General features: G+C 35.7%; 5 protein-coding genes and 1 long non-coding RNA gene across 12 annotated transcripts; 2 read left to right on the top strand and 4 right to left on the bottom strand.

Annotated features, from left to right (window-relative positions):
- Nucleotides 1-2,170: 2,170 nt before the first annotated feature.
- Nucleotides 2,171-4,007, bottom strand: LOC115963525 (protein FAR1-RELATED SEQUENCE 5-like). Its single transcript, XM_031082548.1, has 3 exons — nt 3,761-4,007; nt 2,481-3,654; nt 2,171-2,321 (listed from the first exon to the last, which is right to left on the bottom strand). The coding sequence occupies exons 1-3, from the start codon at nt 4,005-4,007 to the stop codon at nt 2,171-2,173; spliced, it is 1,572 nt and encodes a 523-aa protein (XP_030938408.1).
- A 13,999-nt stretch (nt 4,008-18,006) lies between these two features.
- On the top strand, nt 18,007-30,805 carry LOC115964095 (acetolactate synthase 2, chloroplastic-like). Of its 7 annotated transcripts, XM_031083411.1 has the most exons (8): nt 18,007-24,629; nt 24,874-24,973; nt 25,595-25,665; nt 25,779-25,878; nt 25,965-26,068; nt 26,156-26,209; nt 26,803-26,858; nt 29,009-30,805. In XM_031083411.1, the coding sequence occupies exon 1, from the start codon at nt 18,085-18,087 to the stop codon at nt 20,107-20,109; it is 2,025 nt and encodes a 674-aa protein (XP_030939271.1). In that variant the 5' UTR covers nt 18,007-18,084; the 3' UTR covers nt 20,110-24,629; nt 24,874-24,973; nt 25,595-25,665; nt 25,779-25,878; nt 25,965-26,068; nt 26,156-26,209; nt 26,803-26,858; nt 29,009-30,805. The 7 variants fall into 7 exon arrangements, with proteins under 7 accessions (XP_030939271.1, XP_030939270.1, XP_030939272.1 ...); XM_031083410.1 differs by having other exon boundaries at nt 26,156-26,858; XM_031083412.1 differs by lacking the exon at nt 26,803-26,858.
- LOC115964096 lies at nt 30,636-34,078 on the bottom strand. The gene is made up of 2 exons (XR_004085988.1): nt 33,682-34,078; nt 30,636-33,564 (listed from the first exon to the last, which is right to left on the bottom strand). It is a non-coding gene; the product is annotated as an uncharacterized LOC115964096 (long non-coding RNA).
- Nucleotides 34,079-41,132: 7,054 nt separating this feature from the next.
- LOC115963861 (glucuronoxylan 4-O-methyltransferase 1) lies at nt 41,133-42,860 on the top strand. The gene has a single exon (XM_031083076.1). It carries the CDS (start codon nt 41,416-41,418, stop codon nt 42,364-42,366), a length of 951 nt encoding a protein of 316 aa, XP_030938936.1. The 5' UTR covers nt 41,133-41,415; the 3' UTR covers nt 42,367-42,860.
- A 6-nt stretch (nt 42,861-42,866) lies between these two features.
- On the bottom strand, nt 42,867-46,898 carry LOC115963859 (TITAN-like protein). Its single transcript, XM_031083075.1, has 7 exons — nt 46,412-46,898; nt 45,780-45,906; nt 45,295-45,622; nt 45,035-45,108; nt 44,152-44,206; nt 43,490-43,914; nt 42,867-43,109 (listed from the first exon to the last, which is right to left on the bottom strand). The coding sequence occupies exons 1-7, from the start codon at nt 46,732-46,734 to the stop codon at nt 43,089-43,091; spliced, it is 1,353 nt and encodes a 450-aa protein (XP_030938935.1). The 5' UTR covers nt 46,735-46,898; the 3' UTR covers nt 42,867-43,088.
- Nucleotides 46,899-53,815: 6,917 nt separating this feature from the next.
- Nucleotides 53,816-54,750, bottom strand: LOC115965424 (protein indeterminate-domain 16). Its single transcript, XM_031084642.1, has one exon. It carries the CDS (start codon nt 54,677-54,679, stop codon nt 54,128-54,130), a length of 552 nt encoding a protein of 183 aa, XP_030940502.1. The 5' UTR covers nt 54,680-54,750; the 3' UTR covers nt 53,816-54,127.
- Between the last annotated feature and the right edge of the window lie 11,688 nt (nt 54,751-66,438).

Here is a 66,438-nt window from a genome sequence, read left to right on the forward strand (position 1 = left end):
TTTGGACCTCAACAAGCTTCAACATCACTCTTGCACGGTATTTCTTACTTTTTCCTTTCCTTAATTTTTGAAATGAGAAGATCTAAGATAGTGAATTCTTCCAAAACCCGTTTTCATCAATCTATTGGGGAGACCATTCACATCGTGTATTCTTCCGAAAGGGAGAAATTTGATCAAAGAAGTCATCTCTTGCTAAAGCTGGAGCTCTTTTTTCAGTTTGTGTTAAATTATTAATGATTTCCATAGAGAATGAAAAGATAGTGGTGGAATACATGTGGCAAAATTTTGAGTATACTTATGACTTCCTTCATTTTGCATTACTATGTAGCACAACAATTGCATTGAAAGCTTCCTTTCTCTGATTGAAATGTACTACCCTTGAGGACTAAGTTGAGCAACCTGTGAAGAGAAGCAATAGTAACCCTTGAAATGCTGTGAAGGTGTTTGTGAAAATGCTTAGGCTGGTGGAAGCTTGATTTTTTTGTAAAAGTACCTCATCAACAAGGGTGAATGCAAGGCTGTAGGGTCATTTTTTTTGTTGTTGGGTGAATGCAAGGCTTATTTCTGTATTTTCTGCTCATGTAACCATTGTACATTATCTTGATTAATGAAATTTTTTTGTTGGAGTTCAGTACAAATGGGGTCTCTCTATATTTGTTTTTTCTTTGTATCCTTGCGTGAGATATTATAGAATAGGTATAAAAATATTAATTGTAGGAAATTTTCATGGAGCAATTCGACAAAACTTGTTTGCTTCAAGAATTGCAAATGCATTAGACTTTGTGTTTGAATCTTGCAGTTTCTTCATTGTGCCTCTCTAGAGTCATCACTATGACAGTGATGTTGTATTTGCTTTCCTTTTTGAGTGCAAGCCTTGGGAAATACTTTGCTGCATGAGCTACAAGATAAGCACATCATAGCAACTGGAATATTACACTTCTCTACACAAATGCTTATCTCATATTGGCTTAAAGCTGAGTTAAGCAATTGATTACAAATTACTTAAAGATATAGCTAATACTCCATTAATTTCCAAGAGAGCATAAGAAAAGGAATATTTTTGCAAGATACTTTAAAGAAATTTCTCTCAAGACACAAGAAAGAGAACAATGGGTCATTTGATCTCTTCAACTTGGATGCTACAAAAATTTCTCCAAAAGCTATATTATAAGCAATGCAAAAAATAGATTACTTCTCATGCTTAAAACTTAGCACCATTGGTTGTAAAATTATCACACAATGCATATATGTGATGTCCTACTTCTACCAAAGATAATAAAACAATGAAGAGCAATTTGAGGTAGCTAGAGGATGCAAGCAGTTTAGCTACAACATAAGCTTCTAAGTTGAAGGAGATGGAGCTCATGGCCGTACAAAAATAGATTACTTCTCATGCTTAAAACTTAGCACCATTGGTTGTAAAATTATCACACAATGCATATATGTGATGTCCTACTTCTACCAAAGATAATAAAACAATGAAGAGCAATTTGAGGTAGCCAAAGGATGCAAGCAGTTTAGCTACAACATAAGCTTCTAAGTTGAAGGAGATGGAGCTCATGGCCGTACAAAAAACAGGATTTTGTTTTGGGCATCACTCCCTTCCCTGCAATCATCCAACCTCTTATTAGTCACTTAAATGAGTAAAACTATGAGATGGTAGCATCTAAGACAATCCAAAAATTCAATTCCATATTGATTTTTTTTAATTTTTTTTTAATTTTTAATATTATGTTTTTTAAAGAGAAAATTTATGTTGTGGTATCAAGTGAGCAATAGTTTCTTGCACACACACAATTCTAGTGACAAATTCAACAATGGGATATAAAATCACAATAAGTACCTGAGGTTTATGTCATGGTGGTGGAACATGTGGTTGGAGGAGTTAAGCTAGATGTGAGAGTTTGGATTTTTTTGCTTCTATTTTTTTTATTTCCCTTTTCAAGACAACCTTTCAACCGTTTTCTCCCACGTGAAACTTCCCTTCTCTTTAAACCTTTTGCTTGTATGGTACATGTGCTCTTGACGACTTGATTTTCACAAGACGTTGAGGAAGGCGTAAGGGTCTCACTCGGGGATTCAATCTTTAAATATTCTTCTAGTTTTGCATCTAACTCACTTGCAAGACTTAGAAGGAAATCAAATGTCTCTTTAAATTTCTATAACAAGCTCACATTTCTAGCTTAAGGTCACTTTGTACCTCACACTCATGAATATCCAAAACAGTTCCAACCCTTGCATTCTTGGTCCATCTCTTCAATATGAATTGTTCAGGGATCATCAACTTAATCTTCATCTCATTGAGTACTTTCAAAATATGGCTACACATAATTCCAACAAACTCAAAATTTTTACAACTACATGTAATCAAACCATTTGAAGATGTAACTGTATGTTGCCTAGAACCTTCACAATTATGAACTTTATATGTAGAAATTGGTCCACTTTGATGAAAGGTGTCAACAACCACCATCAATTACTTTTCGAACTCATCTTGGAACATAGTAAAAACAGCTCCTGTGTAGATATCTCTGGCATGTCTCAACAAAGGAACATTAACCTTCAAAGTGGGAATTTTTTGGCTCATGTCATAGTTTGCACAAACTTCATTATAACGGACATCATCAACAGCCCTTTGAAAATGTTTGAAAAATTGTACTATGTCCAAATCAGACTTCAAATAATCTTTTAAAAGAGAGTTGAAACTCTCACTAAGCTGTGTACTTTTCTTACCTGCAGAAAAGGTATTTCTCCCATACACCATAGCCCACTTTTTTTGCACTTTAAATAGATCTTGCAACCATTCATTTTCTTGAAGATCATATTTTTCCAACATATTCTCCCAAGCACTAATGAACTCCTCTTCATACTCACCATCATATATGCAACTTCTAAAATCAGCATTGAAGGTTTTTTGGCTCTTAAATAGATGATTAAGATTTTTAAGAGCATTTTGATAAATATGCCATAAGCACAATCTATGATAAGTCTCTAGCATCACTAAAGATATTGCCTTTGCCATTGCAGGATCTTGATCAGTAAATATTGTCTTTGGCTTTTTACCGGACATACACTCAAAAAATGTATGAAATAGCCATTCAAATGACTGACTAGTTTCATCATATAACAAAGAGGCCCCAAATACGACTAGCTGATAATGATGATTTACTCCAACAAATGCTCCAAAAGGTCGACACTCTTTAATGGTCTGGTAAGTTGTGTCAAAGAATACCACATCACCATATATACCATAGTCGAAAATCATTTTAGCGTCAGCCCTAAATATGTTAGTGATCTGGTCTTCAACATCCAATTGAACTCGAAAAAAGAATGATGGATTTTCTGATACTTGACTAAGAAAATAATTCAAAAGACCCCCGACTTCACCTTGCTGCAAATCTCTTTTCCTCTTAGTCCTCAAATAATTCTTATGATCTTGCTTAGCAAAACCAAGATTTTCTCTACCACCAACTTGACGACTCATCAATTCATGTGCCAGTTTAGGTGGTATACCTGAATTATCTGCCAACTTAATTTCAATAGCTTGAACATCAGTAATAATTCTTTGAGAAGGTAACATGTGTACACATGACTTATCCACTAACTCATGATTGTGATTTGATTCAAAATCAATGACCCGATATTTTCCATTAACTTGAAGAGAAATGGTTAGTCTTGCTAAGCAACCAGTTCTAGTTTCTTTTCGCGGCTTTTTCACAACCACTCGCTCATCTTTTTTTTTGGTAGCCTTCCATATAACAGACAAATCTTCTACTTGATATTACTCCACTAAATCTATCCTCATTTTTCCATTGCTTTCGAATGCTAAATCCAACTTCTTTAGCATATTCATTATACCGTTGGTAAGCATGCTCTTCTGAGTCAAACTCCATTTTCCAAACAGATATTTTCCCTTGACAACCAGAATTCTGCATAATATTAGCATAAATATCTTCATTTTCTTTATCACCTTTAAGGCATATTTGTTCATCATTAATTATAGACATTATACTGACTAGTAACTTTGAAAAGAGGAGCACCTAAAGAGAAATTCAAAAACCAAATTAAAGCAAAACAAGTTAGTGTTGTTGATAAATTAGTCAATGATATAAAAATAAAACATATAATAAGAAACTAGATACCCATGTTTACTTGCTGCATTACTAAATATTGAATTACTAGTATTGAACAAATCCCTTTTTTTTGTACATTGACGAGAGCACTTTACCCCATATCATGTCCATGCTTACTAGATATAATCACTTGAGCATGGTAGCAAGTAAAATAATTATGGACAAATCTATATATTACTAAAAGCCAAAGCGTAGCGTTTAATGCTGCTGCTTTCATGTTGCGCCACATCAGCTGCCACGTCATTTTAAAAATATATATATATATATAATTTTTCCTTCAATTTTAAAATGGTTTTTACAATTTTTACTCCTATAAATCCCATCTATATATTACTAAAAGCCGAAGCGTAGTGTTTGATGTTGCTGCTTTCACGTTGCGCCACATCAGCTGCCACGTCATTTTAAATATATATATATATATATATATATATATAATTTTTCCTTCAATTTTAAAATGGTTTTTACAATTTTTAGCCCTATAAATCCCAACCCTATAAATGCAACCCATTACTTATTTATTTACTTCCACTATCACTCTATAATAAATTTGTATAATTAATCCAGCCTAGCTTTTATTTATTTAGTTCTACTATCAAGCCCACGTCAAAGCCTTTCCAATTCAGCTTAAAGGAAAAAAGAAAAAAAAAAAACAAAAAATGTGACCAAATAAAAACATGGAAGCCTTTTTTGTGTGAGCCTTTTTAGCCCTTCTTTTTTCTAAAATTTTTTCCTAATTTTAATATACTATTAAAAAGAAATTATTCTCATCCTTATCTCCCCTTTAAAGCCCAATCCCCAATCTTTATATATTACAGTTAACGCTTACCACCGTAAAGCCCCAGCCAAGCTAAATAGTCTTTAATGCTAACCCCTCTTTGTCTTCCTATCTTTCAGGCTTACAAAACTCCACAACTTCAGCTTTTCACGCTTTCAAAACTTCACAACTTCAGCTTCCCAATGCCAAACTCTCTCTCTCTTCCCTCCTTGGTCTCTTCCTCTCCTCATTTAACTGAATCACTCCTTCATACCTATTCAATTGCCACCATACTTTAAAAAAAAATAAAAAAATAAAAAAAATAGTCCATATTAGGTACACATTATCCCTTCCTTTTGTAATTAATATTTTGCTATTCTTAAATTAATTGAGCATTAATTTGGACCTTCTTCAAGACATAATTGAGCATTAATTTGGACCTTCTTCAAATCTGTCTTGATTAGTGGTGATTCTTCCTATTCCCGATCAAGAGGTTTTTCAAAACATTCAATTGTGCCTATTGGAAATAGAACACCCACTGCGTTATTTTTCTATATATATTTGCAATCTCTCTTCCTCCATAGATAAAGAGCCTATTAGCCTAACCTATGCCATTGTAGAATCCAATCCTTCCCACCAAGGAGCCCCCCATGAAATTATCAGATTTGAAGCCATGAATATTTGTCGTGGGGTTCTCAACAGACAAACAGACCCAAAACAAAAAAAAAACAAAAAAAGCAAAAACAAAAACAAAAACAAAAGCTTTTAGAATCAAAGCCCTTGAACCTCCAAACCAAAACATTGTCAACGTTAAAGAAGTGCTTGAACAATCTGTAAACATGGCTTTGAAACCTAGATCGGACCGTACGATGTGATCGGGTTAACCATGAACCGTTCACCAAAACGATTCTTTTAACCCATAAAACCGCCCTATGGAAGAAAATCAATAAAACCGCCCAATCACAGGTTCAGATCAGAGATTTTTTTGGGTACTTACAGCCATTGTTGAAGCTCCAACCACCATGAGATGTTGTCAAACCATGAGATTACATCTCTATTTCTTCTTATTCTTCTTCTCTGTCTTTGTCTCTCTCGCTCTCACTACGTTTTTGCCATTTCTGCAAGTCTTCATTGCTTGACTGTCACAGTGATGGTCAAGTTGTTGCAGATGGACGAACAAACCAATGCTTAGGCAAGCTTAGGCTGTGTTTGTTTTGGGTGAAAATCATTTCCGGAAATGCTTTTCCGTAAATGTAGGTGTTTGGTTGGTTTTGAAAATAGAATTTTCCGGAAATCATTTTCATTTGACCATAAAAAAGAAGCTTTGACCACAGAAATTCATTTTCATTCCTATTTTCACTTCAAATGGTTTTCGGACCCAGAGAGAGAGAGAGAGAGAGAGCCCAGATCACGCCTTCGACGTCACTGGTGAACCCCGAGCTCCAGTCCGACGATCGCACGCACCAGATCGCACCGGTCTCATCGATCGTAGCACCGCACCGATCACACCGCACCGCTCGATCTCGCTTTCGATCTCGCCTCTGCACGATCTCACCTTCAACCCAGAGCCTTCGACCCACCGATCTCTCTCTCTGTGTGATTTTGATTTTTGTTGTTGTTGTGGTGGTGTGGTAATGGTGTTTTGGTGGTTGTGGCTTTTGATTGCCGGAGTTTGCTGTCGTGGGTTGAATTGGAGTTTCAGTGGTGTGTGGTGTTGGGATTTGGCTGTGATTTGTTCTGTGGATTGGGATTTGGCTATGATTTTGAAATTTTCTGTAATAATATTTGTTTGGATGCTGAGAAAATAGCTGAAAAAATGTGAAAAATTTGTAGGAAAATAGCATTTTCAAAATAGAACCAAACACTTGAAAATATTTTCTACAACAATTTTCATAATGCAACAAAACACTTGAAAATATTTTCCTTTCCCAAAAATAGCATTTCCGGAAAATATTTTACGGGAACCAAACACAGCCTTAGCTGTCATCCACTTGTACCAAATGCTTGCAAGTCTTTAACAACTTATATATTGCTTTCTTAAATTGGCCTGGGCTTGTGTTTGTATTGTACTTGATCAATTAATGGGCGAACAAACCAATGTCGGCCCCTATTCCAGTTTTTGTTTGTTTGTTTTTTTTTTTTTTTTTTTTTTTTTTTTTTTTTTTTTTTTTTTTTAATTTCATATATACTAAATGGGATTGGCATAACCAAAAAAAAAAGTATTGGGTAATCAAATGGGCTAAATATGATTTAAGATAATTTAAATGAAGACTTGCATAGAATATTGAACTCTAATAAAAAGTTCAAGGATATTAATTTCATATATATATATATAAACTCAATATTTATTTATGTTTGATTATGATTTAATATTACTGTGGGGCCGGGGAGTTTACGATCCGGCCCACGCTCTATCCGGGCTCAAGGCCCGTGCCGAGGAGGCCGTGTGCCGAGGACGAATGATCGAAGGCCGAGGTGTCAAGGGGAACAGCTGAGGACGAACCTATCCTCGGCACCCCAGGACTTCAATGGAAAGAGCAACGTCTCGATGAAGGCTATCCCCAAACAGCCCCCTGAAGGGGATGTGAGTGGAATGGGGCCCACGTGGAGGTACGGAGCAAAATTGGTTCAAGGAAACTACGTCCCCTCCGCATTAAATGCACCCGCCAGCGTCCTGATCATGTTAATGAGAAAAGACGCTTGGGCGGTGTAACTTCGATCATCGCAACTAATAGAAAGTAAAAGGGGACAGCTGATGGGACGGGTACAGAAGTAAGCACCTGCCTGACTAATAAGTGGAGGGCTAAGATCAACCAAGAAGGACTATATAATGTAAAAGTTAGTGCACCAAAAGGTTGGCTGGGAAAAATGGCCAGAAACCAGAGCCTCCCAGCTCACCTCCAGGAGAAAAACTCTCAGGGCGAACACTATTTGTCCATGTATGACCACCATGGAAAACCACCGTCTTGTGACTGAGGCCTAGCCTTTCAAACCCACGCTTTACAAATCATATTGTTTGGGCCTTTTTACGTGCGAACCCAACACTGTTACGGGTCGTTACAAATCGTGTCCTTACAATTGGCGCCGTCTATGGGGAAGGCTTGTGTCTTGGCATAGGCGGTAGGACGAGACAGTTCCCTTGTCATTTCTAACAGCCGGTTGTAGTATTTTAGTGTAAAGTTCCACTAGGGGCTATGTTTCTTTACTAGGGGCTGCGCTTCGTAACGTCAGTCGCACATATGGTTCTAGGGGCTTCGCCGAGGAGCTAATTCCCCTAAAAACCAAGGTCTCATGCCATAGCTGAGGGGTTGATTCCCCCAACTACTTATCAAAACCGAGTTTTGGACAGAACCAAGGTATTGCATTGTCCTCGGACTCAAACCTATGGGGAAACCAACTACTTAAATATCTATCAAGTTTTGGACAGAACCAAGGTATTGCATGGTCCTCGGACTCAAACCTATGGGGAAACCAACTACTTAAATATCTATCAAGTTTTGGACAGAATCAAGGTATTGCATGATCCTCGGACTCAAACCTATAGGGAAACCAACTACTTAAGTATCTATCAAGTTTTGGACAGAACCAAGGTATTGCATGGTCCTCGGACTCAAACCTATGGGGAAACCAACTACTTAAGTATCTATCAAGTTTTGGACAGAATCAAGGTATTGCATGGTCCTCGGACTCAAACCTATGGGGAAACCAACTACTTAAGTATCTATCAAGTTTTGGACAGAACCAAGGTATTGCATGGTCCTCGGACTCAAACCTATGGGGAAACCAACTACTTAAGTATCTATCAAGTTTTGGACAGAACCAAGATATTGCATGTTCCTCGGACTCAAACCTATGGGAATCCAACTACTTTAAAGAAACTTGGGTACTAAGCAGGACCTTACACTACACGTGATATCTCAGATGATGCCTATATCTCCATTGAATGAGGGTCAGACATGAGTTTAAGGCTCTACAGGTACAGGTAAGCTAACGTTCTGAAACATGATTCTAAGTATATCGCATGCCCAATTATTCATACGTGTTAAGATAATTAGTTCAAAACTTATAAACAATAGTAAACATCGGCAAGGGCAACTAACAAGTAACCAAAAGGAAAAAGGAAGAAAAGAATTTCATATACGTGTTCAACAAGTTCAATCTACTAGCAAATTACAAAGTTTTCAAAATAACAAAGAAACAAGTTAATCGTTAAACTAAAAACAAGTACAAAGCCTGGCCGGGGTTTCTACTTCTTTAATTTTGCATCGGCCATGTCCTGGGAAGGAGGAACGGGATCAGCTGCAGTGCCTTGGAGGGCAGTTCCTTCTGGGGAGGGCTGAGCAGGATCGGCGTCGGAGCTCTGTGGGACCACAACAAGGGGAATTGCTTGTAGGGGTTGGGCCGGTATGGCTGGCTCTTCGACATTAGGCATCTGAGTGCCAACCACGAGCTTAGCAACCTCTTTGGATACCTCGGGATCCGTACGCTGAGATGCTTCAATCACATCCTGAAGCTCTCCCTCTTTAAGCGGCTCGCCAGGAGAGGCGCCGACCTATACAGTTTTCGACTAAGTGACCTCTTCCTCGGGTTGGTCGCTCACAGCCGCGGAGCTGGTGGAGGTGGCCTCCCGAATGGCTGTAGGGTAGAATATGTTCTCCGCTTTTCATAAATCAGATGAAGCATTCACCCTAGCTCGCTTCAAGGCCTCTTCCCAAACCTGGGAGCAGTAAAGCCTGCATACTCCAGGAATCTGGGCTTTAAGGATGGCTTGGGTTTCAGCTACCCGCGCATTATAACCATCATCCTCGGCCGTTTCCTTGGCCACCTCAGCCTCATTTCTGGCAAACTCGGCCTCCTGCTTGGCCCTTATGGCTTCGTCACTGGCATACTCCGCCACACCTTTGTCATGCTCTACCGCGGCCAGTTTTTTACTTAAATCCTTGACCAGCTCTTTAGCTATTTGCAACTGATCCTCAGTTTCTAGTAGACGTTTTGTTTGGTCCTCGGCCTGTTTTTGGGCGCTAGCTAAGCCTGCCGAGGCGCTATCCCTTTCTTGGATAGCGACTGTTAGGTCAGCCCTGGCCTTGATGAGGTCCTCCTCTGAAGCTTGGAGAGTCTTCGCGGCCGTTAAGCGCTTGGTGTGTTCATTCTCGGCCGCCTTACTCTTTTTATTCACCTCTTCCTCCATCTTATAGGTGGCCTGGAGAGCCTGGCAAGGGAGATAAAGGCATAGTTAATGACAAACCAGGAGTGAGAGTTAATAAAGTTTTAGGTTTTAAGAAACCTTACCATGCCTAAGTACCTCTTAGTATTGAGGAAGACCTCCTGCATCCTCATTTTCCTCAGTCCATCCACGTCAGTGGGAAGCAGCATGGTTCTCCCTAGTGCGTCCGCCACGTAGCCACCCTCGCCATCTCCAAGGTTCCTCATGGATGCAGTTTCCAGCAGTGGACCTCCGTGAAGCATTGGGGTAGGAAGCCAGGCGCTTGGCGAGAACTGGGCCTCGATCCCCTTTCCCTTGCCTTGAAAGGATTGGACTTCAGTCTCTTTACCCTTGCTTTGGTGCCCAATCTTCAGTTGTTTTGTACGCAGAGCCTCCTCCTTCTCCTTAGAAGGTTGGGATTTTCCCCCGTCCATAGTTTCCTTACCCTTGGGGCTCCTCTTTCTCTTTGAATCAGTGCCTTCCGGCCGAGGAGGCAGAGATGGTTGGGAGGAAGCAGGAAGTTTGGGGCGGGGGGATTGTGGCTGTGACTTGGTGGAAGATGACCTAGTCTGGACAATCTGGGGCTGAGTTGGTGGGGGAGGGGGGGGGGAAGGAGCATTGGGTTGTGGCGTTCCCTGCGTATCCTTCCCAGGTTGACCCTCGAGGAGTTCGAGTAGGGGGGTTGGGGGCTTTCTCTTGAGTCTTATCTCGGCTTGAGAAGAGGTGCCTACTGATGACAATTCCACCTCGAACAAGGCTGGGTCACCTATATCACCAGAAGGATTCTCGGATTGGTTGGCTAGGTCAAATACCCCAAAACCTTCCTCGGGCTGGTCTAGCTCGCCTTCGTCCTCTGCTACTTGATGAGACGAGGAGGGGCCCACCGATGGGATGTTCTCGGGGACAGATGGTTCCTAGGAGATTAAAAATCCTGTCTCGACCACGGTAATTTTTGGAAGCCAAGGACGGCTAGCGCTGATCACGTGCCTTGCGTCCGCAAATGACTTCTGAACAGGAGGGTACCCTAGTATTTTGTGAGCGGCTCGGACTTGACCATCTCCGTCATTTACGAAAACTGCCGCTTGTAGAACAGTCTCCAAGTCCACTCGGTTGACTAAGTGAAAATGTCGTTGATAGGCGTGTGGATCTACAAAAAGAAAAACACGTATACATGGTTAGTTACCAAACAACATCAGATTAGAATGGCGTAAAGGGTCATCGCCCTTCCATTCCCAGTACCCCACCTGGTTCTCCTTCTACTATGGGGCACAGATCGCCATCGTGCCATTCACCAGAGACGATAAGGAAATCCTTGTTTAATCCCTTGTTGGAATAAGGGAGGCACTGGATTAGTCGAACCCTCTCGTCTCTCGTCTTCATGTAGTAGGATTTCCCCTTCAAATTTTGGAGATTATAGCACCAATTCACGTCATGGTGGGTTAGTCTTAGCTCCATCTTTTCGTTTAAAGTATCCACGCAACCCAGAATCCTAAACACGTTGCCGGCGCACTGGGTGGGGGCTAATCGGAAGTGCCTAAGGTAACCCCTCGTTACCGGCCCCATAGGGATTCTCATACCCCCCTCTACAGAGGCAAGGACGGGAATTACTACCGCGCCCGTTTCCCTCTTATAGTGCCACTCCCCCATCTTACACTGCCTCAGACTTACGTTGGGAGGGATCCTGTAATCGACGATGAACTTATTCATCGCCTCTTCAGTATCGACTAACTTCCTCAGTCTCAATTTAGCCATCTCTATGATTTACTAAACAAACCCAACCCGCGACGGGAGAAGAAAGGGAACCAAAGAAAAATAAAACCAGAAAAGACAAAGCACGAGTTAATGGAGGTAGGGAACTTACATAAAAGAAGAAAGACGCTTTGGACAGGCTTTTTGTGCTGGAGATAGACTTGAGTTTGGGCGAAATTTCAGATGAACCCAGAATATACGCGCTAGAAAAGTGCAAAACTGAAGAGACAGATCCGTTCCAAAAAATCTTTTATACTTTCTAGGGTAACTGCACACATTTTCCCGCCCATAAAGACCAAGGGATCACCACCGTTCGATCTTCATCATGCCGTAGAACGTGGGAAACACAAAACCGCCCGTATTTAATGAGGCCACGTTTCGCCTTCCAAGGGCTCTAGGAACGTGTCTCGGATAGATGAAAAGTCTCGGGAACCGATAGGTGACAAGGATTGACAGACATTGGCAGATATCTGATGTCATCAAAACCCTCCTATCCGTCCGAGGAGTCGGATAGCAGGATTTTGAGGGGTTATTGTGGGGCCGAGGAGTTTACGATCCGGCCCACGCTCTATCCGGGTTCAGGGCCCGTGCCGAGGAGGCCGTGTGCTGAGGACGAATGATCGAAGGCCGAGGTGTCAAGGGGAACAGCTGAGGACGACCCTATCCTCGGCACCCTAGGACTTCAATGGGAAGAGCAACGTCTCGATGAAGGCTATCCCCAAACAACCCCCTGAAGGGGATGTGAGTGGAATGGGGCCCACGTGGAGGTACGGAGCAAAATTGGTTCAAGGAAACTACGTCCCCTCCGCATTAAATGCACCCGCCAGCGTCTTGATCATGTTAATGAGAAAAGACGCTTGGGCGGTGTAATTTCGATCATCGCAACTAACAGAAAGTAAGAGGGGACAGCTGATGGGACGGGTACAGAAGTAAGCACCTGCCTGACCAACAAGTGGAGGGCTAAGATCAACCAAGAAGGACTATATAATGTAAAAGTTAGTGCACCAAAAGGCTAGCCGGGAAAAATGGCCAGAAACCAGAGCCTCCCAGTCCGCCTCCAGGAGAAAAACTCTCAGGGCAAACACTATTTGTCCATGTATGACCACCACGGAAAACCACCGTCTTGTGACTGAGGCCTAATCTTTCAAACCCACGCTCTACAAATCATATTGTTTGGGCCTTTTTACGTGCGAACCCAACACTGTTACGGGTCGTTACAAATCGTGTCCTTACAATTACTTATTTGTCTTATGAATGTTATGATATGAAAAATACATTTGAAATATAAATATTTATATTTCAGCTAATTTTATATTTTTACTAATTTAATTTTTTTAAAATAATTATTAAATTAATTATAATGTTATCATGATATGACCTCAGTTCAACCTTAGTCCAACTTTTAAAACCTTGAACATCCCCCTTTTACGATTCTTTGAACGGTCCAAGTTTCAAAATCATGTCTATAAATGATAATATCATAGACAACCTCTACCCACTTTGTGTCACAAATCTTATTTGGTCCCTTAAGACATTGTCTTTGCTTGAATATATGTCATTGGTATAACAAATCAGAAAGCAAATTATAAAGAGAGATCACAACTTTTCTTTTCTTTGTTTCTTATGAAAAAAGTATATGGGAAAATGGTTTTTTTTTTTTTTTCCAAATTTGGTAGGTTGTGGTTGGGAAGGATTATTGAGAGTTGGAGTTGTTTAGTTGTTGACGATAATTGGGTCATGAATGTTTTTAGGGTTTGACAAGTTAGTTGTCAGTTTGAGTTTGTGTGTGTGTGTTTTTTTTTTTTTTTTTATAATTATTTCACACTTTGTTATTGGAATAGTTGTTTCATTGTAGGTATTGCATATATTCACCAATTATAGGAGATAAGGTTCGAAATTTTACAGAATTAATTTTTAACTTGTCCCAACGAAAAATTATGTATTTCTTTTAATAATTAAAGTACTATACAAAGGAGGTCAATGAAATTTCCAATATTGTATGAAATTGGTACTTTTCTTTAAGGAGGTGAATGAACAGCCAGGTAAGAAAAGACAAAACTTGGCCTGAAGCAAGAGAAGATTGTTGAACCATTCAAAAGGAATTCATAAGGATAAATATTTAATACTCACAAATAAGGATAAATACAATATTAATAAATGCATTTATTTCATTCCATAGATGAGCTCCTTAACATTTGGCACATACATTGTAGTTAATGGCACAAAAACTTAAAAAGTCTAATATCATAGGTATTAGATTTATATACGGAAAGAAAACAAAAATCTACTACAATTTTAAACAAAAATATGCTACTGACGTGAGTAAAGCTAAAGCAACAATGGTATTTATATCATTTGTAGGCGCAACTAATTCCCCAGGAGGTAACTGTATGATTTTCCAAGGTAAAAGAGCACCCGACCAATTCGAAACAAAAATAAATAGAAACAAAGTTATAAATACTATGTTAGAAACCCATGGGTAGAACTCACTCTTGAAAACCGACTTGCAAGGGAAGGGTGTCCAAGAGCTTATAAACACATGGTTAAACTTATACTTAATCCATGTGAGAAACCATGATCATAACATACTATATAACTGAAGTTGTGGACTTTTTGTTAACTTCATGAGACTTTGGCACATCAATTTTTCAAGTCTAACAAATTTACACCTTAGTTATTTATTTAGTTATTATTTTTAACGTTTATTTTCAGCTCCCTGTTGCCCCGATTTTTTTTTTTTCCATTATTTCTATCCATCCCCAACCTACAAAGTCAATCACTTCCCCTCCCTCAACTCAGCTAGAAGGCCCAAAACCCACACTGAATTCATCATTCTCTCAAGACCCAACCAAAAGATGCAGAGAAAGATAAGTAAAAATCCAATATGGGTCTAACTCCTTCGTTGAAAACGCACTTTTTACCTCCTCTTCTGCTTCTTTTAAATCTCAAAGACTCTTCTTCTTCTTCTTCAAAAACAAAGTTAGGAATTTTTTTTTTAAGGCTGAGATCAATCAATTGTTGAGTCTAATCATCTTTCTCTATGAGCTTATTAGTAATGTCTTTGATATAGACCAATAATATAGACCTGCTATGTTGCTCAAACCTTGATTTAGTTTTATGCCTAAACCTATTTGGAAAATTAAAAGAAGAAGAAATTTAGTACATTTTTATTTTATTTTTATTTTTTACATTTATATTTGTTTGATATGTTAGTAATTGTGGCTATTTTGGTGAATTTTGGCCGAAATTAAATGAAGCTAACTTTTAAGAAAGAAAAAAAAAGAGTAGAAGAAAATGAAGAAATTCGTAGTATGGATTGTGGTGGACAAAGCCTCAGTAAATTTTGCAAACCTTTTTACAAGATTATATATGAACCACATAGAAAGTTAAATTAATTGACAAATTTTCTTTTTCTTAAAAAAAAAAAAAAAAAAGATGAATACAAAGTTATTTGAACAACCATCTAAAAAACTTTAGTTTTGCCTCTTCCTCATTAAAAAAATAAATAAATAAAATCACTTACATTTGAGGCTTAGAGGGTTTTTTTTTTTTTTTTTTTAGAATCAAATCAGCATGTTGTATTAAAAAGGCTGAGCAAAACTAGCCAAAATCGGCTAAGAGAATAGAGTTTATGTGTGTTGGAACATCCTCCATCCACACCATAAGTCATGATTAACATGTTTAGTAAGGTTATGAGCAACTAAGTTACCATGTCTATAAATATGAGAAAAGCAAACAGAAGAAAAAGAAGCCGACAAAATTTTGGCCTTGACCTCATATCACAACTAGGCTACTCCTTCCCACAAATCAATAACCCACTAAAATACATTTACTATTTTATTTGTTCATTTTACTGTTTCATTAGTTTTGGTGGACAATGGTATTTTACTTGATGTGGTTCATATTTGTTTGCAAACAAAACACTCCTTTTTTCTTTTCTTTTTTTATTTTTATTTTTATAAATACTATGTCCACAATATTTTCTCAACACTTTTTTATGACAAAACATATGTGGTAAGTTTTTATTAGTTTTAATTTGAATCCACAACTTAAATTATGTTTTTGCCCACTCATAACAACCTACCACTTTGGATTTATTGTAAAAGTGTTGTGAAAATATTATAGACATAACATTTATTTCTTTTTCTTTTTTTTTCCCAGTGACAACTTATTCTTACCCCACTTATTACCAAATTAACTTTAACATTTTACTAGCCTAAAATCTCTTTAAATTTTATAGTGCTAAAAAACATAAGCTTAAATATTAAGTGAGCCCAACAACTGCAAATCCTGTTTCTCCTCATCTCAAAACTGGACATAGCACTGGCCTTTTTTCAAAACCACCTATTATGCAAGTTTTGGCATTATTTTTAGAGATAGTCACGATTCTCCTATTATAGTCCATACTAAAATAATTCCTTGCCAAGGAAACCCATTGTGGATGGCTGCCTTGCTCTATTGAGTGTTACACTCTTGTCATGAACTATGGATCAGGGATTTGATTGTGAAGCTTGCCAATTCACAGTTGCTGGCATCAATTGGGTTGCATGAACTATGCTTGAATGAAATTTCGGATGTGTTAGAGCAAATTCATGCTTTTTGTGAAATAGGCAGGACATATATCTTATAGGACAGTTTCTAGACTGTGTAATAAGTAAGTGCAAGCTTTGGAGTTCTTTCACTTTTGAATTTTTTTATTAAAAAAACTATTTAGAATGTTTCATAAATATTTCATTTTTGGAATTTTCCCGTGCATTCCACGGGTTAACAACTAGTACTTGATAATACTAGATAAGGAAGTCAAATCAGATTTATGAATACTGATTGCAATTGTTTTGATCACTTAGGAAATAATTTTCAAAGTCTAAAAACTAAAATAGTAGTGAAGCAAAAAGAAAAACAAATCCAAATCAAACAGGGAATTCAATTATTTGTTAGGAGATCACTTAAAGACTTAGCAAAAGAGTATAAAAACTACGAAGGGAAAAAAACCACAAATAAATAATGCAAAGAATGATTGAGCACCTATTGGAATTCAAAACTTTCAATTCCAGTCAAGTTGTTAAAATCAACAACAGTTCTATTTTGTGGTCTCACTAGACAAGGGATTGCTTTGTGGTCTTACTAGAGTTGGAATGATGTAAAGATTTTTATCTTGGGTACACTCAGTAGAAAGAGAATCTTCTTTGCTGGGTTGGAATTCGAATGATTGGAAGATTTTGCAATTGTTAGATATTTTAGCGGGTTGCTCAAAGATTTTAGCGGAATGGCTTTTTGTGAAAATTTTGACTGCGGGAAGTAGAGTTTTGTGCTAATCTCTGTTAAATGAGATAAATTTTTGCTCATGTGACGTGGCTTAATGAACATCCTTAGATTATATAACTACCAAATGTCATGCATCTATTTTAAAACTGAAGAGAACGGGAGAAAAAGAAACAGGAGAGGAGCCCAACCCTTAATATTTCACCTAGCCCCACCTAACCCCACCTTTTTTACTCGAATAGAGCCCCTAGTTTTCAAATTCTCTACTTCTATCGTACAAGGCACCACACTCTCTTTGCCACCCATTCTCTTTGTGCTGCAAATATGTGAACATTGTGAAAGTCGAAATTTCATAAGTAATTGAACATTGGAACGAAACGGAATTCGTAAACATTGCTACTCGCCACGCCAGTCTCCCATTTCGATATCCGTAGACAGACAGTAGAACGAACGAGAAAAGAGGAGTGAGGCGAAAATTGAAAATTCAGGCATTTTTTCCTCTTTGCTATTATAATTGCAGATTTTATTTGATTTGATTTGCATATCATCATGTGTTTGTTAAAATGTTCAAATGAGCTCAGGCAGCAATTATTTTCTTGAAGATTTGGAGAGTAAAAAATAGAGGATAAAAAAAGGGGTTGTCTTATATATGTCTGATTTGTCTCTCCGCACACCACATGTATTGCTGAGTTTTCTCATTTCTCTTACACGTTTGATGAAATGCTTGTATTTTTATAAAATCTACTTAAAAGACAATTCATTTATGGGATGGGAATCTTCCATCTTAATCCAGAAATTTATCAGATTCCTATTATACCCATAAAAAATACAAAAATCCCATGGGCATTTTAGGAAAAAAACCCCACAACTCTTTATTTATAAAAACCCCGCCACTACAGCCTTGTTACTATTCACCGCCACATCCTTTCTCTTTTTTATTTTGCCGCCTCGCCCTCTCAAACGAAAATCTCCAATATTCAGAAATGGTGGTTGCCACCGCCACCGCCACCAGTTTCCGTAATTGTAAGCTTGATTCTTCTTCTTTATCATCCAAATCTCTCATTTCCGGGTTTACTCTCCCCTCTTCCCACATTCCCCACAAACCCATTCGCACTCTCCACATCTCCAACTCCCTCCCTCGCCCAAAATCAACCGCCACAACAACGAACTCAGCTGCCCCAGCCACCACAACTCCTCAAATACCCAAACTACCCTCCAAGCAGCAGCAGCGACAAGAAGCAGAAAAACAGTCCTTCGTTTCCAGATTCGCTCCTGACGAGCCTCGCAAAGGCGCCGACGTTCTCGTCGAAGCCCTCGAGCGCCAAGGGGTGAGTGACGTTTTCGTCTACCCCGGCGCCGCGTCGATGGAGATCCACCAGGCCCTCACGCGCTCCAATTCAATCCGCAACGTCCTCCCACGCCACGAGCAAGGTGGAGTCTTCGCCGCCGAGGGCTACGCGCGCTCCTTGGGCCTCCCCGGCGTCTGTATTGCCACCTCCGGCCCCGGCGGCACCAACCTCGTGAGTGGCATCGCCGACGCGCTCCGTGATAGCGTCCCCATTGTCGCGATCACCGGCCAGGTCCCCCGCCAAATGATTGGCACAGACGCATTTCAAGAAACCCCCATCGTGGAGGTCACGCGCTCCATCACCAAGCACAATTACCTCGTACTCGATGTGGAGGACATTCCTCGGATTGTCGAAGAAGCTTTGTTCTTGGCCACTTCGGGTCGACCCGGCCCGGTTCTTATTGATGTCCCGAAAGGTATTCAGCAGCAGCTTGTCGTGCCCAATTGGGACCAACCCATTGGATTAGCATGCTATAATTCTCGGCTACCAAAGCCTCCGAGCCAAACCCAGTTGGAACAAATCGTAAGGTTGATCTCCGAGTCGAAAAAACCAGTCTTGTATGCCGGTGGTGGGTGTTTGAATTCGAGCCCTGAGTTAACCCGGTTTGTTGAGTTGACTGGGATCCCAGTGGCGAGTACTTTGATGGGCCTCGGCGCGTTTCCTTTATCGGACGACCTGTCGCTTCAAATGCTTGGAATGCATGGTACGGTTTATGCGAATTATGCTGTTGATAAGTCTGATTTGTTGCTTGCATTTGGGGTCAGGTTTGATGACCGTGTTACTGGAAAGATTGAGGCTTTTGCGAGTAGGGCGAAGATTGTTCATATTGATATTGATTCAGCTGAGATTGGGAAGAATAAGCAGCCTCATGTTTCGGTGTGTGCCGATGTGAAATTGGCATTGGAGGGGATGAATAACTTGTTAGAAGCGAAATCTAACAAGGTTAAGATTGATTTCTCAGCTTGGAGGGATGAGTTGAAGGCAGTAAAGGAGAAGAATCCTCTGGGTTTCAAGACTTTTGATAAGTTGATTCCGCCACAGTATGCCATTCAAGTGCTCGACGAATTGACTGATGGAAATGCAATTATAAGTACTGGTGTTGGGCAGCATCAAATGTGGGCTGCTCAGTTTTATAAGTATAAGAGGCCGCGCCAGTGGTTGACTTCCGGGGGTTTAGGTGCGATGGGGTTTGGATTGCCTGCTGCTGTTGGAGCTGCCGTGGCTAATCCTGATGCAGTTGTTGTGGACATTGATGGTGATGGGAGTTTTATGATGAATGTGCAGGAGTTGGCGACGATTCGGGTGGAGAATCTTCCTGTGAAGATCATGTTGTTGAATAATCAGCATTTGGGTATGGTGGTGCAGTGGGAGGATAGGTTTTATAACGCTAATAGGGCTCATGCTTATCTTGGTGACCCTTCTAAAGAGAGTGAGATTTACCCTAATATGTTGAAGTTTGCTGAGGCTTGTGATATACCTGCAGCTCGTGTGACAAGGAAGGATGACGTAAGAGGTGCAATTCAGAAGATGTTGGATACTCCTGGCCCGTACTTGTTAGATGTGATTGTACCACATCAAGAACAGGTGCTTCCTATGATTCCAAGTGGTGGGGCATTCAAAGATATGATCACCGAAGGTGACGGAAGAACTGCTTACTGATTTGGTGGGGGCAAAGGTCATTTGCATTTTATGCTTTTGTATGTATGTGTTGTTTTAGCTTACTTAGCTCAGGCTTGTGATAAAGTTTGTGGCGAGTTTGTTAGTTGTTTCTTTAAGTTAGAAACTATGTTGGTGTTTTGCTATGAGAAAGTTTGATGTATAGTTCTTGAATCCAAACTTTTTCAACTGGTGGTAGAGGAAGGGGGATGGTATTTTTCTTTAAGGATTTTTGAGCGGAGTAGGTACTTCATGAAGTTGGTCTTCATGGGTAAGAATGTGGCACAATGGCTAATGAAGAGTATAGAACAAATTGTCGTTGGGATCAGTCCAAAGTATTTTTATACGTTTAGGGATGGTGATTTAGCCTACACCCTCCAATGGAGCTCCAATTCTTTTGGCTTGTTCCTCCTGCTGACTGAATTTAAAGTTGGCGGGTCTAGGAGGTCCATTTTTATTCCAATAGGCAGAGCAAAGAATGGATGGAAGGTTTTTGGGTTAGAGTTAAGGAAGATATTGGAACCTGAAAACTATGTGAATGGTGGGACTGGGCAGTTGAAATTTGTGGCTTAGCTTCATAAGGATAAATTAGGGGTTCAACCTTTTAAATCTTTTGGCAACATGGTGCATGGGCGTCACGTGCAGGTAAGGGGCAGAAATCAGGCAAATCGGTTAAGTGCCCATGATAAAGGGAACCTATTGTTAGGGGATAGTAAGGGGGAGAAGCAAAACCCAGTAATTAAACAAAGATTACTAAGTGAAACTGCAGGTCCGGCGACTCTAGGAGATACAGAAGTGGGTTCTTAGCGTAGTACAAAGGACTTTAATTTTGGAAAGATAAATCCGGTAGGAAATAATAGGAGATCTCGGTTGAATTTCTAATCAAATTGGATTGTACATGGTTATGGAAAAAAACGTGAATTGAGGAAGTGTGATTGGACAGGAAAAAGATTGACTGTAGAAGTGAATGGGGAAGGAAAAAGGAGTGTGGCATGGTATAAAGGTGGTCTAAGTAGTTCTATTTGGGTTTCAAGGGGTCAGAGGGATCACGTGGTGGGTTCTTCTAGAGTTTCACGAGTTCACAAACCTGTCGTGGGCTTAGAACAAGATTGTTCTCAAGTGGGCCTCCCTTTTCCAGAGTCCACTGCCCCATTTAGGATGGAAGTGGATGTAAGCCCATCCGTGGGTGACTCGAGCCTTTTAAATTAGGAAGTCCACGCATTGGTGATGTCCAAAGGTTGCCACGAAGCCTCGGATGCTCTGGACATCTCAGGCGTTGAAGTATTTCTCGTTGAGGAGTTACCGGCGCCACCGGATAAGGCTGGCACAGCACGACAACCAGCTTTGATGACAGCGGCGAGCTCGGCGACCCAAACCGAGATGAACCATTGTTCGGCGAAGGCATCGATGATGGTAGGTGGTCCTTTTTCCAATGGGTTTCACGCTGGGGCTTCATCAGCGACACTGGATAAGGCCGATACAGCTCTTTTCCACACCACGAGGACAGATTTGGTGTCTGTTCCTCCAACCGAGCTTCTAGGTTGCCTTGTGGAGACTTCGATGGAGGCTGTGAGTCTTATTTTTGGTGGGCTTTGCGTTGATGAGCCTTCGTTCACACTGGGTAAGGCAGAAATAGAGGGTGACAGGGCATTAATTGGTCTTGAGCTATCCAATTACGTTTTGTGTCCACCGAGAGTTGGGATTGAGGAGTGGTGTTCCGGGTAGTGAGGGTGCAAGTGATATTTAGGGGATAGACACCTCCCATCAGGCTAACTAGTCGGTGTTGGCATTGACTGAGGTCGAAAGAGCTTATGCAGTTGAGGTCCTGGGTGATGTGGAGAGTTCTTCCCCCTTGATTTCTGTTAATCCTCTGGGGGTGGTTGTGTCGTCTGAATTGAATAGTAACACTGAGGTGAGGAGATTTGATAACACATTGAAGGTGTCTAATTGGGTGAAACACAGACTTTCCGGTTTCAGTAAGATGATGGGGTTTTCTTTGGGTCGACATGAAAAGAGGTGTATTATGCTATTACAAAGACTTGAGACGGAGATTGAGGCAGCCAAGCTGGTGCACAAGAAAGCTGGTGCACAGGAAAGATGCTGCCCACCGAAAAGCTGTCTCCAAGGATAAAGGGAAGAGGGCGTTGAGGAATTTGATTTCCTCGGTTAATTATGATGGGAGATAGTTTTCTTTTCTTTGACTGCTTAACTGAGGTTGTAGTAGGGAGTTTATAGTTTCAATGAAGTTAAGAATAGTGTCATGGAATGTTCAAGGTTTGAATGATTCGCGGAAACATTTGGTAGTTAGAAATTCATTGCGTGAATGGAATTGTGATGTAGTATGCCTTCAAGAAACTAAACTTGCAAGCATGAATAGACAGTTGATTTGTAGCTTGTGGAGTTGTCCCTATGTAGACTGGGTAGCCTTGGGTGCTGATCAGATAGCTGGTGGGGTTTTGATGATATGGGATAGGAGGGTTTTAGAAAAGTTGGAGGTAATGGTGGGTCAATTTTCCGTATCAGTTCGGTGGAAGGATTCAAGGGATGGTTTTATTTGGGCTTGTTTTGGGATTTATGGCTCGAATGATAATAACTTGAGGGGGTAGTTGTGGGATGAGCTGATTGGAATTCAGCAACTTTGGGAAGTTCCATGGTGTTACATAGGGGATTTCAATATTGTTCGGTTCCCTAGTGAACGATTGGGGGGGTCACGACTTACCCTGGCTATAGAGAATTTTTCTGAGTTCATTGAGGAGCTTAACTTGATAGATTTGCCATTGGAAGGAGGGAGTTATACATGGTCAAGTGATTTGGATCAACCTTCGATGTCTAGGATAGATAGGGTCCTAGTTTCTCATGATTGGGAGGATCACTATCCGGATGTGACCCAACAGGTTTTACTGCGTCCTATTTCAGACCACTTCCCCATATTAGTGGAGGCGGGTTAGTCAGAGGGGTACAAAGATAGGGTTCATTCTTGGTGGGATCGATATTCTTTCTCAGGTACCCCCAGTTTTGTACTTGACAAGAAGCTGAAGGCATTGAAGAAAGATATTATTCAGTGGAACTGGAGTGAGTTTGGAAATATAGAGCGTCAGAAAAAAGAATTGCTGGAGGCTTTGAAATTATTGGATGTTAAGGAAGGAGAGCATGGCCTTTCTGAAGTGGAGTTAGGTGAGAGGGTTGTGTTGAGATCTCAAATATAGAACCTTTTGTCATTGGAAGAAGTCTCATGGAGACAGAAATTGAGGATGCTTTGCATCAAGGAAGGAGACAACAATACGAATTTTTTCCACGAAATGGCCAATTCTCGGAGAAGGCATAACATATTAGTATGTTGGAGGTGGATGGGGTAATCTATGAGGATGAATCCGAGATGGCCTACCAAGCTGTACAGTTTTATAAAAAATTGTACAAGGAGACAGAGGAGTGGAGGCCTTGTGTGGAAGGTTTGGAGTTCGATCAGATAGAGGGGTTGGAGAGGGATTGGCTTGAACGGAGGTTTGAACAGGAGGAGGTTCTTCGAGTTGTCAAAGAGATGGAAGGAGATAAAGCACCAGGTCCTAGCGGTTTCTCTTTGGCTTTCTATCACCATTGTTGGGGAGTTGTGGAAAAAGATGTCTTAGCCGTGTTTGAAGGGTTTTATCAACATAGTAGGTTTGAAAAATCTCTTAATGTAACTTTCATAGCCTTAATCCCTAAGAGGAATGGTGCTTCCAATATTCGAGATTTTAAACCTATCAGTTTGGTGGGGAGTGTTTACAAGATTTTGGCTAAGGTGTTGGCAAACCGCCTGAAAGAGGTTTTAGACCAGCTAATATCGGAGTCTTAGAACAGTTTTGTGGGTGGTGGACAGATACTTGATTCAGTTCTCATTGCTAATGAATGTGTTGATAGTAGAGTGAAGAGTAAGATTCTGGGGGTTATTTGTAAATTAGATATTGAGAAAGCCTATGATCATGTGAACTGGGAGGCTCTTTTTGATTTGTTGAAGAGAATGGGATTTGGGGTGAGGTGGTGTAGGTGGATCCGCACTTGTATATCTACAGCCCAATTCTCTGTCTTGTTTAATGGGTCTCCAGTTGATTTTTTTGGGAGTTCGAGGGGATTGAGATAAGGGGACCCGCTATCCCCCACGTTGTTTCTGGTTATGATGGAAGTCTTTAGTAAGATGATGAAAAGAGTTGAAGGGGTTGGTTTGTTTCGAGGCTTTAGGGTTGATGGTAGACGGGGTGGAGGGGTATGTGTCTCGCATCTTTTGTTCGCGGATGATACGATTTTGTTTTGCAATGCTAATGAGGAGCAGATTCTATATGTTCAGATGCTTCTTCTTTGTTTCTAGACAGTGACAGGTTTAGAGGTTAATGTGCTGAAGAGTAAAATATCTTACCTCAAATGATTTCTTCTTTATGAATTTGGTGATTTTTCCCCCTATTATTGTCCTTCAATCAGATGGCAATATTTGATTTTTTCAATAGGCGCACCATTGCAGGTCATCATGGTGTTTCTTTAGGTGGTATTGGGTATGTGGTCAAATTTTTACAACTGAAAATAGACTTATGCTGATAAGTGATGTTGGACACTGTACATTTTATATATATAGTAAATCAGAAATTTTATCAACTGTTATTATTTGAAATGAACTGCAATTATCTAGTAGTTCAAGTATTTATAATAAAAAAAATCTAGTAGTTCAAGCATATATGAATACAGCTATTTTGCTTTGTTCTTCCAATATAATTTTTATGTTTGAAAGCATGATTTTAGTGCAGGAAGCATTGGAAGAAGCTACAGAGGCCAGTTTCAACGCTTTCAACTGTTCCCTAGAATATGTGAAGAAAGCTCCATTTTAGCAAATCAATTCTCTGTGAGTTCGCATCTACTGAATCCATATCTATTACTTATCCCCTAAACAATGGAAACTATTTCAGGGCACCAGAATTTGTTCACATGTTTTGGGGTGAAATTGAACATCATAAACAAAAGGTTTTCATTTATAGAAGTGCCACTAGTTGCTGAAAATATTTCCGTGAGATATATTAATTGGTATGACATAGAAGAATAATTTTTATTTGGAACAGTGAAGTTTGTTGGACAAGCTCAGATATGGTGATTAGAAGATCATTTACAGATTTGAATAGATTATCAGGACAGTTTATCCCTTATGTTATCACTATTACTCCAAACAAGATAAGCACAAGTGGATATCAATAAAAATAGTGAAATGGCAAATGAGAATTGCATAAACTAATCCACCAATCACTGGAAAAGAAGGAATCAATCAGCCAGCAACTATGCATCTATCCATTTGCACTTAGGTTTTATATGTATGTTAACACCATGCTGTTGAATTTTACCATGAACAAACTTTGTCCTTTTTTCTTTCAAAATTATATTTTTTGGTTGAATGAATAAAAATGCTATAGATTTATCTTTAGTACTTCTTATCAAGCAGTAGTGAATCTCTAGGTTTCCTTTACTCATTTAGGTTTTTGTTTCACGCCCAAATGGTGGAAAATTCTCAAGTGTATTATGCATTGAAAGCCCAAAGGTACCCAAGTAAGTAACGTATTATCCAGGACTTGCGTTTCTCTAATTTTTTTGAAATTAGTATATGCCATCCAAAACCATGAGTGAGACATCACATTATTGCTTTGTCAATCACCATGTAGAGATGACACTGTTCTGGTATTCAAACTTGGGATTGGAATTTGAATGGCGAGAAGTGTGCATACTATGCTTTGTTTCCAAGGGCTTGGACAACCTATGAGGGTAAATTTTTTGCTCCCACTGGAAACAGTTCAAACTTGTGATATCACTTACAATATTCTGTATTTTGTATTGATTTGCCAAAGCAGGTGAACCTGATCCAGAGCTTACAATTGTTTCTTGCCAAATTTCACCTTTTATTCCCCACAATTATAAGGAGAGCAGTTTCCCAGTATCAGTATTTACTTATATGGTACGAAAGAGAATGCAAGAAATTTCATTTATATTAGAATTGATCACGTCGCCACAGTTCTAAGGTAGTGCTTTATGCCTTCTTCAGTTGTCTAATAAAGGAAGGACTTCTGCAGATGTCACCTTGGTCTTTACATGGGCTGTAAGTTAATAATTTCCAGCTGCATATTCCATTGACCCTTTTTTAGGTGCTTTCTTTTAGTAATGATAATCTAGGAGCTGTTTTTCATAGAAGTTGAATGGGGAAAAGTTCTTCAATATTTTAAACAAAAGAAGGCTTAGTTATTAAGCTGATACAATGACATATTTTTATACTACATTAGGCTTCACTCAGAGTTGAATGCATTCCTCAAGTTAAAAATAATTCTTATCAAAATAACATAATGTATGAGATTTTTTGGGATAATCACAAACTATCATAATGATTTGAGTACTACATTTGATATCCCAGTCTGAATTCAAGAAACTCCAAAACTATGTAATTTTCGTTTATAATTCCTCACTGCATGGTTTCCAACCTAATCATGGGATTCCTAGACTGTACTAGCAATTTTGTGCCATTTTTTATGTGAAACATGTTTAAAATCTGGGCAAATATGCAAAATTAATCCCTATAGAGTTATCTTACAACATTCCATAGTCTAACTGTGATGTGTGGATTCCTCATCCGGTTATCAGATTGGCATGATTTATAAAAATTTCTGATATCTGAACTTTCTGTGCCTGAATTTTCAGAATTCTGTAGGTGGGAACTCTGGATTTTCTGGTCATCACTTCAAATCAAAGATGGTGTAAGAACAAAATAGTGGACTTTTATAAATGTCTGATTTTTTTAAGTATAAGTAGGTTCAACTCTATCTGTCAGGTTATGTGGCAGGAGTAAACTAAATTTCTCCCCCAATTACATAACTAGACCTTAAATATAGTCTACAGACAAGCTCCAATCAACTATGTTGTTGATAAGTAGTATTAGCCTATGAGGGACATATTATTATAGAGCCCTAACGACCGGAGGAAGTCATGCCTTCACTTGGAAAAGTTTTGGAGGGTGAAAGTTCCTTCTAGAGTAGTTACTGCTGCAGAAGCACCACATAGTTCTCTTCGAGTCTCCAAACAATTGACTCATTGAGTCTCCAGGCTAAGTGAGAGTAACACCCCTTTTAATTACAACTTAGTAAATTTAAAGCCCAATTGTTTAAGTGATTAGCCAATTGACAAAAGCATGCATGGATATAAACATAAATGGGGAAGTCTTATTCATGTGGGGTAAAGAGCATCACCTCTGTTCTCCTTCACAAGTTGAAGCCCGGCTCTCCAGTGGGCTGTGCACAGCTATCCAAGAGAGATGGAGTTCAGTCATCTTCAAAGGGGATGCAAAAATGTGCTTCGACCCCCTGACTCACCCTGATATTATCCCAAGCTGGCCTCTAAGCACAACCATTAGTAACATCTGTAGTTTAACTGCTAGTTTCGAGTTTTTATAATTTTGTTGGGTCCGGAGGACTTATAATTCTGTCGCACATGAAACTGCAAAATTTGCTCTGAACTCCATTCACCCCTTTTGTTTTTCCAAAGGAAATATCCCTCCCTCTCTTGAGGCTGTCTGTAAGGGAGATTCCCCAGTATGTTCTTCCTTTTTCGTTTTAATGAAATTGCAGATTATCAAAAAAATAAATAATAATCCAAATGACAAAGTCAAAAACCCACAATAACCCCCCGAAGTGTTTATAAAGAGGAAGACCTGAGAACAAAGCAGAAAAACCTCTCTAAGGCGCCACTACACCAAACAATCCACTAGATAAAATAATTACAATAAATCATACATACAAAGCCTTCCAAGCTATGAAGTAGCAATGTACTTGAGTCCTCCAAGTTTGCAACCAATTATTTGAATTCTTTCTATTCTCTAGTCACTGGATCTGCAAGTTGAGCTGCCAACCGCATGTTTAAGTCTCCTTGATCACTCCAAGGCCTCTTGTAGATTCGGGATTGCTTTCCAATGATTTCCAGCACCAACACACGCTAGAAAACTCTGAAGCTTTCAATGTGCATGATGATTTGAATATCCTATCATAAAATTTGGCAATTTGAGAGGGAGGGGGTAGAGAGAATGAGAATGTTTTAGTTTTAGGGTTTAGGCCTCTCTCTAGCTCTTCAATATGGATATTCGACTTACAAATTTTGTGAGAAATAAAGGTTATATAGAGAGGCTAAGGGCTGGAACTATAGAGAAGTTATGGTTCATTTGGATTGAGGAGGAGGGAAGGGGAGTAGAGCAGAGTAGAGTAGAGTAAATTTGGCCCAAATTAACCTATTATCAGCCAACTCTATTTTACTCCCCCTCCTTCCCCCCTCCATCCAAACAAACCCTTAGTAATTGATTTCTCTTAGGTTTCATCAATTTCGTTCAAGCCAACATCAGGATAGTGTCTGGCAAAATCACTGCCTCAACAACTTTTCAAAACTGAATCACATGTCATTTCAATTGATAGTCTTCATTTTCGCTTAACCAACTCCAGCTTCAAGACTGGTTATGTTTGTTGAAAATCTGTTATCACCGTGGCCAAATCAATGGTTAGCGCTAGCTAGTTAGGTTCAGCCCCTATTTTCATATTATATTTGAAACAAATCACACCAAATTAATATAGATTAAAGATATTCTCTCCATTTTCATCTTGAGGCGATGCAACCCCCTTTGATAATCAGGTATTTGTTCTACTTGACTAGCTCTTGATTTTACTTGCATTTCTTTTTAATTTCATTTTTGGTGACAAATAATGTTTATTTTAAATTAATAAAAAAAAATTCTATTAATATTGAAAATGATTTTTCTTTGTAAATATTGAAAATAATGTTAATACTTATAGAAGATGAGAAAAATAATAAAGGATTTCTTGCCTTCTTTGATGCTTATAATTCTGTCTGATTGGGTTTTTTACAGTCACCTCAATGTTTTCATTAAGCTTCCCATAGATTTACGAATTAATACTTCCAAAGGAGGCATGGAAAAGTTTACAAGTCAAGTTTTGTAGTCAGCCACCTATATCAGTTCTACTCGACCAGTTAAGTTCCCATATTAATTTCATTGTGCCGTGTCATTCTGCATGTTTTTCCAGTTGACATGTATTTCTTGGCATATTTTTTAATAGGTGATTCTAACAATGATATAATGTCCTATGCTTCTTTTTTTGTTGCATGGCTTAAGTGCATTTACTATTTACTTTTGTTCAAGACTGGACTTCCTAGAGCAATTGAAAGAATGGCCACAGCCCATATGTGGTCCTCATTTTCAGCACTGAAATTTGATAGGAAGAAAAGCGTTTCCCTTCAGACAAATTGAGTATGGATTTGATCATGAATTTTTTCTAACTTAATTAATGTCCAATTGTCCATGTGAATATGTCAAGGTGGAATGCTATGTAGCTATCTTACTGTTCTTTTTATAGATGCAAAGGTGTACTCAATTCAATTTATACTTTGCACAACTTGGTGTTTGCTTGGTGGGAGAAATGAGGTAGGGAGATCTAGGAGAAAGTATCATCGAAATTGTATTAATGACAGCACCCCCTCCCCCCACCACCCCAAGATAACCATGCCCTCCATCCTGTTCCCACAACACTACCTTTGCATCTTCGCACTTTCAAGTATGAAATCCTTTGAGTCCTTTCTTTCCTTTCTTTTCCTTTTTTTTTTCTTCAATCTTTTGTTGAATAATCAAGGCTGGTTTCAACAACTCCCACATATTAGATCAAACTTAAAGCAGTTCTGTTCTTGTTCTCTTTTTGGAAAGGGGTTCTTGTTGAGGCCAGTTCATTGCATACTCATGACATCTTGATTTTTGGTAAGATTCCAATAGAAGTCTTTTCCCACAATTCTTCTTGATTTTCATCAATGAGAAGCATGAGCAGAATTATGAATGTTGCTTGTGTAAGGCTTATGGTCATGAAAGGTTTAATATAATTCTGGATTGATGATTCAAAGGGGAGCTGTGAGAAGAACAGATCCATGTAGCTGATACTTCGGTGTATGTATTAGCATCAAGAATATAAATGTTGCAAGACATTATTGCAAACTGATTTACTTATATATGTTTCAAGTGTCACCCTTTAATTTCTTATAGAAGCATGGATTGCAAATTTTTTTGAACTTTTAAGGCTAGAGGAGCAATTGCAATGGTGTATGAGTGAGGAGTTGGCTAAACTTATTCATGTGCCATTGCTGAACCAACTACTACCTTGGCTAAAAAGGCATGGGAGTTGGGACTTCGCCTTGCTAAGTTCAGTAGGAATTAAAGGCATTTCCCTTCATATGGGCATGCCTCATTGTGCACTCAAAAGTTTACAGTGCCATGCACTCCGAGTATGTTTGAGAAATGAAGAAATTTGTTTGTATGCAACAGTGCCTATAGCCAACCAAATTTGAACACTTGAAATCTACCTTCCCCTCCTTTTCCTCTATAAAAGGGGAGGAAGACTTGTAATTGAACTATATGAAATATAATAGTGAGAGAATCGACTGGCTTGTGCCTGTAGTTTCTTCCCTCAATTCAATTAGAGTTTTCCATGTAAAAAAAAAAGAGTGCCTTTGTACATGTGCTTTCTATGAGTGTTTCGTACATTTCATTGTCCCTTTTTTTCCATTAACCCAATACCTACGTAGGATTACAAGTAATGGGAAATATTCAATGTAGGATTGAAACTAATATGCTAGTAAAGTGGTATAAGCTAATCTCCTTCAATATGTTGCTCGTGTACTTCTCTTTAATACATGGAAAGCATATTAGAAAACATCATTTTGTTTCCTTACTTGATACAACAATAAAAACAAGCATGGCCATATGTTCGGGTAAACTATACTTTAATGACTATTTTCTATGGGTAGTTTCAAAAGATTTAAATTAAACCTCAAAGTCTCATATTGTTGCAAGTTAAATCTTAAAGTTTTGCTAGTTTCTAATTAAACACTGAACTTTTAAAATCATATCAATTTAAACTCTTTAACTTTTTTGGATTTGATTTGCATATTGATTTTTCAAGTTTGATTTAGGGTTTAAATTGATACAGTTTAAAAGTTGAGTTTGGTTGAAACTAATAGAACTATATGGCTTAATTTGTAACAATGTTAAACTTCAGGGTTATTTTGAAAACTTTAAACTATAGGAATTAATATGAATCCACTCCTAAAATAATTAGTATTAGGGACTTTTGAGAGTAAAATGGTTCCTAGTAGTAGGTTTGACTCTATCTGTCAGGTTACATGGCAGGAGTAAACTAAATTTCTCCCCCATTTACAAAACTAGACCTTAAATGTAGTCCACAGACAAGCTCCAATTAACTATGTTGTTGATAAGTAGTATTAGGGACCTATTATAGGGCCCCAACGACCGGAAGAAGTCATGCCTTCACTTGGAAAAGTATTTGGAGGGTGAAAGTTCCTTCTAGAGTGGCTTTTTTTACTTGGACAGCCGCTTGGGGAAAGATTCTCACTTTGGATAATTTAAGGAGGATGTGCAAAAACAGTTGGGAATCGGCGGATCACTCGCTCCTTCACTGCTCTTATGCATATAATTTGGGGAGAAATTCCACAATGCATCATGTGTACTATTTGGCAAGAATGGAATCTTAGAACTGTCAAGGGGGAGGAACATTCCATCATTGAACTGAAACAGTTTTTTCTTGCTTACTCTGCTTGATTGGATGACTGCAATGAGTGGTCTTTTTATCTCCTCATTTTCGGAATTTTTAGATTTGTGTTCTTTTTGCTTAATGTTCTGTTTCCTTTACTACACATCCTGTGTACCATAGGAATAGTTTGTATGCTTCTCTTCTTTCTATTAAAAAAAAAAGAGTACAATTGATGTTGTTTTTCATGTAGAGGGTTCATATTATCTTTCTGTCACATAAAACAAATCTAGCATTTCCTCTCCCAGCCTCATTATCAGATCATAAATCTAGCATAAGGAGAATCGCAATTAACTGTGTGGTTTATAAGTAATACTAGGGACTTCAAGAGTATAAATGGATTTTTTTTTCTTGTAGTGGGACTTTCTATGACAAAAATCATGCATTTGTTCAAGCTCATATGAAAGTTTTCCTAAGTAGAAGATGGATAATCATAATACCTCAATTGCTAGAAACTGTCTGAACTTGTTATCTGAAAATAATATCCTATCTAAAGGAAAGCACCCATTGGGATTGGGAGTCCAGGATTACCTTTTTGAGTGATCAACATCAGTAATGATCCTTAATCATTATCTATATGTAATACACTCTTATATTAATGTTATTTATCTACAGATTGTACCCGAGGAAATTTTAATGTCCAAGTAGCTAAAATGTATTCTTATTGCTAGATCATTTGAACATATTCTACAACACATTGTCAATCAAAAACCATTAATTCATTGGTCGGATCTGACGCCCTGATAGTAGTGAAGTACTTTTTTTTCCTCACTCATTGGACTGAGATGGAGCTGTTGTACTGTCAAAGGTTTTCTTCCTGACCAAGAGGCAAGTGATCCTTGAAGGACTTGCATGTGTATTATCAACACTACACAACACAAAGTCTGGCTGATGAAGTGCAAGATTCAACACATCCTCCCCAACAACCAGTGCAGTTGCATCAAGCAGAACATGCCAGAAGTTCCTATGAGCTTCTGAAACCCAATGCATTGAATAACGAGTCCCTTTACTTTGACCGGATAAGAGAATAACCCCTTTGGGCTGTGCTTACACTTCCTCCTAAAGTATTGGCTAAGCATTGATCCCTTGATCCTCAAATCCAGCCAATCCTCTGGTGCTACTATCAATTTGGATTCCTTGAAAGTAGCATACTCTCTGATGCAGTTTTCTTCTTCACGAATAATGGTCAGGTAGAAGTTTCCCTTGAAGAAAGGGTAGCTTTCCCCAACTAATTTCATGGCATCCTGGTAGCTTGGAGTGAAGAGAACAAGGTACTCATCATCAGTCAATCCACAGTGCTTTAAAACCTTGTTTCCAGCTCGGATTTCAGGGATTGAGATAAAACTTCCAGGAAAGGTAGATTTCTTGGTGAGAATGTCAAGCAACCTTGAATGCTCCTACTGGGTCCTATCCAAGTCAGGATGATTGCTTCCAAAGGAGGGTATGGAAGGGTCTCTGATACTACCCCTTGGGGACTTTCGCCTATCATCAAGCGCGGGCTCTACGGGCTCTCCATTGATGCAAAGACTGGAGAGGTCTATCTTTTCTCCTCCAACGAACCCAGCATTTTGTGGATATTTTGCTAGGACATACTGTTCAACATATTGCATTTCTGTTGGTGTGATTGGGCCTGACCATCTAAGGTCAAGATCGCGGACTGTTGATATAGCATATTAGGTACTTTTAAATCTTTTGTAACAGGAGAAAAGAATATGAATTTTACCTTAACAACCATACTGATTGATCTGCCATTATCTATAGGTGGTTTGTGTATAGAAGCAAAGAGGGACTTGTTACGATTACTTTCCTTCATAGCCTGATTTGTTTCCAATTCTTTTATGAGAATCTTTGAATCTTTTATGCTATGAGAACTGTGTAAGACAATTAAATTTACAAACAAAAAAAAATATGGTTTTGAATTAAAAGCACTCACCTTTGATCCTGCATGCGGAACAATCTGTTCTTCAGTGTTCCTTCCCATAGTAATTATTCTCTCCACGAATAAGAAACTAAAGATTTGTTCATGGACCAAATATACAAGTCTTAGGAAGATCTAAGGAGGAAAATAGGAGTTGTGTTTATAAACTCCCTTGCCAAAACAAAAACTACCTTGTTGCAGAAATGGGATTAGGCTGGAAAATATAAAGGAGATAATAGAATTCATTGCAAAGATAACATAAGAGAGATGTAGAGGGAATATAGAAGAACAAGCCAAACTCATTAAAATCAATTGTTAATGATATAGATTGGTGTGCTAGATAAACCAAAGAAACAACTAGAAAGATTGAGAGAAGTACATGGAAGAAGAAACAAAGGCAGGTGTGAAGAGAAGACTAAGCCAAATAAACTATAACAATTTTTTTTTTTTTTTTGCTAAATAATAAACTATAACAATTTGTTGTTGCAGATGTGGATTTGATTGGGTGGCATTAACATATTCTATAAACTGAGGTACGTGCAAAATGACAATAGCAATGTTTTGAAAAACAGGATACCTTGAATCAGTAATACCATTTTTCACCATAACCATGGTTTAGAATATAGATTATGTATTCAAGATTAATGTGTTACTCGACCATTAGTTGAGTTTAGGAATTAGATTAAACCTTTTTTTTATGGCTGGAATGCCCGTCAACTAAAGGGAAGTTTAATTTTTTAAATGAAACTATGAAAAGATAACAAAACCCAAATTATATATTTAATTGGATATGAATTGTCACCCTGTTAGTTTAAAAACATTGGATGGAAAATGACTTTTTCGAGGGCATTTGGTGGCAGGAAATGGACCTATTTGTTGCCAATTGTTTTCTATGGAAAATTGGAGGGAAGATGAAATCTTTGTCTAGTTTACACTTGGGGTCAGCCTATCATAAATCTTTCGGGGGCACGGTGATTGCAATTTTTGTGAAGACATGGTCTAGAAATTTAACAACTTAGAGGAGGCATTATTTACAAAATCTGCTAGAAGACTAGAAGTGAGCATGAAATGTACGAAGAAGTTATTCATTTTACATGATAGAGGGCTGAAGTTATTGAAGTTGTTGTATTTTGACTTTTTTTTTTTTTTGAGAATACTAAGTATTTTTAACACACACACAGAAGGAGGGGAGAAGGTTTTTTTGACATTTGAAACCACTAGCTAAGGCACACTACATTATGGACAGGTTATTGTACCTATTGTTTTGTAATATCTTTGCTGTCAAGGTTTAGCTATATAAACTGAGGATTGATGCAAAGAATATGTAACAACCTCATTTGTCAAGATAATGACTCTTACTATTTCACATTACTCATTATGTCACTTGCTGCAGTCTATATAATAGCAAAGAATATCAAAGATTTTCCAAGACCACCCAAATTTTCCACTTGGCACTGCCATCTGCTTGAGATTTCTTTGTGCTCACCCATATAATATGTTAAATTGGGTCAGTTAGGCATGACTTTAGTTTTGTTTCTCACTACAGAAGAAACCAAAACAAATTTTAAGCTATTGCATTTGATTCGGTACAAACAATGTTTAGAGAGAGACAGGAGAGTATATTTCTATGTAGAGATGCCTGAGTCAGGAGCTTACATAAAGATAAGGTTACAAACAAGTTATATCAATAATGGACATTGACATTAAAACTGTATATATAATAAATACCTTATAAAATAATTAAAAAACAGTGTATGAAAATTGTTAAGCACTTAAGCTTCCAGACTAGGAACAGTTAATGCAGCAGAATTCATAGGCATGGACCTAAAATTTTAGTTGAACCTAACTGCTCAATCATATATTATTATAACCATAAATATTAGCTATGGCTCTTTGGAAAATAAAATAATTAACCATATGGTCTATTTATTCTCTTATATGACTCATATCAACCAGTCTTTGAACAAGTCTCTTCATTGAAGTTCGTGGTAACGTACTTTGCGGGAAAGTTCCTCTTGAAAAGGTCTACAAAAGCTTAAACATATATGATATATCTTCTTTGTCAACTATATATGCCATTCTTTATATAGCTTTTGTTTGAGAATTTACTACATTTTCCTCTAATGAAATTGAGTCTAGAGGAATTTTAATAATCATTGAGACCAAACACTTCTTTTTTATTTTATTTATAAATACGATAGAATTTGAATCTATAACATTCATTATATGAAGATTAATCTTTATCATTAGATCAAGATATCGATTGATTTCTTTTATATGTATGCAGAAACAAGTAATTTTACTTTGAGCAAGTTCAAGAACATCAGTCTCTTGTAATTGTCTTTTTGACTAAAAGTTTTTCACTTTACCGCAGCAAAGCCAGCAAATGGTACAAACTTTCACCAATTTGACTATTGCATTCATTTTTGACAAATTTTTTAAATAAAAATAGGTGCATTGATATAATTTTATCTACTTGCATGTTTACATCACAAATCAACCTTTCTTTCTCATTTTCTTGGGTCATATAATTCTAGAAGCCCCCTTGCCAGTGGCGGCGCCACGTACATGTCAGGATGTTCCTGAAAAAAATTACTTAAAAAAAAAATTTATATTTAAGCTAAATTAGGAACACCCTCAACACAAAATTAGGAACACCCTCAGATTAAAAAAAAATTTATCTGTTCAACTTTCAAGCAAAAAAAAAAAAAGCCCAAAAAAAAAAAGAACTAAAATCTGGAAAAAAAAAATTATAACAGAGCTAAGCAAATTTATCTGTTCAACTTTCAAGCAAAAAAAAAGCCCAAAAAAAAAATTGAACTAAAATCTGAAAACAAAAAAAAAATTGAAACAGAACCAAGCCCATGGTAAGCCAAGCCCACGGCGAGCCCAACAGAGCAAACCGACCCACAGATTCTCATAAAAAATAAAAAATAAAAAAAAAATAAAAAAAAAACCCCAACACAGAATCAGACATCAAACTTACCCACCGTACCCCCGGTCACGTCGCTGCAGAAAAAACCAATCCCCAATACACGATACAGTCTATACAATACCGAGCAAAAGCAAAACAAACCAAAAGAAATACTGTGTTTATCAAAAAAAAAAAAAAAAACCCAATACAGAGCCTCTGTACCAAAACGGCAAAACCAAACCAAAAAACCCCAATACTTGCTCCTCGGTCGCCGTAGCTCGCTCCTCGTCGTCATCGCCGTAGCTCGCGCCTCATCGTCGTCGCCGTAGCTCGCCCCTCATCGCAAATCGCAGATCGTAGACCGTAGATCGCAATCGCAGTTGCCAGTCGCAGATCGCAGTCGCAGTCGTCATCGCCGTAGCTCGGTGTTAGCAGATCGCAGATCCCTCCGGACCGGCGGACCCTCCCTGAGCTTCAGCTCCCTCAAGGTATTTCTAATTTCTCTCTCTTTTTCTCTCTCAGTTTCTCAGTCTCTCTCTCTTTTTCTCACTGAGTGTGATTTTCTAAAATAATAAGCGTCTCTCTCTCTTTGGTCTTTTATTTAAATTAACTCAGTAACTCTCTCTCTCTCTCTCTCTCTCTCTGATTGGCTATTTGGCTGGCCAAATGAATCACTCCTCTCTCTTATTGGCTGGCCGAATGGATCATTGTTTGTCTTTATTTATATTTTGCTTTTTCCTGTTCTGTCTTTTTGAATTTGGCTTTAGTGTTTATTTTATCCGTTGGTGCTGTGTTGGTCAGTGTGTGTTCTGTGTTGGTGTAATATTAATTGTCTTTTTGTGAATATTGTGATTTGTGAATCTTGCGAAATTTTCTGATTGGCAGGCAATTGTGATTGGGCATCAGGTAAGGCTTATGCTTGTCCATTGAGTGGGGTGGGGATAGATGGGCTGATGGGCACATCACACATGGGACCGGAAGTACAATAATTAAAGCAATATAATATGTTGTACATGACACTGTTTTAATTATTGTGTTGCATATGAAATGTATAATGTTAGGTTTTTTTAGTGTAATGTGTATAAGGGGCTAAATAATATAATAAATTAAAGTAGTATAATTAATGACAAACAAATTAAAGTAATATAGTTTATTGTTACGCTAAACAACAATAATTAAAGCTGTATAATTAACCAATACATTATAAAAGACAAATAAATTAAATTATGTTAGGCTAAATAATAATTAATAATTTTATAATTAATGAAATAATGAAATAATAATATAACAAATTATAGTTTATAAAAGAAAAATAAATTAATAAAATAACTAAACAACAATAATTAATAATTTTATTAATATTTCAAACGAACTTATAGTTTATTGTAAGCAACTTTTGTTTATTTATTTTATTTTCATTTTTTTTCCTTTTGAGGTTTTTGGATGTACAAAATGCAAATTTGTTTTGGTTTTAAGAACTTTTTTTTTTTTTTTTTAAAGCACAAACTTCATACCGGCCAAATTTTGAATTTCGGCTGGTATTTACCGAAACGTCCCAAAACACTCGAAATAGACTGAAATGGTCCGAAATTTTTTCAAAGTAAAATAAGAATACCCTGAATAAATTCCTGGAGTCGCCACTGCCCCTTGCACGGTTGCCCACACCGTACTCGTGGACCAAACAGCAAATTAGCCATCCACAAATGAGCATCTTTAAATGATATTCTTTGTGCGGCCCTTTATGCTTATTAAGCCAAAGTTCGTGAGCACTCATATATCAAAATATTTTCTAATGTATATTGTTTAATCCCCTAGATGTAACATGACAATGTTATGTCTGTATATCAATTATTATGATTATTATATTTTATGTAAGTAATATTTTTGAGTGGAACCTAACCTCGAATCTTGGTTTTGAACCTTTCTAAATGTAAGGAAATACTTTCTATTTGAGTAGAAATCTAACCTCAAAAGTAAAATCAATAAAAAGGTCTTCTTCTTTTTTTTCTTTTTTTCTTTTTTTTTTTTAACAAAAATAGGAGTTAGCTAGATTATGCTAGCTTCCAGGGAGGGTGCTCGGGTTAAAGCCCATCCTTTTTGGATGTAGCCAATCCTTATGGATGCCTACCAACTGACTCCTGTTGGAAGCAGGACTTGAACTTAGGTAGATTAGAAGAAGTGTTCGAGTCTTACCAGCTAAGCTAAGTCCCCGTTGGCCAATAAAAAAGTCTTTAAGATGGTATAGTACAACAAATCAAAGATAGTAAGATTTTACAAAATATTAAAACAACTAATGGTAAAATAGTAATATGATATTAGATGATTGTCTTCTTCTAAATTTAAGGTTAAATATTTTTAAAATTCTTAAAATATTTGAACATCAGACGTCTTTAGTATGAAACACCAAAAGGTGTTAGTAAAAGCTACAAACCTCTTGACAAGTGATAGATGTCTACTATTCAAATACTCTATCTTGAAAGAAGAAAAAACAATAACATAAGGGGTTTTTAGCAAAATAGATGAAATATTACCTTAGTTAATTATTAGCTTTGCTTAAAAAGTTTGAACTTTTGGGTAATTGTAGCAAAATCAAATACCTTAATTAATTTGGAGTTTGTATCATAGATATAGATATTTCAAGTGCTTTTAATTTTTATTATTATTATTATTTTTTTTTTATGCTTATAACAATTTTAGATTTTTTTTAATAGTATTTTCTCCTTTATGCGAGATGTGAACTTAAATAAAATAATTAAAAATCCAATAATTTTATAAATTAATAAAATTGTAAAAAGGATCAGGATCTTATAAGATCCCACATTCTATTATTTAAGATTTGAATTGCATTGAGCTTTTTAGATCATAAAATCTTAAAATTTAAATACCCTATGTCACTTGTGCATTAATGCCTAGGACTAGGACCTCAAATCAGTCATGTTTTGCTTACATAGTCCCAACCTAGCCACCAAAGAGAACTTCCCGTAGCCTTGGAAGCAATATTTCATGTTTTTGCTATATGCAGTGGAAATAAGAGATCGTTTTTTGTCGCCTTGGAACCATGAAAATGCAACTACAAGCCCATGAAATAGATGCATTTGTATTAGGTCGTAAATGAAGTTTGGACTTGAATCACTTTGTTAGGGGCCATTTTATCAAATTCTGTTTGTGATCATGGATTTGGTTTAAAGTACAATCTTAATACCTCGATAGATAGTGTATGCAGGGACAAAGCCAGATGCTAGTCCCCCTTAAGGTTAAAAAAAAAAAAAAAATGTAGGTATATTTAAGATTGATTTAGAATTTGTACCTTAGACCAAATATAATTCTTAACCCCTTGAACCATAAAATAATCCGATAACAATAAAATGAACTCAAACTATAACAAAAATAATCCAAGCAATAACAAAACTAGCCCAAATAACAACAAATAAAATCTAACAAGAAGCCCTTTTTTTTTTTTAACATTTCAAAAAAGAAAAAAAGTCTAATGAGCAATCATGAAATTTTAATGAATCATTGTATTTTATGAAACGTTTTTCCATACTTCGGCCTCTCTTAATCAATATCCTGGCTCTGTTCCTTAGTGTATGTCAGTATAAATGGTCCACCACTTGGACCTTAAACGCCCTGTCGTTAATTCTAAACGCCGTTTGGTTTGAAAATGCTAAAATCAAGCATGTATACAATTAAACACCCAACCTTTGAACTCTAAAATGCCTCCACAATTAAGGGTTTTTAAGTCCTAAACTCTGGTTTGAGTCAAAATGGGGAAGAATATCATAATTTAGACCCCTTAATGCCCATTGAAGCTAATAATTAACTCATGCACATCCCTCTCACAACATTTGTGCTTCACAACCACAATTGTGAGAGGTTAACATACTAAAAGACACCACTATGCATTCTTGGCATGATAATCACTTCACAAGTATAAATACTTGTGAAATGTGTGAGGCATAGACTAGGTTTTAAGTCTTCAGTAAAGAACTTCACACACATACACTTAGCTTAGACTAGAATAGGATTTTATCTCATATATAAATATATTAAAATACTAAGAGCCATATTATATCTGCCGCAAACAGTATATTCCTTCTCCATTAAACAGATACCTTCTACATTAACGCACAAAGGGTTTCATAAACACCAACATTAATTTGTTTTAAAACCTAAGCAAACCCGAATCCTATGTTTTTTCTATACCTTATTTTTACGTTTCCATGTCTTGATTTATAGACCTCTTCATTATCCAATAAAAAAATATCAATATTCTACGCTAGAAATCTAAACATTCATGTCCAATGCACTTGCCACCAATGCCGAAATCCGTAACAGTCAGACTCCAATTTATAATTATAGTATGAAAATGATCTGAGAAAGTCAAAATTGATTGAAAATGGCCTTACAACTACTCATAGGCCACCTTTTACTTCACTCAACACTACCAAACGACACTAAGAAAATGAAAAAAATATGGACCAATCTCTCATCTCAGAAAGTTCCAAATCCCAAGTCAGTATCCCTTTATAATGATTGAAGCACCAAACTCATTATTGTTTTTCTTTTTCCAAAGGAATATATACACGTAGCCAGTTTTGATATCTCACAATGCAAAGTGCAACCACAAGCAATTAGGTAACAAGGTGACAACTCAAAATAAATAGAAAACGTAACACTTGAAACAAAAGCAATCCATTTTCCTTCTTTGTCACTCAAGAAGATTCCAAGGGACTACATTAGACAAACAAATCGCATCATCAAATTGTAAAAAGGGGATGTGAATTATGTGATGGTAGCTGTGATACTACTGAAAGAAAAAGAGAACAAGCAAAACAATGCCCCCAGAAGTGCCTTACTGCCGTTCACTTTCAACTCCTATAGTTCAATTTTCTCCACCACTCTCACCTGAGGCACAACAAAATCTAGCGATCTGTTACAAATATTGCAGAGGGCGTAAAAAGATGAACATCAACATAAGAAAACTTATCCCGGCGGTCATCATGATCCTATCTAGCTTCTCCATCATCAGGTTTCTTTTAATCACATTCTTCACTACTTCATCCAGTTCACCTCCACTGCCAACTTTACCCACTATTCTTCAGCACACAGATGCACCAGGCTCCTCAACAAATCAACCAAAAACCTCTGCCAATGCCATCATGCTTACAGAAAAAGAATTTCAACTCCTGTCAACCCTTGTTGCCCATAAAGCCCCCTGCAACCTCCTCATTTTTGGGCTTGAACCCCAATACCTGTACCTCTCACAAATCAATGCAGGTGGCACCACCATTTTTATAGAGGATGATATTAACAAGCTACGCACAATCAAAGCCAATTCAAACAGCACTCAAGCTTACAAGGTTGGATACAATATACCTGGAAAAGAGGCTTACAATCTGCTCAAGCACGCAAGGAAGAATCCAGCCTGTGTGCCTAGCTCAGGACTGCTTCAAGTATCAAAATGCCGGCTTCAGTTGACAAATTTACCACAAGAAGTATATCAGCATAAATGGGATGTGATAGTGGTGGATGGACCGAGTGGGGATACACCAGAGGCACCAGGTAGGATGGGAACAATCTATACTGCCAGTATATTAGCAAGAGCTGGGAATATGACGGATGTAGTCATACATGATGTCAATCGAATGATTGAAAAGTGGTTTTCTTGGGAGTTTCTATGTGATGAGAACTTAGTTTCTTCCAAAGGGAAACTGTGGATTTTCAGGATCAGAGGTCAATTAAATTCTACAACATTTTGCCCTGCTAAAACTGCTGTCATAGAGTAAGAGCATTCTTTTATTCTTTTTTATTGTAGGTGAGAGCACAAAGCAAATAAATTATGCAATTGCAAAAATATGAAAACAGCGTGCTGTGGCAATTTTGTTGTACCACCCTAGAGCATGCCAATCAGGAGATAAGATCCATGCAATTTTTGGACTGCAAACCATTCAAGACTACAGATAGTAATTTAAAATATGAAGTTATTTCAGCAGCCTGTTTCATTGACATGCGAGTACATCAACATAAAAGACTGAATGTGCAATATATGCAACATTTCAAAGCGCAAGCAGCTTGTTGTATTCCAAAAATCAAGGAAGCAGTGGAAGCTCAAGAACACATCAATTATATATGTACTTTGTAGATGGGAATATTGGTGTTACCCAAAAAAACAGAATTACCACATACCCAAAAATCATGTTGAGTGCATTTTGCAAACAGACTAAATGCCTCCAATATCACAAATTATGATATGAAGTTCCAACAGACTGCACTTCTTTTCCTTTTTTTTTTTTTTTCTTTTTGGGTACAATAGCCTAGTATATGCATTACCCATTTTGGGCTGTATTGAACCAATGCTGCTTCCCACCTTTCCTGCAAGATTGTGGCTCCATTTATCTCCAATCAAAACTTGGCATGGGGGAGATTTGACTAAGATATATACATAGTGATTCCCTAACATTACAGCCACAAGGAATATTGATGCTTAGCATTTTTATCTCTGACACAATCATTCACCTGCTTCTGTTCGCTGCAAAGATGACCAGAAAAAGGATAAGCATTAGCCTTAGGAACTACATTCGTAATCATAAAACACAAAATCTAGTATAGCTATTTTCATTTATTTTTAAGGGTTTGTGTGTGCGCGTGTGCGCACGTGTGCATGTAAGAATCTGTTTTCATTATTATTATTATCATCATGAAATATGCATAAAATCACCCAAACTACATGCAACAAACTCTAATATAAGTTTCAAATAACTAAGGACAGAGCTAAACATCAATTCTTTTCTTATCTCTTGAAGCAATAAGCATGGCATGAAACAACAAGATATTTCCATCACCTAACCTTACTAGAAGCCCAAAAATTTTTAAAACCTAAAATATGGTATGTGAGAATGTGAAGTTCACCATTCGCTTGCTGACGTAAGGTTGTATCTCGATTGGTATTTCAGATTGACTCCCAAGCTTGAGCAATTTTTGTTTCTCCATCTCAAATTCTTTTCTAGATTCTTTTCGGCTACCAGATTGCCAAACTCTACCAAAGTTAGGAAGCCAGTTAGCATCACAATCATTCTTGACAATCTCTCCTCTCTTCTCCATTTCCAGCTCAATCTTTCTCTTTTCTGCCCAAGCAGCTCCAACCCGTTTTGGGTTCAATTTTTTGGACTTCCCTGACTTATTAAGAGGCACAAGGCTGCCTGCTGCTGGTTTTAGTGGAGCATCGATCTGGCTTGCTTCAGTTGCTTCCAACCAGGGGGGAGGCGCTCCAGTATGCACATTACCTCTAGCCTCTTCAGGGGCCAAGGTAGAAATTCGAGCAAGATTCTGCAATCCTAAAGAAAAAGAATCACAAGATAAGGGGAAACATTTGTAAAATAAAGTATCACTCCACCAAAATCCTTGTTCACTAAGCTAACCAGAAATCTATACGCCAATAACTTCAATCCTAAGAGCACCTGACACTCAAATGATGAATTCAAATGGTATCTAGGTAAAACATGCATGAGAAGAAGAAGGCAGAAATAATAAAAAATTTATTAAAAAAAAAAAAATTAGACAAATATTCATACCATGAGAACTGCTTTCTCCTTTTACAATTCCTTCATCCTCATGCACCTGGAACATCTATATAAAAATACATTACATGTTTAAAGGTGTTGTAAGTACATATGAACAGTAAGTGCCCAAAAAGGGGGGCAGGGTTATAGATATATAGGCAGGTCATGAAAGAAGTTAAAAGTTGAAATCTTCACTGTTAGGACATTAGTACAAAATACCATTACATTATAAAAAAAAAATACAATACTAATAGTCATGCTGAACATTGGGCTACCAGCAGACTTCCAAAATGTGATATAATGCTATACCTGAACATACACAATTACTATATAGAGTCACCCTGCCCTACTGCAACCTGATATTTGGATTTTGCAAGCATTAAGAGCTTAGTGTATTACAAGAATTTAAAGCAGATTACTAGCCCCAATGTTAGCATCAGTTTGTGAAGCATGAAATATTATTATTTGTTGAATAAATGCAACATAATAAGAATGCATGTATGGTACAAAATCAGCAATTATTTGCATAAACAAGAATGATATCACTCCCATGTACATAGAGTATTATTCACTCCTAGAAATTTAAGGCGGCGGAGGATAGTGTCCATTAAAAGACAAGTAAACAGAAGCTATTGACACATTCAATCAAAATGCTTTCCCTTCACTCTCTGAGACCATTCTCTAGTTCATTTCCAGAGAATAGGCAATCCTATCATATCCTGATGGGTAGGCAACAATGAAATTTCACTAAATGGTATCTTATTTACCTATCAAAAAAATAAAAATAAAACACATTTCACTAAAGGGTGCCTAGTAAGTCTTTTTTATATTTTTGCTAAGTAACTCAATGACAGATGAAATAAGAACTAATATATCTCCAGTTTAGAAAACTTACTCTTCCATTACTGAAAGAGCCATCAGCTGAGCTATAACTGTTGTAAGGAAAAGAATGTTGGCTATTCCTGTTAACTGAGTCACAATGAAAGCACATAGCAGGTAACACAAAACTACCATAAGGATTCTCATTTGACAAGAGGCTCCACCACAACATAAACTAAATAACTCAAGTTGGGAAAAGAAAAATGAATAAAAAAAATGGCAATATAAACAAAATATATGCTTAAAAATGGCAATATAAACAAAATATATGCTTACCTCTTATATCCTTCAAATTCCATAAATTTGTGTCAGAGCATGTCTCCGCAGGTAAAAAAGAGCCAAAATCATGCGCAAACATGCCAACATTTGTGGCTTCATAGAGTCCTGAATGGGATACCTGATACTCATTCGTATAATACTGTAAAGGCATAACACCATTTGAAAGACTTGATTTAACAGATTGGATACTACTATTTTCAAAATTATCAATATTTCCATAATTGTTTTCATTGTGGATATCATTCAAAGGTCCAATTTCTGGTCCAATAGCTCCTTGACTCGAGGAGACAGCATCGCTCTTCAAAGAAATGCACTTCTTCTCCCACTGCAGTCACAAAAGAAACGCCCACCAATTAATAATCCGTCCTTAACTGAAACCGAATATTAGACCCTTTTCTTCGATTTTGAAGAAATTCAGTTATCTCGAAAACTATTACAAAATTTCCAAAAACTGTTGAATAGAAATTACTATAACTAAGTACCTTAGCTACATCAGCTTCCCAAATCCTAAAAGCATCCACGCGGTCCATTCCACCACCATATTTCCACAAAAAATGCTTCAAGTTTTTCAGATGATCAGCACTTGCTAGATGATTAATCGCATTATAACTGTTAACGAAACACAAAGCACTTAATCAAATGCAGAATTCTGAAACCATATTCAACCAGTTTAGCAACTGAGAAATCACTATAAATTCGACAATAAATTCAATTGAGTCTATAATTTTCTTTCACAGTTATAAAGCCTCAGATAACCAAAACCTCCACTAAACTGAAACAACAAAACATAGAATTTCAAAAACTTCATAATTTCTTTCATTTTTTTTTTCCTTTCTTTTCTCAGCAACTAAACATGAATTTAACAACACTATTAAAGTTTTTTGGATGATTAGAATTGGTAGTACCGAGCTATTGGCTGCTAAAAAATCACCATAATTCGACGATAAATTCAATAAGTCTCTCATAATTACAATGCCTCATAAAACTAAAACAAAATGCATAGAATTTATAAAACTCTACTTCCTTTCCTCTTTTCCTCTAATTTTCTCAGCAACCAAACAGGAATTTAACAAAATAATTCAAAAACTAGCTAAAACAGAAACTGTAGCAGTACCAGGCGAAGGAGCTGCCGATCTCGTCAATATCGGAGTCGCAAAAGACGCACCAGAACCGGTTTTTAGAGGCGAGCTCAGGACGGAGAGGACTAGGGTTCTTGAGGAAGAAGCGAACGTCGGAGAGCTTGGTTTGGAACCGAGAGAGAAAGTTCGACAGCGAACTCTTGTGGCTCGGAAAGTACTTGTGTCGCTGGCCTTGATCGTGGTTCAGATTGCACACTTTGCAGAACTCGTACTCACTCTTCTTTTTCTTCTTCTTCGCAGTATTGGTTTTAGGGTTAGGGTTAGGGTTTGGTTTCTGAGCCTTCAATTTTTCCTCCATTATCGTACGGAAGCTTCTCTCTCTGAGAGATTGGGAAATCTTGAAAAAGGAAAAACGGAATTCGAAGAAGACGAAGAGAATCGGGTTACGGAGTTTTGGAATTCGGGTTCGGGTTGGAAAATATGGGTTCGGGGTCACTGAAACGGTTCTGCGCCAAAAATGTAACTAACTTAACTTATTCACGAATACGCTATTTGTATTAGCGTGTTTTGTTTCGAGGTTACTGCCGTTAAAAAGTTAAAAAGCGCAATTTCTGTACGCGTCTTCGTCGCAACTAAAATTCCCGCCAATTTCTAACTTCCAAAGGAAATTTATTATTAGTAGAGAAAGTAATACATCAAATATGCGCGGATCTTTTGGCTTAAGGAATGAGCTTTCACTAGTATTTTGTAGTATTAGTTTTTAGTTGACGTTTGGGGTGTTATATACCCTAAGTTTTCTACTTCTTAATTTGTTTTAATCTAATTTCTGTCTCTTTTAAAAAATTAAATAATAAAAAAAAGCCTAGCTTGTATGTTATTATTAAGTTTAAATTACTTCTTTTGGAGGGAGAAAATTGACTTATAAAATTTGCATGTTTATAAGGTAATGCTTCAATATGGTAATTCTCTTAAAGACTTAATATATATATATATATATATATATATATATATTTTTGGGCTAAAATACAAAATTGACCCTTTAAGTTTCTTAAGATTTCCAATTCAATCCTCTAACTTTAGTCCTCTAAGTTTCAAATTTATTTAATTAAGGCCTTTTGTCAAACTTTTTTTTATAATTTTTTGAAAAAAAAAATTGAAAAATATTTTTTAATCATTAATTGATTTTTTTTAATTAAAAATTTTGAAGATAAATCTAAAAAATTGAAAAATTAACCACAACATATAACAAAAATGGATGGAAAAGTCTTAATTGAATAAATTTGAAAGTTAGAGGACTGAAATGAACGAAAGTTAATAGAATTAAGAAAACTAAAATGACATTCCTGAAGAAACTTAGAGGATTAGTTTGCATTTTAGCTCTTTTTTTTTTTTTTTTTTACATTAGCTTCCAAGAATAAAAGGGCTAGATCAATTTGTTTACAACCCTATTTGTTTGTCCTTAATCACATACAAGAAGCTTGAAATTGTCTCTCTGCTAGTTTGAATTTCCTTGAAATCTACCAACTATTGAATTATCAAATAAATAAATAAGTGTCACATATCTTTAGCTCTTGTCAGTTCATATACTCATTCTGACTTGCTTCTAACATGAAGAAGTTTGCTATTAATTGGTTACAATTAAATTGGCTAGTAAAGGTTTAAGTTAGTATTAAAAGTTAAAACTTATTCATTTACTCCTCCCTCCTTTCCTTCATCCCCTTCTATTCCAAACAAACACCTAATTTTATTTTGAATGCCAGCCGAGCTCAAGCTCATTACCAAAAGATTACATGTTCAATTTTTATTCATTTTCTTGTCAAACAAGCTCAAACTTGTTCACAGGCTGCTTAATTAACTTGTTCTTTTCTCATATATAGTAAATCATGACTAAAACTTTTTATCCTTTCATAAATCTATGCATTTTTACTAGAATAGACTGATTACATTATCAATAAACTACAAATAATAATTTGATATCATATAGACCTATTTATAAACTTACACAATCCGTTCTCAAGTCTATATCAATATATTTTAAACAAATATACATATAAGAATATAATATTTTTATAGTTAAATCAAGATTCATGTTTACAAGTTTGTTTATGAACATATTTATTATAATGTTTGAGCTTGGCTTGTTTAACAGAAATAAGCATTTTCCAATTTTCAAAGCCAAATTCGAGCTTTTCATAAACACTTAATTCATTTATAGCTCTATAAACATTTTAATTTTAGACTGAATAAACCAAAAATGTTGATTGTGAATGCATTTGGTTATATAACATATAGATCCACAAGATGCCTGCTGCCAACAATAAGAGAAACTCAGAGTGCTACCAGTGTAGCAGCCCCATAATAAAAAGCTATGATGCTTGAATCAGAAAATATGATCAAGGAGAGAATTACTTATTAATTATGGTTGTCACCTTATACCTATGTATGATTTGAGTTCTTTCTTAGATAGAGTTGTTATTTCATGTCATCAAAAACATTTTCTTATCTGTATACGTATTCCTTTATTGGCTCGAGCTATAACTTGGCATCAGTAATCTGTCTACAATTGTAGCATGCATGCTTACTTTTTATGTATCATTGAATTTCCAATAATTTTATATTTATGGTCATGAATTTTTTTTTTCTTTTTTTTAATGAATGAAGGTATCTAGACGTTTTCGAATATCTTAATATTTCCTTGGATGTATATAGTCCTTCGTTTCACATGCATTAGGTTATTACAAGATGGAATAATCTCATAAGGGATGCTGCCAAGAGATTTCTAACCCAGAATCTCATAGATATCATAAGGCCTTAAGAACTATTAAGCCAACCTCTTGAGAGTAGTCATGAATCTTTGGAATCGTATAAGTTGTGGGGGTGCAATTCATAATAAATAAAAACTAAAAAAAATCATCAAAAAAGTATAATAAGTTGTGGGGCGCAAACCTCCTGACTCATTGTCCTAATTGTAAGATTATGATTTATGATACATATTCAGATTTTCTTAATTTACCCTAATATTTGATCATATTACAGTCAAAATTAAAGATTGCTGGAAGTACTCCAAAAGAATAGAAACTTAGCAATAATTAGCGACATTGTATATTGGCTACTGGCTAGCTTCTTTTTAGGACTGATACCTAATAGCAATCATTATTGGCAAGTTGCATGTGGCTGAGAGATTCAGGCTTAATATATAAAATGCATAGCAACCACTTTCACACTTTTTTTTTTTAAGAAAATAAAAAATAAAAAATCTCTGGTTTCTATCATATATATGGACTAACAATTTAATTTACTTTGGGGTATATATGAGTAAAAAGGGTATTGATTATCTCACAGTTATTAATATATATTTTTTGTACACATCATCAATCTCGTGTTAAATGTAAATTTTTATTAAAAAATGTGAATGCAAAAAAAGAAAGTATGAATATTGTGTGTACGAAGTGTATATCTACGAGTGTGAAACATTATTTTCTCTTACTTCAAGTGGTACACAAGCAGCTGGAAAGCATGTTGTTTCCATGATAAGTATGGGCTTCTTTTTTCTTTCTTTTTTTCCTTTTTTTTTTTCTTTTTTGGATGAATAATAAATTCTTAGCTAGTATGATAAATGTCATGGTTCTCTTTATCCTTTTAGCTTTTTAGGTTGAAAAGATCATAAAGAACCTAGACAACATCTGCTATTAAAGTCTACTATAATTAATGAAATGGTGGGATTCACATTGGTGTGACAGCAAGAGTTTAGTCCCACCATGATCTAAACTTTATGCATTCAAAAGTCATTAGACTTTTCCTCTTGATTGGTTTATAAATGACTTAATTGAACAATCTTGATCATTCTGTTATCTAAAAATATCATTTGTTAGTTTTATGAAACCTTATAGTTAATTTCTTACTTTTTTGAAAGTAAATAATTTTATTTGTTATTTTTTGAAACTTCGTAATTTAATTTAATTTATTACTTATAAAACTACATAATTTCTTACGGGCCTCTCTTTTTCTTCTTTTGTTTACCTCAAAAATTTTATCTCACCTCTTCAATAATTACTATATATCATCATAGCAGCTGAACTCTGTGAATCCTCACATGATACTATGACTCCACCAATTTTTGTCCCTTCTTAATTCTAAATAGTTGCTCACCACTCCTGTCCAAATTTTAATTTCCAACTTTGAATTGAAAAGCATTGACACTGTCCTTTAGAGTTCAGATGAATTGGATTCTCATCTCCTATCATACATCAATAAATATTGAAACTGTTAATATATATATATATATATATATATCTCAGGATTTAGTCCACCAATTTTCATCTGTAAAGAAAATAAGAAATTATAGACTTCTCTATGGGCAAGAATACATTGTTTGTGCCGTGTAGTCATAGAAAATCATGATATGCATGAATGTGGTTCCCCACTGATTGTCTCTGAGTTTGGCAAAGATTTGTTTGTCGGATAAAGTGAAGGTGACTTGAGAAAATCCTGATATATAATTTAGACTCTCAGACATTGATTCACAATCAAAATTAAACGTAATTCTTCTCCAAGAATTACTTATAGTGCTGGATTTATGAGTTAACATATTATTCTTTGCAATTCAATTAGAACAAACAGTATCACTTGACAATCATATGTGGACAACGTGAAAAAAGACAAAGTTTAAGGTTTTGTCATGATGACTACTTTGATAACTCAGCTAGTGTGTCCTACATCTTTATCATGCACTTCAACTTTCTGAAAGAATTGATGGTTCTTGCATTTCTATGATTGTAACCAAATAAAAGATAAAAGACAAGGTATCCATGATGAAATTGGTCATATGTCGGAGTACAGTTTATCATGAATTAGATTCTGCTGATGTTGTGAGTCCATATGAACTCACCACAGTGATTATGTTATGTTACCAGTCAAGGTTGTAAATTTCTATCAATGACATCCAACTTTTTCAGTGGAGAGCAGATACACAGTTATCTAGGTTTCCTATAGAACAAACTGCACTCATTTTTTGAGAAACTGTATTTTTCCTTACACCTTTTTGAAGATTTTGATCATATAAAACTGTGGTTTAAAGCTAGCTAGTAAGGACATCATTCAAAATCTGCACACATAATAACATGAGAAATTTTCTTGTCTTTAAATATGAGAGGAAGTCGTTTGAGATACTTTGATTATTTTAGAGGAAAATGATTAATGCACTAATTACAACAAGTGACTTGTTTCAAGTTGGGAAGTAAAAAAAGATAGACGAAGACAAAAATGACATTAATAGAAGTTGTAAACTTTGATATGTCCATTAAGGAAGTAAGGTAACAAATAGTATGATTTCGATTCAATAAAATGACCAGCAAAAAAGAGTTCATATGGTCGACCTTACTAATTTGTTGAGTATATCTAGAACCGACCCAAAAATTTTGAAACTAATGCTTGATTGTTGTTTTTGTAAAAGGAAAAAGGATTAAAAAGGACTAGAACAAATTGATCTTGTTGAAACCACAAGCATTGAACAAATGAAAAGGGTGGTCTTAACTTCTTTTTGAAGTTATATTAGCAACAATTGCTGGTGGAAGCAAGAAAACACCAGTGGTTAGGAGGTGAGAAATTAAGTTGTCTTTAGAACCTTAATTAAGATTGGCAGTTAAGAAGATTCTGGCTACCAAATTAAGGATATGACTATATATAAATATATATACTAATAAATAGTTAGATCAGAATCACTTTTTTTTTTTTTTTTTCTCTTCCCATGCTTTCTTAGCTGCACCCAAATGTACTTTTCAGAAGGACCTAATGTTGAGACTTTATGATCCATTGCCCCACTAGATTATGTCATGACCTCATCAAAGAATCAAATTGTGTATTATTGAAGCCACTTCTTGACTGATTAACTGTATTTGAGTAATATGTTTGGAGGTTGCTGACAAATCAAGCTAATGCTATTCTCGCGACAACTAGAAAAGGAGCACTGCTCACTGCTCTCTGATTGATGCTTTTAGCAGAGTCATCCTATCCAAAAATGTTTCTTTTGTGTTGGTTCACAAGACATGGGTAGTGGGTGTTTGGTTTCTGATGAGCAAAAGTTAAGAAGTTGAATACAAGTGAATACAGCTATCCTGTCTTGTTCTTGATGAATTTTACTCGCTTTTTGTTCTGATTCATTTGCCTTTCTATCAAGTCAAGGTTCCCAACTTGACCACCATGTTTGACTTGTTGAGGCAGTGTCGACATAAGCCTAGAGTTGCAGTAGCATTCAAAATTTTAATTGTTTCACAAAGTCTAGCTAATTCAGGATGCAGCAGTTTAATTAGTAGCAAATGATCATATGTTAAAGCATATTTGGGTGTGCCGATACTTTTTCTTAACTGTTAATTTGCCTTATATTTGATTTTAAAGGGTCTGATTTAACTCTTGATTGTGTCATACATTTTCAGTGTTGAAATAGGCTCATCTGGAAATGAAACTTGATGACAACCTACAGCTGCTAATGAGGACCGAGTTCATTTCACGGTTAAAAATTTATTTCTTAAACCTACCGGCATACCAAATGTCACGTTATTTAACATTAGATATACTTTTATATTTGTAATATTTAAGCTAAATCATGGAATGGAGGTGACAAAACTTGAAATGATTAAAGAGAAAATGTGTTGGTTCTAGATTGTATAAATCACCAAATGATATGGCAAGCTGCCAACTTTGCCAATCATGTAGTATCTTTACAATTCCATGAAATTAATCTGTGCTTACAAAGGGGATAATCATATCAGCATATCATCTCTTAATTTGGTCGATCATGATACAAGCCAAGATATCAGAAAAGTCATCCTATCAACCATGGCAATTTTCAAGTAGCTACACATTTTTAGAAACTCATTTACTTCTAATTATATGGTGTCCATGCAGACATTTGTGCTAGCATGTGTTCCAGATATTGGGATGAAAATCTAATCATCTGCGGTCTCTATCTCATGTCAGATGAATTATTTATACGGTAGTCAGGAAATTAAATTGTTTTTAGAGCATCTTTCAGCACTCAGGATTTCTAAATCACACGTTGTGTATATGTTGCACCCTACAGCTAGCTTTGTACGTATATCTGGGTACTAAGAAATGATTGAAAATCACATGACAGGAAAAAAAGGAAACCACAACAAAACAATTGTCAATGACTCAGACAACTAAACGGCATTAAATTTCTGAGTTGTGACTGCTGAATCAAGGAATGGTTGTCATCGAGACCAACGATGAGTTAAAACAGCTTTTTGTTTTTTCAACTTTTCTGATCCTGTTACTTAGAAAACCGTGTGTATTGTCATATGGGTGTGAAAAAACATGTTGAAGTACTCGATATTTATGCCAATACATATGATCTTTATCGATAAGCATAAATTATTTAACAAGTGCTTCAAGCTACATACAAGTCTGCACACACATGGGAGTATTTGAAATTTGTGGCAACATTTTATTGTAATAATTATTCAACATACAGATCATGATGAAAAAGAAGAAAAGGGCATCGATCACCAAGTTCTAGCTTCTGCCACTTTTATTGTTTGCTTTATCTTTAACCTTATATATGACTTTGTTAAGACCAAATTGCAGAAACCCAATACCCAGATCTGCATAAACATTAAAAAGAAAGAAAGAAAAAAGAAAAAAAAAAAAAAAGTACTCAGTGCACGAAACACCCACTCAAAACAAACTCGGGTTTTTCATGAATACTCCGAAATCCATATATATATCATTGAGCACTAAGGCCTAAACCTTTGTCTGCAAGACTGACAAGTGATTTCCATGCACGTAGAATCTATCTGCAGCGTTGCCCTTTCCTTCATTCTCTCAGCTTTTTCTACTTCTTCTCTAGCTCTCTCCCACATGTGCCTTGCACGTGCGAACTCAGACTGTGCAATCTCCATTTCTCTCCTTGTAAGCTCTCTCACCCTCTCTGCATAAGCCTTCTCTATCGCGGCCAATCGAATCTGCTCCGCCGCTTGCCATTTCATTGCCTCAACACAAGTCTTTGTTGTCTCCGGCTTCACTTCATCTTCATCGTAGCCGCAAATGGGGCCTCCAAGAACACAATCCGAGGCTTGTTGGATTGGCCTAACGCTTATTGATAACTGCAGGTCCAGTGCTGGGGCTTCATAGGGATCAGACACAGTTCTTGATGATGATGATGATCGATATCTGAACGAAGAAGGATCGAACGGACGAGATGACATGTGTGATGAGGAAGAAGAAGATCGTACAGATGAGTATGGATTAGGGAGTAGCTGTAACTCTTTTTGATCTTTGCCTTCCATTGTAAGCAAAAAGGTTAAGTACAGAGGAAATGACTAAGGTTTGTGGGTGAGAGAGGTTTAAAATTTCAAGTGGGGGTGGCAGAAACTTGTGGTATATATAAACAAACAGCAATGTCAGATAAAAAATAATAATTCACAACTTTTTTTTTTATTGGGTACGTAAATCTACCAAACTGTTTAACTGTGATCGGTGCAAAATCACTTTTCGTGGATCATAATCACTTTTCGTGAATCATACAGTTTTTGTTATATACTAATAATATATTTCTTTTTAGATATGACAAGATTTGAAATCGATGACATGATTGCTCTTTATTATCATACCAATATACTAAATAGGTTCTCTTTTGTTTGGCTATATTTAAATCAATTATATTATATAATTTTACTTTTCTTATGAAATAACATTACACTTATCTTAATTGGTACTATGTTAACAACATGATAAATAAAAAATTTAACTATTTTTTGTATTGTAAGTAAAGATGACATATTAGTTTGTAATAATTATTTAGTAAAATTTATATTTTACTCTTTTATTTTGTATTTAAAAGTTGACACATTAGTTTATAAGGTTGATGTCATAAAATTTGTGACATCTTTAGTATCACTACACAAAATAATTAGAGATTTTAAATAAATAAATAAAAAATCATTTTTTTTAAACTTAAGATCTGTTTGGAATCCGCTTATTTTGTTGAAATTGAAAACGTTTTGCTGAAAATACTATAGATAAAGGTAAAGGTTAGCTGAAATGATACAGTGGGACTCATGAATAATACAAAAAGTACAGTGAGATCCATAAATAGTAATAAAAATAAGCTGAATAGTAAAACAAGTTGGCAAAAATAAGTGTTGCCAAACACACACTTATTAGAATCTATTTAGAATTTGCTTATTTTACTGAAACTGAAAACTTTTTTTCTGAAAGTATTATAGATAAATGTAAAAGTTAATTGAAATAGTACAGTGAGACCCATGAATAATATCAAAAAGTGCAATGGAGCTTATAAATAGTTGTAAAAATAAGTTAAATAGTAAAATAAGTTGGCAAAAATAAGTGTTGTCAAACGCACACTTACTATAGTGCCTAGTAGTACTTGGTATAACTTCATTTCCATATCATCTCAACACTAAAACATGATTCCATTAATCAATTACTTTTATTGTACAACAATCATAATATAATTTTATTTAGTAGAATTTAATAATGTAATCAAGCAACTTAATTTTTATTGTTTCTCAACCTAAGTGAAACACCTTCGAATCTATCATAATACAGTAAAATACAAGGGGAAAAATTTGAGAACTTTTTTATCACTTGGACTTAATAATTAAAAGGAAAAAGAGAGCAACTTGTCAACCTTTCCAAGTGACCATTATACCCATTGTTCCCATGCAAAATGGTTTAAACACCATACAAAAACCATGAAGTGACCAATACACCCTTGTTCTTGTTCATTCAAGGACTCAAAACTCACTGCAAATAAAGTCAAGTTCGAAGGGCTATTTGGTGAATATTTTGAAGCTTGAAGATAAGAAAAACAGTGAGTGACATTCCGTTATACGAAAAGGTCCCAAAAGGCCTAATCATGAGGAAAATATAACGGATCACGTTATTGGGCTATGAGTAGAGTAGCTTTTCTCTTCTTTATTTTTTTGTGTGTTCCTTCTTGACTTCTTGTGCAGTGTTTGTTTCTCCTCTTTTTGGTTATTTAAAAAAAATTTAATTGACTTTTCCTTTTTCTAGGGGTTTCTTTTTTTCTAGGGTTATGTGTGTGAATGGGTTGTGTAATAATTAGAGTCGCACGTGCGTTGAGGGTTTTTGGGTTAAGGGGGGGGGGGGGGTCTTTTTCCCTAGAAATGGATTTAAGCTTTATTGGTAGGCCTAGGTTGTCGGCCCCTAGCACCAAAAAGCCTTTCACTTTTGTATTGATGAGCAGCCCACGCTTAGGGCAGGTCGGCACGTGGGAGGGTCACACACCTGGTGAGGCTTACCATGATTATTGTGTTTTAAAAAAAAATAAAGCTAAAAAAACGTTATTTTTTCACAATAGTTTCACAACAAAACTTAATTAACAAACTGTTAATAGCACTTGAAAAAGTAAAGTAAATAGCGGGTCGAAATAAGAACCAGTAACAAATTATTGCCTAAAAGGCTAACATGCAGAGATAAGGGGCAGTAATTATAGACAAACGCTTATGCTTTGTTATGAAAATTCTGTGTCCTTAACATTACTTGTGTATTTTTTTTTTTTTTTTAATGTTTTTGTGGGGTTACTTACGGACACTTGGAGCGTTCAGCAATGGGTCCCTTTGTGGAAGACCTTTCTGCGTCACACATCATGTGGGTGGTGGGAGGTTTTATCAGATTTGTTTCTGCAGACAGCAAGATACGCAGAGAGAGTAGAGTAAGAGTAGTCCCCTCTATCCATGGTCTGGTCAGACTCAGAGCAAAGGTTGAATGAATATTTTCTTTTAACTCAAATTATTTGGGAAGAATATTATCTTTTAAAGTAACTAGGTGAACTGAATCCTTCTTCTAGACTAAATTAGCAGTGAATGTTATTCAATCTCTTTAATACAGTCTGTAAAGAGCATATGGATGGCTTATAGTTATAAAGCTCAAAGATTCATTTTAGAGATTTAAAATTGTTTATTTGGAAAGTTGCCCTGAATTCACTAGTTGATCAAAGCATCGAATCCTTATTGGGGATCATAGATGCCCCTTTTGCAATGTTAAGAAGGAACACTTGAACATATATTCTTACTATATGTACAATGACTCAAATTGTGTGGTCAATGTCTAGTTGATCATTTAAATTTTGCAAAATAAGAGTCTGTTTGATAATGTTGTTTGAACAACAGTTTTCTTTGTTTAAACAACACAACAAGTATTTCCACAACACGTTTTTACTCGCTCATATTTTCACAACACTTAAAGAATGTTTTTAGAACGACATTACCAAACGAGCCCTAAGTAATCTAACAATTAGTCATTGGGTCAGCATTCTTTTAAATGCTACTAAACTTCTTATGATATCTCTAAAGGATACAATTGCACATAACTTACTACTTAATGCAACCGTAAGTTGGAATATGTTATAGGGAGACTATAAATTTTAAAACATAAGTTTAGAATTAGAAAATACTATATAAATTTTTAAACACACTACTATTAAAAAGTAATTAACAAAAAATATATATTATATTGATGTTGGTTATAGGATCACATTATTTTTTTTATATAGCGTCCATTTTATGATGATTGTTTTTTATTATCAAGCCAAAACATCAATCAATTTTTTGTGTAAGCGGAATTCAAACACTATATATCTTATTTGACAATAAGAAACTTTACTGATTGAGCTAACTAAAACTCACAACACTAATCACATTCATTGCCATGTGAGTTTGTAAACTTTTTGTACTACATAGTTTTAGTATTTTACATGTTATGGATGTTGAGAAATAAGCAAATCTGGGAGCTAAGGACATTGATCCTATCATTCTTGAATATCTTAAAAGTCTATATATAGAGGCTTGGGAGGGAGTTTTGCATGAATAGAAGAGTGGGGAAAATCTGGACTCCTCCACTGGGTATGGTAAAGCTCAACTTTGATGCAGGCATGTAGTAGTGCGAAGCTCCTCTACTATGTCGGCAATAGTTTGTAGAGAAGACCACTAAGGAAAGTGCTTGTTGTCTAGATTGAGAGAACTGAGTGTGGAATGTGGAGATCATCTGTGGGCTAAAGCCAACTAGCCAAGGTTAATTACTCTCTAGGTCGTTTGTATATGGCTAAAGAAGAAGAGTTTTCTGATCTTATTCGTTCTTCAAATTTTCTTTTTTAAATGAAATTGTAAAAAATGATTTTTGTTGTTATAGTTTTTGGAAAAAAAAAAAAACTTATTATCATATATTTTATTTATTCCATTTCATTTTTCGTGAGAATCCAGTGGTGAAGCCAAGATTTCAGTTTAGGGGAAGCAAGATTAAAAAATGATAAAAAAGAGCCTAAATTATTAATCAATATTAATAATAAAATTATAAACAAAAATAATTGTCATACAAAATCTATTAAAATTTAAATAATTGTAAAATAAATAAACAATTGTAAAAATATTCCTGGCGATCAATTATCAAAGTAAGAGATTAATCTATATACATCAAGTTTAGACATTTAATTTGATTCCTCAAAATAAACTGAGAAAATAATTTTCAACTTTTCCTTCTCTATTCTTCTAATTATTTAAAATTTGAATTTATGATAAAAATCAAATTTTGAAACTATGAAAATGCAAGAAATGAAGGAGAAAAAAATAATGGATGCTTTACTACTTTAGTGCCATACAAGATATTATTATTATTATTATTATTATTTTGTGTAAAGTTTGAGTTCCACGTTGTTAAACTAAAATGAAAGGAAAGAAATTTGGATAAGTAAAAAGGAAAAAGGATTGAAATTGCCAAATTTGTCAAAAGTCTAAAAAGGTTTGGTGGCAATGGCATTTATTTTGTGTCAGACTCATTATTTAAAGTGAGAGGAGTTGTTTGAGTAATACCACAAAACCTCACAATATTTTTACAATAAATTAAAATATCAGTATATCATTGGTCAAAATAAAAATAAAATATATCTATTCTGAGATGTATCTAAGCTAAAAATAAAAGTGTTGTGAAATTTTTTTGCATTTTTAAACTTTCTCAAATAAAATGTGCATTTTATTTATTTATTCCATGCTGGGGTATGTTTGCTTTATAGAAAAATATGAGGACTTTTTTGGAAAGAGTCAGGGGGGGGCTCCTACCTGCCCCCCCTCCTCTCTGGCTCCGCCCCTATGAGAACCATTATTTATTTATTTTTTTTTGGTAAAGATGAGAATCATTATTACTTTCATCAGAAACATATCTTCTAAGAATTTTGTTTTTTTCCTAAGATGATTAAAAAAAGTCATATGAAAAATGTTTTGAAGTGTTTTTTTTTTTTTTTTGAGAAAGTGTTTTGAAGTGTCTTGATGAGTTATTCTCATCTAGTATTGCTCTCCAGCAATGTAGATTGTGATGTACATGAGATGATCACAATTCGTAACGTCCTAGGATCACAAAATATATAATTGGGATCTACCCATGCATCCCAATCCCATGTAAATTATACAAAACCAGGATTACTTAGACAATGATGCTCTTAAATTGCTAAAAAAAACTATTTTTAGCACCACAAACAACAAAATGCATGTTACATTGATGGTGCTAGAGCTAAAAATTTTAACACCTAAGCTACAGTAAACTATTAAAAATAACAGCTTATTGTAACTACAAAGTTAATAAAAAATAATACTTTATTCCAATTCTCTCTCTTCAGCTCCAGCCGTTTCTCTCTTTTTCTTCTATCTTTTTTTTTTCTTTTCCTCATACTGAAATCTTTTTTTTTTTCTCTCTTTGCTCTCTTTTTCGGTGATGATGGGTTTTGTGGCGGGTTGTGGGTTGTGGGTTGTGGGGTTTAATGTCGTTTTGTGCATAGTGATAGTTGCGCCGGTGGCTGGTGTTGTTGAGTATGTGTGGCCGATTGTGTGGGTTTGTTGGATTTTTGTGGCCAGCTGTGTGGGGCGTTTGTGGGTGTTTTGTGGCAGAGAGAAAGTGAGAAAGAAATTAATAAATAAGTGAACAATGTTTGGCTTAGATGTGAAAAATAAGAGAATTGATGTAGGGTGAGTTATAAAATAGATAAAGTGAGTTTTTGAGATGCTAAAAACTAAAAATTTTACCTTCACCATTATGAATTCTCTTAAACGTTGCTTACTTATCAAAATATCAAGTTTCTTATTGTTAGGACCTTAATGTTAGCATATTTTGTGTCAAATTTTCATGTTTTTTTTTTCCTTGTTAGTATTTTCATTGTAATTTACACATTTGTGGGTTACATTGTACTTGGTTGAGAGGTCAAGAACTAAAGTTAAAGTTGTAGTGAAAATCTTGATCCAGTGAAATTTGCATGTCAGGCAAAGTACAATTTTAAAAAAATATTTAACCTGCAATCTCGCACGATACTCGCCCCTCTCTTGGTCTAGCAAGATTGCAAGCTTGAGAGAAATTTGTTAAATTCACTCTTTGTTATACCCATATACTTAGCCCTCTTATTTAACCCTCAAATCCTTGAGATTCTGCACCCAAGTCTCATATTGAAGAGTTAGAGAGCAACCCTTCATTCTAGAGCAAAAACTCATTTTTTTTCCCCTCTACCTTCACTCTCACCAATTTCCAAATCCTTTCGGAGGATATTAAAACCTTATAGACAAAAACCTTGAGTGTTTTTTGTTGCTGTTTGGGGTTGAGAAACATTGGAGCAATCCCTAATTCTTCAAGATGTCTTAAAGTGTCTAAGGAGACTTGGTCTAGTGATTGGTGGCTCAATTTGCGAAACTAGTAATTAGCAAGGAGAAAAGATTGGTGCATTTAGGCTGTGTTTGGTTCATGTAAAATATTTTCCAGAAAATAATTATTTTCCGGAAATGCTATTTTCGGGAAAGGAAAATATTTTCAAGTGTTTGGTTGGATTATGAAAATTGTTCTAGAAAATATTTTCATGTGTTTGGTAACATTCTAAAAATGCTATTTTCCACCACCACCCACACAAAACCCACCACCACACAACAGGAAAACCACCAAAACACCACCACCCACACCACCACAACAACAACAAAAAAATCAGAGATCAAAGAGAGAAAGTAAAAAATCAAAATCACACAAAAACGTAGATCAGTTCGTGGGTGGATCAAAATCACACAAAAAATCAAAATCACAAAGAGAGAGAGAGAGAGAGAGAGAGAGAGAGAGAGAGAGAGAGAGAGAGATCGGTTCGTGGGTTCGTGGCGCGAAGGCTCTGGGTTGCAGGCGAAGTCGAAGGCTCATGGGTCGAAGATCGGTTTGTGGGTTCGTAGATCGGTGGGTCGAAGGCTCTGGGTCGATGATCAGTTCGTGGGTTCGTAGATTGGCGAAGTCGAAGGCGTGATCTGGGCTCTGGGTTCATGGCGTGATCTCGGTTCGTGGGTTCGCCGGCGAAATCGAAGGCGTTTTTCTTTTGCTCAATTTTGGGGTTTTTCTTTTAGTTAACACTTTGTTGTATTTTGGTGCTTGTTGCTATTATGATTATGCATCCAAAGGATATGTCAATTGACTAATCAAATTAAAAATTATTTTTAAATTAGTAATTAGCTTATCATGTAACTGTTAGATGGATTTAATAGATATTGCTTAGATTCAGAATAAGAACTATTTTGGATATATACCACTGTAAGTTTCTTTAAGATCTTCTCCCCTCTTCCTGTGTGTGAATTAAAAATATTTAATATTCTAAAAAAAAAAAATAGAGTAAGAACTGTTTAGAGGATTTTAATAGACAAGTCAGTGCATTTTTTGCATGTTTTGATGATTATCACTTTCCATAATTTATTATATATATGTGGGCCTGTTAAACAAAAAAAGGTTAGGAGTTAGGACTAAGGACATACAGCTACATTAGTGCGACTAAAGGAGTTTAAAAGAGTGATTGGGACATCACAATGGCATGTGTTTAGTGCCTAACAATTAGTATATAACACCAAATGTGACTAATACTTTATTAAGACATGATAAGTGTGAGAGACCGCGAAAAGGAGGTGCTCTCAAAAAAAAGATTTGGGTGCTTAGGGCACCTCTCTTTTGGGTAATTGTGTGGAGTTGCCACTTATTTTTTTTATACAAAAAAATAAGAAAAAAATAAAGTACAATTACATGTCCAAAATACATCAAATGTCATTGATAGAAAAAAGAGTACAATTTTGGTAGCATAACCTTACAAGGGTTTGGTCCTAATTACAATCTATGCAAAAAATACAAAGCTTTGATCCTAGTTATAATCTACCAAAATTAAAGACAAAACACTAATCTACTAACCAAAATCCTAAGTTCGGGGGCTAGGTTACGGAATGGGAAGGTGTTAGGCACCCATTCCGCCTAAACAAAATCTGGTCTTCTAGACTCTAATGACCATTATATACCCTTTTGTATGATGTTGAATGATATGTTGTAACACATATGACAAACACTTGGCAACAATTAATTTAAACAAATTTGTCTTATGAATATGCCCTCTTCTTAAAGAAAAATCAAATCTTTTTTGTAAGGTTGAGAAAAATGAAATTTGATTAACAAAAAATCAGATTTGTTTTGTAAAGGATAAAAAAAAAAGGGATTTGGTTAATAAAAATCAGATCTATTTTGTAAGGATAAAAAAAATGGATTTGGTTAATAAAAATTAGATCTGTTTTGTAAAGGGTAAAAAATAGGATTTTGCTAATAAAAATCATATTTGTTTTGTAAAGTGTAAAAAGAATAGGATTTGGCTAATAAAAATCAAATATGTTTTTGTAAAGGATAAAAAATAGGATTTTGCTAATAAAAATCAGATTTGTTTTGTAAAGGATAAAAAATGGGATTTTGTTAAGAAAAATCAGATCTGTTTTTTTTTTTTTTTTTTGGTAAAGTTAAAAAAATGAGATTTGCAAAAGATGACTCATATTCATAATTCAAATCTATTATGCATGCATCACATATTTAAAAAAAGACTTTAACCTAACTCTTAATTCATTCTTTGAAATTTCAAAATTTGCAATTTTTTTTTTAATTCAAAAAAAATTTCAAATCTGTATTTAATGAAAATACAGATCTGTTTTGTGGTTGAAAAAAAAATAGATCTATATTTAAGGAAAATACATATCAGTTTTGTGACAAAAAAAAAATTCAGATCTTTATTTAATGAAAATGCAAACCAGTTTTGTGACAAAAAAAAAAAATACAAAACTATATTTAATGAAAATATAGACCAGTTTCAGATTTTTTTTTTTTAAAGGGGGTTTTGATGATCATTAGCAGATTTTGAAATCAAAGAAAAATTAAATTAGACAATCAACTAAAGAACATGTCAAAGAAAGTTCCAACTAAGTATCTAAGCATGTCAAACATGAATTAAAAAAAAGGCATAATAAAATCAAACATATTAACCAAATTCATGCAAGGAACAATCACAACATATTAATTAAGGATTCAGATCCTCTAAATTTTCTAGGGTACTCTAACAATAGATTTTCTTAATTCCTAATCACTCTTTTATGATTTAAAGGTCTAGACTTTGCCATGTCAACATTTAACTAACAATACTCTTAAAATAATAAAATAATGTTGCAAATAAAATAATTAATATTATTGTCAGTAGAATGATTACATGGTGAAATTCAGACTATTAAATCATTAAAGAATTGTTAATATTTAAGGAAATCTATTTGGTAGAGTACCCTAGCAAATTTAGAGGATTTGAATTCATTAATTAATGGAAAAGAAAAAAAAAATAAACAGAAGAATGAAACTAGATACCTTTTGCATAAGCGCACTCTTCAATTAAACAAATACTTTAGAAATCAAAGAAGTTTTCACTTCTTTGAGATCTAAAATACTTTACTTACAAAAAAAGAAGTTATTAAAGCAAAAGCCTCTAGAACATCTTTAACGTAAGGAGAGCAGAGAAGTCAAAAAAGAAGAGCCTTGAATTCTAATATTTTTCCTCTATTTATGGAGATTGGGATGCTTAAAAAAAATAAGCTAAATGAGATCAGATACAAATTGGAACACGTCCTTATTTCTAAAAATCCGAAAAAGATAAATTTTATCTCAATTAGGAGGTTCCTGGGCTGAGCCACACATTTGGGCGAATCGGCACTCCAAGAGTGCCAACAAGCCCTCTTGGGTGGTAAGCCCGTGTTTGAGTTTTGGATCGATTTGGACTCCTTTTTTAAGGATTTTTGAGTTGGAAATTGCACATAGACGCATTTTTAATATGTGTTCTAAAAATTAATCTGTTTTTCTTAATATTCAAGTCTTTAAAGTAATAATTATCTTATAGATAATTATTCCAAAAAAGACTTAATTATCCACAACTTCTTTATTATTTGATTATCCACTTTATTCTCATGCAAGCAGGCTTATTTTTTACAGTAACCAACAACCAATCACAAAATTGTTTAACCAATCAGAATTAAGTTAAATTAATCATGCTTGGTTGGTTTCATCCAAACAAAATGTATGTAGACCACAAAAACTTAATCATGTGATATCTTTCAATCTGACGGTCCGATTTAGGAATCGGACATACCGTTGCGACTGTTAGAATCTCAAGATAATTTTTATGACATGCAATGAATGAATTAATGCATGTAATGCAAGTCTAAAATTTGGGTATATGAATGATCATTCTGTCCATCTTCCAAGATTAAATTATGAGTGCAAAATCGAGCGTCTATAGTAAGTAATATGTGACTAGTGTTAATACATGCACCTATTTTTTTTTTTTTCTCTTTATTCAGAATCACTATAAGAAAAAAATAATAATAATATATGATGATTCTTAGAAAATCAGTAGATTGGATGGCACAAATTTTGATGACTTTGAGGGCCTGAAAAAGAAGAAACGAATGATCAGAGGGGACCGGGGGTAGACCGGTCACAAACCCTCTGATGATAAAGTTAGTCTTTCCTTCTAAAATAGGGAATTCCAAACTTGTGGGGATTGTGTCTAGAGAAAACTTACCCTTTTTTGGTCAGAGATTCGTGCTTTTATAGGTTCAGGAAACGGTTATCTATTGAATAACTTCCCCTACCTTCATGGAGTCTGAAAAGTCTAGAGTACACCTTCATAACTGTCATGGAGGTTGTCTTTTATGCACCTTTTTTCTGTAACTGTTGATGAACTCGTCTTAAGTATTGATTGACGGAAGGTCATCCCAAACCTGTAGAATGGACGCGAAGAACTCGTCCAAAAGCCACTATGGACGAGCATGTCAAGGACGAGTATCTCGTTTTCTGTCACTTCTTCTCTGGACGACCACTATGGACGAATATGGAGTTGGCTGATTCTTAGACAGCATCAATATACAGAAGACAAAATTTTGCTAAAAACTTAGTTGTAGTCTAAAGTTATAACTTCCCTTAAAAAAAATTAATATTGATACATATTTTAAAAATCTAACCGTTGGATTGTATGTTTTTTTACGTTCTTAACAAACGTGTCAAATTTTGTGTCAATTAAATACTATTTTCTACATGATCTATAAACTTATTTTTTTTTTTTGTATAATTTAAGATTACAAAAACTTATGATTTAAACAACTGATAGATGACATAACTATTAATCTTTGATTTTCTAAAAATTTTGCAAGCATGGAGAATACAAGAAGAAAGTGTAATTCAATAGATTATTTTTCAACTCATTTAAGGTTGCTATTAAACTTAAGAAAATGAGATAGTTTTATAGAAAATAATTTTTGAAAAATTACTAATTTTATAGAAAACATTATCACTAAAACAAAAAGAGTGTTAAGCTACAACCAAGTTTATACTTTATAGCCAAACTTTGTCCATATAAATATAAGAAATACTACATCTACAACATTTTTACTTCACAATACTTTCATGACAAATTCTAAGTTATAGGTTATAATTAGTTATAAGTTTAAATTAGAACCAATAACAACTTATCACATATGATTTGTTAAAAGTTTTGTGATGTAACATTTCTCTACAAAGATATGTCAAGATTTATTTTAGAATAATTATAGTGTCTGTTTGGCATGATTAATTTTGCCAACTTAATTATTTTACTATTCAGCTTATTTTTGTTACTATTCATGATCTTACTGCACTTTTTGGTACTATTCATGATTCTCACTAT

This window comes from Quercus lobata, chromosome 10, assembly GCF_001633185.2.
Source record: "Quercus lobata isolate SW786 chromosome 10, ValleyOak3.0 Primary Assembly, whole genome shotgun sequence".
Lineage (NCBI taxonomy): Eukaryota > Viridiplantae > Streptophyta > Magnoliopsida > Fagales > Fagaceae > Quercus > Quercus lobata.

Bases quoted from the DNA above. Each gene is read 5' to 3' on its own strand.
- LOC115964095 (XM_031083410.1), top strand. From the start codon at position 18,085: ATGGTGGTTGCCACCGCCACCGCCACCAGTTTCCGTAATTGTAAGCTT.
- LOC115963525 (XM_031082548.1), bottom strand. From the start codon at position 4,007: ATGTCTATAATTAATGATGAACAAATATGCCTTAAAGGTGATAAAGAA. The intron at 3,655-3,760 runs GTTATATGGAAG...TTTCTCTTCAAG, and splicing joins ATCAAGTAGAAGATTTGTCT to TTAATGGAAAATATCGGGTC. The intron at 2,322-2,480 runs GTAATTGATGGT...AATTATGTGTAG, and splicing joins TTCCAAGATGAGTTCGAAAA to CCATATTTTGAAAGTACTCA.
- LOC115965424 (XM_031084642.1), bottom strand. From the start codon at position 54,679: ATGGAAGGCAAAGATCAAAAAGAGTTACAGCTACTCCCTAATCCATAC.
- LOC115963861 (XM_031083076.1), top strand. From the start codon at position 41,416: ATGCCCCCAGAAGTGCCTTACTGCCGTTCACTTTCAACTCCTATAGTT.
- LOC115963859 (XM_031083075.1), bottom strand. From the start codon at position 46,734: ATGGAGGAAAAATTGAAGGCTCAGAAACCAAACCCTAACCCTAACCCT. The intron at 45,907-46,411 runs GTACTGCTACAG...TTTCGTTAACAG, and splicing joins ATCGGCAGCTCCTTCGCCTG to TTATAATGCGATTAATCATC. The intron at 45,109-45,294 runs GTAAGCATATAT...ATTGTGACTCAG, and splicing joins GAATTTGAAGGATATAAGAG to TTAACAGGAATAGCCAACAT.